The 72089-nt window shown below is 44.2% G+C and overlaps 2 protein-coding genes and 1 non-coding gene across 5 annotated transcripts; 2 read left to right on the top strand and 1 right to left on the bottom strand.

Annotated features, from left to right (window-relative positions):
• The first annotated feature begins 2314 nt into the window (after positions 1 to 2314).
• LOC129863623 (neurabin-2-like) lies at positions 2315 to 51778 on the top strand. Its single transcript, XM_055935742.1, has 10 exons — positions 2315 to 4414; positions 38120 to 38252; positions 39016 to 39136; positions 45152 to 45256; positions 46775 to 46907; positions 48673 to 48825; positions 49039 to 49092; positions 49243 to 49472; positions 49722 to 49815; positions 50139 to 51778. The coding sequence occupies exons 1-10, from the start codon at positions 2957 to 2959 to the stop codon at positions 50187 to 50189; spliced, it is 2532 nt and encodes an 843-aa protein (XP_055791717.1). The 5' UTR covers positions 2315 to 2956; the 3' UTR covers positions 50190 to 51778.
• Positions 51779 to 51962: 184 nt separating this feature from the next.
• On the bottom strand, positions 51963 to 58096 carry LOC129863630 (histone-lysine N-methyltransferase PRDM9-like). 3 transcript variants are annotated; one of them, XM_055935768.1, is made up of 7 exons: positions 57914 to 58096; positions 57465 to 57569; positions 57243 to 57341; positions 56768 to 57039; positions 54707 to 54774; positions 54416 to 54606; positions 51963 to 54240 (listed from the first exon to the last, which is right to left on the bottom strand). In XM_055935768.1, exons 2-7 carry the CDS (start codon positions 57556 to 57558, stop codon positions 52616 to 52618), a joined length of 2349 nt encoding a protein of 782 aa, XP_055791743.1. In that variant the 5' UTR covers positions 57559 to 57569; positions 57914 to 58096; the 3' UTR covers positions 51963 to 52615. The 3 variants fall into 3 exon arrangements, with proteins under 3 accessions (XP_055791743.1, XP_055791730.1, XP_055791737.1); XM_055935755.1 differs by having other exon boundaries at positions 57465 to 57605; XM_055935762.1 differs by lacking the exon at positions 57914 to 58096 and having other exon boundaries at positions 57465 to 57903.
• Positions 58097 to 58273: 177 nt separating this feature from the next.
• trnag-ccc (transfer RNA glycine (anticodon CCC)) lies at positions 58274 to 58344 on the top strand. Its single transcript has one exon. It is a non-coding gene; the product is annotated as a tRNA-Gly (tRNA).
• The last annotated feature ends 13745 nt before the right edge of the window (positions 58345 to 72089 follow it).

Raw genomic sequence — 72089 nt, forward strand, 5'->3', positions numbered from 1 at the left:
TTATGAATATATTGTAACATTTTTAAAATTGTATAACTGCCTTCATTTTGCTGGACCCCAGAAAGAGTAGCTGCTGGAAAAGTATTCTGTTTGTTAGTCACTGTGATCTGAAATGGAGAGATGTTTTATCCTTATACTGTTACAGGCTCCAGACGGTGCCCAGAAATATTCTTTATGCAATTCATGCTTCAAATATGTTTCAAATGTTTCAGTGCAGAATCATATTTCAACTGAGTTAAGTTTTAAACTTGATCCTCAGGACACAGTGTTCGTGTCCCAAATGGCACCCTATTCCTCAGCCTGGCTATGGTCAAAAGTAGTGCACTATGTAGGGAATAGGGTGCTATATGGGGCCCCTAGTTAATGAGTCTGTACTGTGTACTTCTATCATACTCCTCTCCCTGGGCCAGCGGGGTGCTGTAGAGGAAACAGTTATCATGGAGTGCCTCTGGGGAAAACGAAGCCAGCTGGGAAGGACTGCATGTTGCTCATAAATAGCATGGGATTATTGCAGACCCGCCCTGCTTTTCAGAATGGGAGAGTGAGAGAGTTTAAACACCTACCAATTTGCTGTAAGTTGTTCTAGATACGAGTGTCTGCTAAATGATTCAAGTGTAAATGTTATGTAAATGCTGATCACTGCAGACTGCTGCATGAATGTCAGTTGTGACACACCTGTACATGTAATGATGCTTTAAATTAAATAGTGTGAAGAAATTACAATAAACATGTATCTGTTCTTTGGGAATGCATTACGTTGTTGCTATTGGTCAATCATTAAAGGTCTAATCACAAACTTCAGGTTCTGCTGTTTTTAAAGAGGTGACTTAATCTCCGCCTTACCATGGTGTTTCAGGAAGGGTTCAAATTCATTCTGGACAATCTCTCTACAGCTGGAACACATAGCTCCCACAGGGGCATAATCCTTGATATCTGCCTTGACCACCAGCACACTGGCCACACACACTGTGTACAAGTAGATAGGAACACAAGCACCAAAGGATATCACTATTTGATAGGTCACATTTACATGAGGTTACAAATAACATGGAACTCGGGCAGTGAACTGATTTGCACTTGAACACCGTGTCCACACCACTACTCAGCCTCATGGCATACAACAATACACTTGACATAGCTGCTGAAATTATATTTACAGTCATTTCACGTACTGTTATCGGACATCAGCATATATACTGGCAGCACAATATTGTTCTTACTATAAAACTATTTAATCACTGGTAAGTTCTCTAAAATATCTATTGTAAAATGATAATTTGCTATATATAGGATAAGTGATCAATGAAATAAAAATCAGCTTGTTGTCATTGACTAAATTTGACTGTTAAAATAAATCAGCCTGTCCAGTCTGCCATCTTGTTTGGAGCTGTGATTACATCTAAACATTACAATAACAGTGGAGGATTGCATTTTTGCAGGGGTATGATATTTGTGAGTCTAACTTTCTCACTCATCATTATTGACGATTCATTCAGGACTATCCATAATCATGGTGGCATCCACATGAATGTATTAGTGTTTAGAAACATATATTCTTATTTACAATAAAATTCACTTCAAAATGTAACAATACATTTACCATTTCATTATCTATTGGGAACACAATAATCTGAAACACAATCAAAGCATACTCCAAGAAAGGTTCAAATCTAACCTTTCTTGTAAAAACAGTTGTAAACAAGCTGAGGTGTAGTCATATTTTAGGACCCAAACTCAGGTACTCATGATGTATTTCCTATTCAACTAAACGGCATGAATAAGGCTTTTTGTAAATATAGTATAATCAATTTATAAAACGACTAACTGTAAGATTTCACCTTCCTTATAACTGTAAAATACATATTTGTATGTTTAGTGTTGGAGAAAAGTGCATATTTTCTAAAGGTTTCTCTTGATCAAAATGTCTGCCCCCATCACTGTGATTTTATATTATGTTATATTTTTTCTGATCGTAACGTTAAAACTTATCTGCCTACATATTCTGAGATATAGCTAATTTACAGTCTTTATTCGTAGCTATGGAAAACGCATTGGACGGACACGGTATGGAGCGCATGAGATGCGGAACCAGACGATATTAAACGGACACAGTAATCTGACGCCCTCGGGTTCCTAAAGTGCCCCAATTCTTTGAATAAAGTAGATTTATGTTTATTTGGCTCGTCTATTTGATATCATACTTTTAATGATACAAAACGTGTGTAGGCCTCACAAATATATTGATTATCACTAAATTTATATTCCAGGTGTAGGAATTAAAACGTAGAGGACCAGTGAAACGACCGGCGCTATGACCCCGTTGCGCCCGATCCCCAGCAGCGTTAACGTGGGTAAGTGCTATACGGAATCCTTGAGACGTCCGTACCCTAAACCCTAACCCCTACTTTAACCATTACCCTTACCTAACCCTAACCTTAACCATTTTAAATGTCAACTTCAACAAGGTAATTCCAGAGTTGGGACGTCCCAAGGAACCCGGACCGTTTTACGCGAGCGAAGAGGACACCGTGGCATAAATCAGCAGCTCAGAAAATCAAGAGATCAAAATGATGCTGCTGCTGGTGAAAAGGGATTAAACGGAATAAATCTTTCGTCAGCGGAAAATCCAGCGTTCATTAGGTTACTGTTCCAGTTTTCTGCAGGGATGTTTTTGTAACCAGGGCATTTTATCCGGGTTTTTGGTCAGGTTGGCGTTCAAATACTAATGTATCGTTTTCAATTTCCATAGGAAAACCCTGGATGCACGCAGCCTAAAACAATACCGTCGTTTTTTTATTCTCTTCTGCTATTCAATTCTATTCGGCACGGCACATAGGCTCACCGTGTCCCCAACATAATTGACTGTCGGTGAGAACGGACCAATTTTTGCTGACAACCGAGGAAAGGAAAGGCAAATATGTCGTTGCTGAGCAGCGGTTGTGATGCTTGACTGATCATGATGAAGACCGATTCCCCATCTTCCAAAAGCACCGGCTCCGGTTCGACGCTGAGGAGCCCATCCCCGCACCGGAACGCATACGAGGCGGGGATGCAGCCGCTGAGGCCTGCCAAGGACAATGCTGCAAAAGGCGATCATATGCAGGAAGGCCCCCGCGGTCGCAGGAGTTATGGCTCCAATGTGCACCGTATCAAGAACATGTTCCAGCAGATGCAAGGCCCAGGGAGCACATCTCCCTGCACAGAGGAAGGGGAGGACCCAGAGAAGACTACTGAGAGAGTGCGTCTCTCCCTCCCCAGAGCCGGTAGCCTGAATGAGAATGTGGACCACAGCGCCTTGCTGAAGCTGGGATCCACTGTCTCAGAGCGGGTTAACCGGTTCGACCCTAATGCCAAAGCTGAGAATGGGCAGGCTCCCATAGCCTCATCACCCAGCTACTCCAAGTTGCAGGAGACACGGAAGATTTTCGAACAACAGAAGGCGGCCCAGCAGCTGGAGCGGGAGAAGCAGGCTGCTGCCACCAACCGGGTCCTGCTAAAGACAGAGCAGACCTCGGGCCTGGGCATCCAGGATGGCAGGCTGGACGTGGTGGCACGGTTCAATGGCAGCACAGAGTCCCTGGACAGCCTGGACACCACCGAGGCCGTGTCCCCCACCGTCTCCCAGCTCAGTGCTGTTTTCGAGCGGGCCTCTGAGCTCCGCAACAACCTGCACCGCCTCTCCTCCACACCTCCGCTGCCCTCCCGGGGGGTCAGCACCAAGGTGGGGGTGCAGCTCAACTCCAAAATCATCTCTAAGAGGGCGAATCGTGCTTCTGCCCTCCCACCAACCAGCCAGGAGGAGGAAGGGGGTTGGGGCCGCAGCCAGAGGGACCAGGATGGACCTCCCAGAAGCCTCAGGGCCTCATCCTCCTCCACCTCCGATGGCCAAAGCGGAGGGCAGAATGGAGGCCACAGTGGCCACACACTCCCTGAGCCCAGAGAGGGCCGGGATAAGACTGGGCCAGACTCTGGGTCCCAGGCCAAAATTGAGGCCCAGTCTGAGGATCGTTCTGGCGACCTGGAGCCCAGCAGCACCATAGTTAAATCTGACATCCACCACTTCTCTCTGGAGAATGGAGAGAACAGTACAGAGAGAGAGGCCCAGGTAAGGGAGACCTCTCCCAAGGGCACTAGCAGTGAGAGGGGGAGGCAGGGTGGAGATGGAGAGATTGGCCAGGGGGGTACAGCAGAGGGGGAAGAGAGGACTGTAAAGGAGGATCAGTCAGGGGGAGAACAGGTGGCTATCAGAATGTACAGTGCAGTGGGGGAGGACTCTGGAGGGAGCCAGCAGGAAGAAGAGGAGGATGATGAGCCATACGAGCCCGAGTCCAGCTGTCATGAGAAACCTGGGCTACCTGAAGAGGAGGACCCTCCACCTAGCCGGAAGATCTGCTTCAGCACGGGGCCTATCAAGGTGAGTTCACATTCTAATAGAATAAACACCCACATACACACACACACACACACACACATACACACATACATACATACATACATACATACATACATACATACATACATACATACATACATACATACATACATACATACAGTGGGGCAAAAAAGTATTTAGTCAGCCACCAATTGTGCAAGTTCTCCCACTTAAAAAGATGAGAGAGGCCTGTAATTTTCATCATAGGTACACTTCAACTATGACAGACAAAATGAGAAAAAAAATCCAGAAAATCACATTGTAGGATTTTTTATGAATTTATTTGCAAATTATGGTGCAAAATAAGTATTTGGTCAATAACAAAAGTTTATCTCAATAATTTGTTATATACCCTTTGTTGGCAATGACAGAGGTCAAACGTTTTCTGTAAGTCTTCACAAGGTTTTCACACACTGTTGCTGGTATTTTGGCCCATTCCTCCATGCAGATCTCCTCTAGAGCAGTGATGTTTTGGGGCTGTTGCTGGGCAACACGGACTTTCAACTCCCTCCAAAGATTTTCTATGGGGATCTGGAGACTGGCTAGGCCACTCTAGGACCTTGAAATGCTTCTTACGAAGCCACTCCTTCGTTGCCCGGGCGGTGTGTTTGGGATCATTGTCATGCTGAAAGACCCAGCCACGTTTCATCTTCAATGCCCTTGCTGATGGTAGGCTTTGTTACTTTGGTCCCAGCTCTCTGCAGGTCATTCACTAGGTCTCCCCGTGTGGTTCTGGGATTTTTGCTCACCGTTCTTATCATTTTGACCCCACAAGATCTTGCGTGGAGCCCCAGATCGAGGGAGATTATCAGTGGTCTTATATGTCTTCCATTTCCTAATAATTGCTCCCACAGCTGATTTCTTCAAGCCAAGCTGCTTACCTATTGCAGATTCAGTCTTCCCAGCCTGGTGCAGGTCTACAATTTTGTTTCTGGTGTCCTTTGACAGCTCTTTGGTCTTGGCCATAGTGGAGTTTGGAGTGTGACTGTTTGAGGTTGTGGACAGGTGTCTTTTATACTGATAACAAGTTCAAACAGGTGCCATTAATACTGGTAACGAGTGGAGGACAGAGGAGCCTCTTAACCTCTTTCGCCCCGGGGTTCCGCTAGCGGAACACCCACAACATTCCACTGCCTTCGCAGCGGGCAAAATTCAAAAATATTTTTTTGAAATATTTAACTTCCACACATTAACAAGTCCAATACAGCAAATGAAAATGACATCTTGTGAATCCAGCCAACATGTCTGATATTTAAAATGTTTTACAGCGAAAACACAATATATATTTATGTTAGCTCACCACAATAGCCAAACACACAACGCCATTTATTCACCGCTAACATAGCTTTCACAAAACCCACAAATAGAGATAAAATGAATCACTAACCTTTGAACAACTTCATCAGATGACAGTCTTATAACATCATGTTATACAATACACTTATGTTTTGTTCGAAAATGTGCATTTTTATAGGTATAAATCATAGTTTTACATTGCAGCCACTGTCACAAATAGCACCAAAACAGCCAGAATAATTACAGAGAGCAACGTGAAATACATAAATACTCATCATAAAACATTTATGAAAAATACATGTTGTACAGCAAATGAAAGATAAACATCTTGTGAATCCAGCCAATATTTCCGATTTTTTAAAAGTGTTTTACAACGAAAACACAATATATACACTGCTCAAAAAAATAAAGGGAACACTTTAAACAACACAATGTAACTCCAAGTCAATCACACTTCTGTGAAATCAAACTGTCCACTTAGAAAGCAACACTGATTGACAATAAATTTCACATGCTGTTGTGCAAATGGAATAGACAAAAGGTGGAAATTGTAGGCAATTAGTAAGACACCCCCAATAAAGGAATGGTTCTGCAGGTGGTGACCACAGACCACTTCTCAGTTCCTATGCTTCCTGTCTGATGTTTTGGTCACTTTTGAATGCTGGCGGTGCTCTCACTCTAGTGGTAGCATGAGACGGAGTCTACAACCCACACAAGTGGCTCAGGTAGTGCAGTTCATCCAGGATGGCACATCAATGCGAGCTGTGGCAAAAAGGTTTGCTGTGTCTGTCAGCGTAGTGTCCAGAGCATGGAGGCGCTACCAGGAGACAGGCCAGTACATCAGGAGACGTGGAGGAGGCCGTAGGAGGGCAACAACCCAGCAGCAGGACCGCTACCTCCGCCTTTGTGCAAGGAGGAGCACTGCCAGAGCCCTGCAAAATGACCTCCAGCAGGCCACAAATGTGCATGTGTCATTATATGGTCTCACAAGGGGTCTGAGGATCTCATCTCGGTACCTAATGGCAGTCAGGCTACCTCTGGCGAGCACATGGAGGGCTGTGCGGCCCCACAAAGAAATGCCACCCCACACCATGACTGACCCACCGCCAAACCGGTCATGCTGGAGGATGTTGCAGGCAGCAGAACGTTCTCCACGGCGTCTCCAGACTCTGTCATGTCTGTCACATGTGCTCATGTGCTCAGTGTGAACCTGCTTTCATCTGTGAAGAGCACAGGGCACCAGTGGCGAATTTGCCAATCTTGTCGTTCTCTGGCAAATGCCAAATGTCCTGCACGGTGTTGGGCTGTAAGCACAACCCCCACCTGTGGACGTCGGGCCCTCATACCCTCATGGAGTCTGTTTCTGACCGTTTGAGCAGACACATGCACATTTGTGGCCTGCTGGAGGTCATTTTGCAGGGCTCTGGCAGTGCACCTCCTTGCACAAAGGCGGAGGTAGCGGTCCTGCTGCTGGGTTGTTGCCCTCCTACGGCCTCCTCCACGTCTCCTGATGTACTGGCCTGTCTCCTGGTAGCGCCTCCGTGCTCTGGACACTACCCTGACAGACACAGCAAACCTTTTTGCCACAGCTCGCATTGACGTGCCATCCTGGATGAGCTGCACTACCTGAGCCACTTGTGTGGGTTGTAGACTCCGTCTCATGCTACCACTAGAGTGAGAGCACCGCCAGCATTCAAAAGTGACCAAAACATCAGCTAGGAAGCATAGGAACTGAGAAGTGGTCTGTGGTCACCACCTGCAGAACCATTCCTTTATTGGGGGTGTCTTGCTAATTGCCTATAATTTCCACCTTTTGTCTATTCCATTTGCACAACAGCATGTGAAATTTATTGTCAATCAGTGTTGCTTCCTAAGTGGACAGTTTGATTTCACAGAAGTGTGATTGACTTGGAGTTACATTGTGTTGTTTAAGTGTTCCCTTTATTTTTTTTGAGCAGTGTATTTATGTTAGCTCACCACAATAGCCAAACACACAACGCCATTTATTCACCGCTAACATAGCTTTCACAAAACCCACAAATAGAGATACAATTAATCACTAACCTTTGAACAACTTCATCAGATGACAGTCTTATAACATCATGTTATACAATACATTTATGTTTTGTTCGAAAATGTGCATATTTATAGCTACAAATCCTGGTTTTACATTTTGAATACGGCGCCATAATGCACCAAATTGTCCGGAGAAATTTTGGACAGTCATGTAATCTAATCAAAAAACTCATCATAAACTTTACTAAAAAATACATGTTGTACAGCAAATGAAAGATACACTGGTTCTTAATGCAACCGCTGTGTTAGATACAAAAAAATAACTTTAGTACAAAGTACAGCATGCAATATTCTGAGACAGCGCCCAGCAATTCTCCGCCATGTTGGAGCCAACATATTCCACTAAAATAACATCATAAATATTCTCTTACCTTTGATGATCTTCCTTTAGAATGAGGTGCAAAGAGTCCTAGTTCCACAATAAATCATTGTTTTGTTTTACAATGTCCATTTCTTCTGTCGAATTAGCAACTTTGTCTAGCATTGTGGAGGGCACATGTCCATCAACTCTTGGCGCATGGAACGAAAAATTCCAAAAGTCACAATAAACGTCGAATAAACTGGTCAAACTCAGTTGAAAATCTATCTTTATGATGTTTTTCTCATATGTAACCAAAAATTCCAAGACGGAGCATTTCGTCGTGTATACCTAACGCATTTCAGAAGACAATGTGGGGTTCCCTGGTGCTAAATACTGCCAATAGGGCGGACCTGTCACTCCAAAAGCTCTCATTCGGTCTCACATCAAGCTAGACAACCCATTCAACATTTTACTGCCTGTTGACATCTAGTGGAAGGCGTATGAAGTGCATACAGATCCATAAATATAAGGCAATTGAATAGGCAAGGCTTGACACAGAGCCCCATTTTCAGAATTTTCACTTCCTATTTGGAAGTTTGCTGCCAAATGAGTTCTGTTTTACTCACAGATATAATTCAAACAGTTGTAGAAACCTCAGAGTGTCGTATCATATGATACATATCGTATGATCTAGAACAGAGTACGAGGCCGTTTAATTTGGGCACGATTTTTCCCCAAAGTGAAAACAGCGGCCCCTATTCACTAATAGAATAAGTTACAGGTCAGTGAGAGCCAGAAATCCTGCTTGTTTGTAGGTGACCAAATACTTATTTTCCACCATAATTTGCAAATAAATTCATTAAAAATCCTACAATGTGATTTTCTGGATTTTCTTTTCTCATTTTGTCTGTCATAGTTGCAGGCCTCTCTCATCTTTTTAAGTGGGAGAACTTGCACAATTGGTGGCTGACTAAATACTTTTTTGCCCCACTGTACATACATACATACATACATACATACACACACATACACACATTTACACACACGCACGCACGCAATTCTCACTGAGTCTGTACATAGTCAAAGCTTTCCTTAAGTTTGGGTCAGTCACAGTGATCAGGTATTCTGCAACTGTGTTCTCTCTGTTTAGGGCCAAATATCATTCTACTTTGCTCTGTTTTTTTGTTAATTCTTTCCAAAGTGTCAAATAATTATCTTTTTGTTTTCTCATAATTTTGTTGGGTATAAGTCTGTTGCTGTCCTGAGGTTCTGTGGGGTCTGTTTGCATTTGTGAACAGAGCCCCAGAACCAGCTTGCTTAGGGGGCTCTTCTCCAAGTTCATCTCTCTGTAAGTGATTGCTTTGATATGGATGGTTTGGGATTCGCTCCCTTTTAGGTGGTTGTAGAATTTAACGGCTCTTCTGGATTTTGATAATTAGTGGGTATCGTCCCAATTCTACTCTGCATGCATTATTTTGTGTTTTATGTTGTACACGGAGGATATTTTTGCAGAATTCTTCATGCAGAGTTTCAATTGAATGTTTTTCCCATTTTGTGAATTCTTGGTTGGTGAGCGAACCCCAGACCTCACAACCATAAAGGGCAATAGATTCTATAACTAATTCAAGTATTTTTAGCCAGATCCTAATTGGTATGTCAATTTTTATGTTCCTTTTGATGGCATAGAAGGCCCTTCTTGCCTTGTATCTCAGATCGTTCACTGCTTTGTGGAAGTTACCTGTGGCGCTGATGTTTAGGCCGAGGTATGTATAGTTTTTTGTGTGCTCTAGGGCAACGGTGACTCGATGAAATTTGTATTTGTGGTCCTAGTAACTGGAGCTTTTTTGGAACACTATTATTTTGTCTTATTTAAATTTACTGTCAGGGCCCAGGCCCTTCTCTCTCTCTCTCTCTACTCTCGCTACTCTCTCTTCTCTCTACTTTCTCTACTCTCTCTTCTCTCTACTCTCTCTACTCTCTCTACTCTCTCTCTTCTCTCTCTCTCTTCTCTCTCTCTCTTCTCTCTCTCTCTCTCTCTACTCTCTCTACTCTCTCTACTCTCTCTACTCTCTCTACTCTCTCTACTCTCTCTACTCTCTCTACTCTCTCTACTCTCTCTCTTCTCTCCTCTCTCTCTCTACTCTCTCTTTCTACTATTTCTCTATCAACTCTCTCTCTTTACTCTCTCTCTCTACTATTTCTCTATCTACTCTCTCTCTTTACTCTCTCTTTATCTACTCTCTCTCCCTCTACTATTTCTCTATCTACTCTCTCTCTTTACTCTCTCTATCTACTCTCTCTCTACTATTTCTCTATCTACTCTCTCTCTTTACTCTCTCTTTATCTACTCTCTCTCCCTCTACTATTTCTCTATCTACTCTCTCTCTTTACTCTCTCTATCTACTCTCTCTCTACTATTTCTCTATCTACTCTCTCTCTTTACTCTCTCTCCCTTTCTCTATCTCTCTATCTACTCTCTCTCTATCTACTCTCGCTCTTTACTCTCTCTCCCTCTCTCTCTCTTTACTCTCTCTACTTTTTCTCTCTCTCTCTATCTACTCTCTCTCTTTACTCTCTCCCTCTCTCTACCTTTTCTCTCTATCTCTATTTCTCTCTCTACTCGCTCTCTTTACACTCTCTCTCTACTCTGTAAATAATTGTTAGGGAGGAACAAAGAGGCAGAATAATTAGCGTAGCTGCTCTCTTATTGTGTGTTGGGATATTCTGACTGGCTGGGTTTATAAAAGGTCAACAGTAGTGCAGTGGTTGGTTTTATATGGGTGGCAGTAATGTACCTACAAATATGTTTTGCAAACTGCCATTAAACTCCAAAGAAGAATAAGTGGTTGGTTTATATGGGCTGGTTGGTGGTTGGTTCATGCTCATGAACTTTAAGTAAGTCACGGTACATCACTACATCACTAGATGAGGAGAAGTCATATTAAGGATTTCTCTCTCAGCATGGTAGAGAAGTAGCCCTGATATGGCTGTAGCCTTCATTATCCAGAATTAGCATGCTTCATTTCCTGCTGATGGGCTATCAACTGTGGATGGGGTTCCCATTGTATTCAATCTGGTTAGTTAGGCATATGCTAGAACATTCACACCTGGCATAATTACCTTTATTTGCCAATTACATGTATACTCATTTTAGACAGAAGGTGTGGTATGTTACCTGTAAAAAATCTAAGGCAATCTTTACATGACCATCTTTCAAACAATTTTCTTGGGCCACTATAACTATAACTATTTTGCCAATTGGATTGGTCCCCTCTACCACACAGAACCCCACTAATCTACCCACGGAAACGCAGGAGGTAGCTAAAGACAGACCTCCATCCTCTGCCAGCTTGCTACCCATGGCCTGGCTAGCTGTCTGAATCGCCGTGACCCCAACCAACCTCACTACTCACTGGACCCTTATGATCACTAGACTAAGCATGCCTCTCCTTAATGTCAATATGCCTTGTCCATTGCTGTTCTGGTTAGTGTTTATTGGCTTATTTCACTGTAGAGCCACTAGCCCTGCTCATTATACCTTATCCAACCTTTCAGTTCCACCACCCACACATGCGATGACATCACCTGGTTTCAATGATGTTTCTAGAGAAAATACCTCTCTCATCATCACTCAATGCCTAGGTTTACCTCCACTGTATTCACATCCTACCATACCTTTGTCTGTACATTATACCTTGAAGCTATTTTATCGCCCCCAGAAACCTGCTCCTTTTACTCTCTGTTCCAGACGTCTTAGACGACCAATTCTCCTAGCTTTTAGCCGTACCCTTATCCTACTCCTCCTCTGTTCCTCTGGTGATGTAGCGGTTAATCCAGGCCCTGCAGTGCCTAGCTCCACTCCTATTCCCCAGGCGCTCTCTTTTGATGACTTCTGTAACCGTAATAGCCTTGGTTTCATGCATGTTAACATTAGAAGCCTCCTCCCTAAGTTTGTTTTACTCACTGCTTTAGCACACTGCCAACCCGGATGTCTTAGCCGTGTCTGAATCCTGGCTTAGGAAGACCACCAATAACCCTGAAATCTCCATCCCTAACTACAACATTTTCAGACAAGATAGAACGGCCAAAGGGGGCGGTGTTGCAATCTACTGCAGAGATAGCCTGAGGAGTTCTGTCCTACTATCCAGGTCTGTACCCAAACAATTTGAACTTCTACCTTTAAAAATCCACCTCTCTAAAAACAAGTCTCTCACCGTTGCCGCCTGCTATAGACCACCCTCTGCCCCCAGCTGTGCTCTGGACACCATATGTGAACTGATTGCCCCCCATCTATCTTCAGAGCTCGTGCTGCTAGGTGACCTTAACTGGGACATGCTTAACCTGTTGGGGATGGGGGCGCTGTTTAGACTATTTATGCTAATGTGGCTAATTTTTTAAACGGCTTCCCACAAAATCCTTGATCGTACAATATGCATATTATTATTATTATTGGATAGAAAACAGTCTATAGTTTCTATAGGAGTTGAAATTTTGTCTCTAAGTGGAACAGAGCCCATTCTACAGCAATTTCCCTGACATGGAGTCAGATTTGAGAAACGTTGGCCACTTTTCTGAAGTCATTTAAACGGGCACTGTCGTTGCTATGACTATACGGACACTTCTTACGTCTTCCCCTGGATGCCTTTACGTGATGACGATTCCAACGGGCTCGATTGCTCGTTCACAGGCCCTACAAATGAAAAAAACCTTTAGCTAGCAAGTCTTTTCTTGCTGCGTAACGCGCGTGGAAGACACCGACCCTCTCCTGTTCCAAGCGTTAGTTTAGCCTGTTATATTTCTCCGGTCATCTTTTCACTCGTTATAGGAGTTACAAACATCACAAAGTAGTTAATTTAAAGCGTTTTATAGCAATTTATATCCGTTTAGTGCGATTTTGGGACATTTATTTTTGCAACGATGTGAAAAGTTGGTCACGCTTTTCAGTTCATCCCGAACGTAGTTGACATTTCCACATGGCAAGAGGACAGCTTTCCACCAAAAGACGATTTCTCCCAAGAAAGGATCCTTTGCCCAAGATACTGATGGAAGAACAGCTCAAGGTAGGACATTTTTATTATGATAAATCGTGTTTCTGTCGAAACATTTTAGTGGCTTAGGACGCCATGTTTTTTGACGTAGCTTCGCTTGGCGCAAACTGTATTGAAAAGTAAGGATAAATTAAAAAATGTAATAACGCAATTGTATTAAGAATTAAATTGTCTATCAATCCCTGTCCACCCTATATTTTTTAGTCACGTTTATGAGTATTTATGTATAAGAGTAGATCACTGTCTAAGTGGCGCAAGGACGTTTTCTTTACCAGCTTGTCTACATTTCACATTGTCTAACCATGATTTTGGTGGCTAAATATAAACATTTTCGATCAAACTGTATATGCATGTTGTAATGTGATGTTACAGGAGTGTCATCGGAAGAATTCTGAGAAGGTTAGTGAAAAAATTAATATCTTTTGGCGATGTTGACTTTTATCGCTCACTTTGGCTAGAATCAATGCTGGGCTGCTAATTGCTATGTGCTAAGCTAATATAACGATTTATTGTGTTTTCGCTGTAAGACACTTAGAAAATCTGAAATATTGTCTGTATTCACAGGATCTGTGTCTTTCGATTCGTGTATGCTGTGTATTTTTACGAAATGTTTGATGATTAGTAGTTAGGTAAACACGTTGCTCATTGTAATTATTCTAGTCCATTTGTGATGGTGGGTGCAATTGTAAACTATGCCATCTACCTGAAATATGCACTTTTTTCTAACAAAACCTATCCCATACCATAAATATGTTATCAGACTGTCATCTAATGAGTTTTTTTGTTGGTTAGAGGCTATAAATATCTTAGTTTAGCCGAATTGGTGATGGCTACTGGTGTTGGTGGACAAATAAAAGATGGTGGAATATGCTAATGTGTTTTTAGGTAATAGATGTACATCTTTACATATTGTGTCTTCCCTGTAAAACATTTTAAAAATCGGAAATGTTGACTGGATTCATAAGATCTGTGTCTTTCATTAGCTGTATTGGACTTTAATGTGTGAAAGTTAAATATTTTAAAAAAATATTTTTTTTGAATTTCGCGGCACTGGTTTTTCAGTGGGGGGGGGGGGGGAGTGCCGCTAGCGGCACGCTGATCCTAGACAGGTTAACACCCCAGCCATCCTACAATCTAAGCTTGATGCCCTCAATTTCACACAAATTATCAATGAACCTACCAGGTACCACCCCAAATCCGTAAACACGGGCACTCTCATAGATATCATCCTAACCAACTTGCCCTCTAAATACACCTCTGCAGTTTTCAACCAAGATCTCAGCGATCACTGCCTTATTGCCTGCATCCGTAATGGGTTAGCGGTCAAACGACCTCCACTCATCACTGTCAAATGTTCCCTGAAACACTTCAGCGAGCAGGACTTTCTAATCGATCTGGCCCGGGTATCCTGGAAGGATATCGACCTCATCCCGTCAGTAGAGGATGCCTGGTTATTTTTTTTTAAATGCCTTCCTCACCATCTTAAATAAGCATGCCCCATTCAAGAAATTTAGAACCAGGAACATATATAGCCCTTGGTTCTCTCCAGACCTGACTGCCCTTAACCAACACACAAACATCCTATGGCAATCTGCATTATCGAACATTCTCCGTGATATGCAACTTTTCAGGGAAGCTAGAAACCAATATACACAAGCAGTTAGAAAAGCCAAGGCTAGCTTTTTCAAGCAGAAATTTGCTTCCTTTAACACAAACTCAAAAAAGTTCTGGGACACTGTATAGTCCATGGAGAATAAGAACACCTCCTCCCAGCTGCCCACTGCACTGAGGATAGGAAACTCTTTCACCACAGATAAATCCACTATAATTGAGAATTTCAATAAGCATTTTTCTACGGTTGGCTATGCTTTCCACCTGGATACCCCTACCCCAGTCAACAGCACTGCACCCCCCACAGCAACTCGCCCAAGCCTTCCCCATTTCTCCTTCTCCCAAATCCAGTCAGCTGATGTTCTGAAAGAGCTGCAAAATCTGGACCCCTACAAATCAGCCGAGCTAGACAATCTGGACTTTTTTTTCTAAAATGATCTGCCAAAATTGTTGCAACCCCTATTACTACCCTGTTCAACCTCTCTCGTGTTGTCTGAGATTCCCAAAGATTGGAAAGCAGCTGCGGTCATCCCCCTCTTCAAAGGGGGGGATACTCTTGACCCAAACTGCTACAGACCTATATCTATCCTACCCTGCCTTTCTAAGGTCTTCGAAAGCCAAGTCAACAAACAGATTACCGACCATTTCGAATCCCACCGCACCTTCTCCGCTATGCAATCTGGTTTCAGAGCTGGTCATGGGTGCACCTCAGCCACGCTCAAGGTCCTAAACGATATCTTAACCGCCATCGATAAGAAACAATACTATGCAGCCGTATTCATTGACCTGGCCAAGGCTTTCGACTCTGTCAATCACCACATCCTCATCGGCAGACTAGCCTTGGTTTCTCAAATGATTGCCTCGCCTGGTTCACCAACTACTTCTTTGATAGATTTCAGTGTGTCAAATTGGAGGGCCTGTTGTCCAGACCTCTGGCAGTCTCTATGGGGGTGCCACAGGGTTCAATTCTTGGGCCGACTCTCTTCTCTGTATACATCAATGGTGTCGCTCTTGCTGCTGGTAAGTTTCTGATCCACCTCTACGCAGACGACACCATTCTGTATACAACTGTCCCTTCTTTGGCCACTGTGTTAACAACCTTCCAGACGAGCTTCAATGCCATACAACTGTCCTTCCGTGGCCTCCAACTGCTCTTAAATACAAGTATAACTAAATGCATGCTCTTCAACCGATCGCTGCCTGCACCTGCCCGCCCATCCAACATCACTACTCTGGACGATTCTGACATAGAATATGTGGACAACTACAAATACCTAGGTGTCTGGTTAGACTGTAAACTCTCCTTCCAGACTCACATCAAACATCTCCAATCCAAAGTTAAATCTAGAATCGGCTTCCTATTTCGCAACAAAGCATCCTTCACTCATGCTGCCAAACATCGTAAAACTGACCAGAGAAGTCTTTCTGTTGACTTGCCATATCAGAAGTAGTGCTCTGTCTGCAGTGGCCGTGTTGTCCGTCTGTACAGTACGAGGGCCCCACTGCCTTTTTACAAGCGTTTACACATGGTTAGTGTACATAGAAAGGAAAGGTATGAAGGAAGGAAGGAAGGATCCTCGACTTCAGCGATGTCATTTACAAAATAGCCTCCAATACCCTACTCAAAAAATTGGATGCAGTCTATCACAGTGCCATCCGTTTTGTTACCAAAGCCCCATATACTACCCACCACTGCGACCTGTACACTCTCGTTGGCTGGCCCTCGCTTCATACTCGTCGCCAAACCCACTGGCTCCAGGTCATCTATAAGTCTTTGCTAGATAAAGCCCCGCCTTATCTCGGCTCACTGGTCACCATAGCAGCACCCACCCGTAGCACGCGCTCCAGCAGGTATATCTCTCTGGTCACCCTCAAAGCCAATTCGTCCTTTGGCCGCCTCTCCTTCCAGTTCTCTGCTGCCAATGACTGGAACGAACTACCAAAATCTCTGAAACTGGAAACACTTATCTCCCTCACTGGCTTTAAGCACCAGTTGTCAGAGCAGCTCACAGATTACTGCACCTGTACATAGCCTAGCATAAATCTATAATTTAGCCCAAACAACTACCTCTTCCCCTACTGTATTTATTTATTTATTTTGCTCCTTTGCACCCCATTATTTCTATTTTCTATATAAGTGGGTAACTTGGACATTTGGAGGGGTGTTGTTAAACCATGTGGGCTGTTTACAGTTCAAAATAGGGAGGTGTTAAACAATGGAAGTGTTAATGATTTACCTGCAAAAAAACCAGAGAATGATTCACACAGACCTGACACCTGTATTTTGGTTACAAGGTCTGTGATAATGCAGGACAAAGTCTTTAGGTGGCTTTTATTTTTCCATGTTTTTTGTTGTTGTTTTTTTAACCTCCAACCACTTTCAGATATACCAAAACCTTGGTATAAAAATGCAGGCATGATACATTAGTTGGATTTTGGTATGTGTATGAAAGGGATAATGCATTTACCCAGAATTTGATTACTGTGGCAGCACCATTTCACCTAAACAGAATCCACAGTAAACAGAATCCACAGTATGCCGAATCCACAGTAAGCATAATCCACAGTATGTTCTTTGCAATCCCAGCTCAGTCTCACTGCATTGCCCTGAGGTCTCCAGAATTCACAAGGAGAGAGAGAAGCCCTGCCTTGATACTATTAGGTCCCACAGTCACACATGCAGCGCCAGCAAGCCAGCTAAAGCAGCGACTTAGTCTCTCTCTCTCATCTCTCTCTCTCTCTCTCTCTCTCTCTCTCTCTCTCTCTCTCTCTCTCTCTCTCTCTCTCTCTCTCTCTCTCTCTCTCTCTCTCTCTCTCTCTCTCCTCTCTCTCCTCTTCTCTCTCCTCTCTCTCTCTCTCTCTCTCTCTCTCTCTCTCTCTCTCTCTCCTCTCTCTCTCTCTCTCTCTCTCTCTCTCTCTCTCTCTCTCTCTCTCTCTCTCTCCTCTCTCTCCTCTCTCTCTCTCTCTCTCTCTCTCTCTCTCTCTCTCTCTCTCTCTCCTACATTGCCAATGCAAGTGAAATAGTTAAAAGTGAAATAAAAGAGTAAACATTACACGGTATTGTAACAATGTGCAAATAGTTGAAGTACAAAACAGAAAATAAATACACAGATGAATATAGGTTGTATTTACAATGGTGTTTGTTCTTCACTGGTTGACATTTTCTTGTGGCAACAGGTCACAAATCTTGATGCTGTGATTGCACACTGTGTTATTTCACTCAATAGATGTGAGTTTATTAAAAATGGATCTGTGTAATCTGAGGGAAATACTGTATGAGTCTCTGATATGGTCATACATTTGGCTGGAGGTAAGGAAGTGATGCTCAAATTCCACCTCATTTCATGGGCAGTGTGCCTTTCTAGCGCAGGCGTTCCGCTAGTGGAACCCCTTGACAACATTCCGCTGAAAATGCAGCGCAGGAAATTCTTTCACACATTAACAAGTCCAAGACAGCAAATGAAAGATAAACATCTTGTTAATCTACCCATCGTGTCCGATTTCAAAAAGGCTTTACAGCGAAAGCTCAACATATGATTATGTTAGTTCAGAGCCAAGTCAAAAAAACACACAGCCATTTTCCCAGCCAAAGATAGTCACAAAAAGCAGAAATATAGATAAAATTAATCACTAACATTTTTGATGATCTTCATCAGATGACACTCATAGGACATCATGTTACACAATACATGTATGTTTTTTTCGATAATGTGCATATTTATATCCAAAAATCTCAGTTTACATTGGCGCGTTACGTGCAGTAATGTTTTGATTCCAAAACATCCAGTGTTTTTGCAGATAGCCACAAAAATCCCAGAAATACTCATAATAAACATTGATAAAAGATACAAGTGTAATTCACATAATTAAAGATAGACTTCTCCTTAATGCAACCGCTGTGTCAGATTTCAAAAAAACTTTACGGAAAAGCATAATCTGAGTACGGCGCTCAGAGCCCATTATAGCCAAAGAAATATCAGCATGTTGGAGTCAACAGAAGTTAGAAATAACATGATAAATATTCACTTACCTTTGATGATCTTCATCAGAATGCACTCCCAAGAATCCCAGTTCAACAATAAATGACTGATTTGTTCCATAAAGTCCATAATTTATCTCCAAATAGCCACTAGTTGTTAGCGTGTTCAGACCAGCAATCCATCTTCATGAGCACTACGTCCAGACAAAAACTCAAAGTTCCGTTACAGGTCGTAGAAACATATCAAACGATGTATGGAATCAATCTTTAGGATGTTTTTAACATAAATCATCAATAATGTTCCAACCGGAGAATTCCATTGTCTGTAGCAAAGCACTGGAACGAGAGCTAACTCTGTCGGGAGCGCGCGTCACGAGCCTGAGACACTCTGCCAGACCCATGACTAATTCAGCTCCCATACCCCTCCTTTATACCAGAAGCCTGAAACACGTTTCTAAAGACGGTTGACATTTAGTGGAAGCCTTAGGAAGTGCAACTTAACCCCAGAGACACTGTGTATTCGGTAGGCCAAGCTTTGAAAAACTACAAACCTCAGATTTCCCACTTCCTGGTTGGATTTTTCTCAGGTTTTCGCGTGCCATATGAGTTCTGTTATACTCACAGACATCATTCAAATAGTTTTAGAAACTTCAGAGTGTTTTTTATCCAATACTACTAATAATATGCATATATTAGCATCTGGGACAGAGTAGCAGGCAGTTTACTCTGGGCACGCATTTCATGCAAAAGTGAAAATGCTGCCCCCTATCCCAAACAGGTTTAAGAGCCAGGTCTGCCTACAGTGGCCTCTCTCTCAATAGCAAGGCTATGCTCACTGAGTCTGAACATAGTCAAAGCTTTCCTTAAGTTTGGGTATTTTGCCACTGTGTACTCTCGGTTTGAGGCCGAATAACATTCCAGTTTGCAAATTTTTTTTGTTATTCTTTTTAGTGTGTCAAGTAGTTATCTTTTTGTTTTTCTCATGATTTGGTTGGGTCTAATTGTGTTGATTCCAGTGAATCTCTATCTCTGTCTACCGTTCTCTCTCTTTCTGTCTCTCTGTGGTAAAGGAAGTTCTCGTGCTTGGCCATTTTTGTGAATACTTCCCCCTCATTGTAACCATACTCTCCCACTCACCCAGACGCCCACACACAGGGGTTGTTGTGGTGACAACCGTTGGGGTCTGTGTCAAATGTATATACTTTTTCTCTTCTAAAACTGGCACAAACAGTATCACTGGTAGAGTTCAGTTCACACTACCGGCTTTGTTCACTCTTTCTAACACCCTGCTTTCTTTCTCTCACTCCCTCTCTCTATCTGCCACCATTCTCCTCCTGTTTTTTTTTTAGAAGTGGATAAAAATAGCAGCATTGTGATCACCCCAGACAGGCCTCTCCTTTGGGCTGTCTGCTTGTTTTAAACACAGGAAGCTGCTCTCCAGCTCCTCATTTCTTATTGATTTATTTATTTGGTTGTACATACTCTATATTTCCTGTTTATACATCACTGCATTTCAGAACTGTTCTCTCCTGTTCTCCTGGTACAATATGAATTATTGAGCTATTGAATTATTGAGCCTAATATTGATTGGGAGATTTTTGTTGTTGAGATAATCTAATTTGAATATGTACCACTATGTCAACCAGTGACAGAATTAACCTGGCTTGCTCCCTCTCCAACTATCGTCCCACCTCGACCATCCTTCTCCAGTCCTCTCTCTCTGATGAATATATGCAGCCTACACCGTGACAGCACATAATAATCATAGTCAGTGTTAGCTTCAGTCACGAATACATATCAGTTTTTTTACGCTCTCTGCAATTCAAACAAATAACAAATACAAAAATAGTATTTGATGCAATTATAGCCCAGTAGACTTTGTTAACCAGATATTGAAATGTGTTAAAAACCCATTTAGCAGATAGAAATTATAGTATATTTGCAGCATTAGTAAAATGGAGGGTCTTTACTTGGACCACCAGGGAAGCCAGGGTGATGTAATGCAGCACAATGCGGCTGTATCCAGTGAATATATTGGCCAGTCATATCTCACACACTGTATCCAGTGAATATATTGGCCAGTCATATCTCACACACTGTATCCAGTGAATATATTGGGCAGTCATATCTCACACACTGTATCCAGTGAATATATTGGGCAGTCATATCTCACACACTGTATCCAGGGAATATATTGGGCAGTCATATCTCACACACTGTATCCAGTGAATATATTGGCCAGTCATATCTCACACACTGTACTATCCAGTGAATATATTGGCCAGTCATATCTCACACACTGTACTATCCAGTGAATATATTGGGCAGTCATATCTCACACACTGTATCCAGTGAATATATTGGCCAGTCATATCTCACACACTGTACTATCCAGTGAATCTATTGGCCAGTCATATCTCACACACTGTATCCTGGGAATATATTGTCCAGTCATATCTCACACACTGTACTATCCAGTGAATCTATTGGCCAGTCATATCTCACACACTTTATCCAGTGAATATATTGGCCAGTCATATCTCACACACTGTATCCAGGGAATATATTGTCCAGTCATATCTCACACACTATACTATCCAGTGAATCTATTGGCCAGTCATATCTAACACACTGTATCCAGGGAATATATTGGCCAGTCATATCTAACATACTGTATCCAGGGAATATATTGGGCAGTCATATCTCACACACTGTATCCAGTGAATATATTGGCCAGTCATATCTCACACACTGTATCCAGTGAATATATTGGCCAGTCATATCTCACACACTGTATCCAGTGAATATATTGGCCAGTCATATCTCACACACTGTATCCGGTGAATATATTGGCCAGTCATATCTCACACACTGTATCCGGTGAATATATTGGCCAGTCATATCTCACACACTGTATCCAGGGAATATATTGGCCAGTCATATCTCACACACTGTATCCAGGGAATATATTGGCCAGTCATATCTCACACACTGTACTATTCAGTGAATATATTGGCCAGTCATATCTAACACACTGTATCCAGGGAATATATTGGGCAGTCATATCTCACACACTGTATCCAGGGAATATATTGGCCAGTCATATCTCACACACTTTATCCAGGGAATATATTGGCCAGTCATATCTCACACACTGTATCCAGTGAATATATTGGGCAGTCATATCTCACACACTGTACTATCCAGTGAATATATTGGCCAGTCATATCTAACACACTGTATCCAGGGAATATTTTGGCCAGTCATATCTCACACACTGTACTATCCAGTGAATATATTGGCCAGTCATATCTCACACACTGTACTATCCAGTGAATATATTGGCCAGTCATATCTCACACACTGTATCCAGGGAATATATTGGCCAGTCATATGTTACACACAGTATCCATGTAATATATTGGCCAGTCATCTCTAACACACTGTATCCAGGGAATATATTGGCCAGTCATATCTAACACACTGTATCCAGTGAATATATTGGCCAGTCATATCTCACACATTGTATCCAGGGAATATATTGGCCAGTCATATCTTAGATACTGCCCACAAGAAGGGGGGGGGGGGGGGGGGGTCTAGGCAGATAATCAACAAGGTCATTCTGTTCCTCTTTTCTGGCTGGGCTGCACCATGTTATACAGTCTATGGACTGCACCATGTTATACAGTTTATGGGCTGCACCATGTTATACAGTCTATGGGCTGCACTGTGTTATACAGTCTATGGGCTGCACTGTGTTATACAGTCTATGGGCTGCACTGTGTTATACAGTCTATGGGCTACACTGTGTTATACAGTCTATGGGCTACACTGTGTTATACAGTCTATGGGCTGCCTGTGTTATACAGTCTATGGGCTGCACTGTGTTATACAGTCTATGGGCTGCCTGTGTTATACAGTCTATGGGCTGCACTGTGTTATACAGTCTATGGGCTGCACCGTGTTATACAGTCTATGGGCTGCCTGTGTTATACAGTCTATGGGCGGCACCGTGTTATACAGTCTATGGGCTGCACCGTGTTATACAGTCTATGGGCTGCACTGTGTTATACAGTCTATGGGCGGCACTGTGTTATACAGTCTATGGGCTGCACTGTGTTATACAGTCTATGGGCGGCACTGTGTTATACAGTCTATGGGCGGCACCGTGTTATACAGTCTATGGGCTACACTGTGTTATACAGTCTATGGGCTGCCTGTGTTATACAGTCTATGGGCTGCCTGTGTTATACAGTCTATGGGCGGCACTGTGTTATACAGTCTATGGGCTGCACTGTGTTATACAGTCTATGGGCTGCACCGTGTTATACAGTTTATGGGCTGCACCGTGTTATACAGTCTATGGGCGGCACCGTGTTATACAGTCTATGGGCTGCACTGTGTTATACAGTCTATGGGCTGCACTGTGTTATACAGTCTATGGGCTGCCTGTGTTATACAGTCTATGGGCGGCACCGTGTTATACAGTCTATGGGCGGCACCGTGTTATACAGTCTATGGGCTGCACTGTGTTATACAGTCTATGGGCTGCACTGTGTTATACAGTCTATGGGCTGCACCGTGTTATACAGTCTATGGGCTGCACTGTGTTATACAGTCTATGGGCGGCACTGTGTTATACAGTCTATGGGCGGCACCGTGTTATACAGTCTATGGGCTACACTGTGTTATACAGTCTATGGGCGGCACTGTGTTATACAGTCTATGGGCTGCACTGTGTTATACAGTCTATGGGCGGCACTGTGTTATACAGTCTATGGGCTGCACTGTGTTATACAGTCTATTGGCTACACTATGTTATACAGTCTATGGGCTGCACTGTGTTATACAGTCTATGGGCGGCACTGTGTTATACAGTCTATGGGCGGCACTGTGTTATACAGTCTATGGGCTGCACTGTGTTATACAGTCTATGGGCTGCCTGTGTTATACAGTCTATGGGCTGCACTGTGTTATACAGTCTATGGGCTGCACTGTGTTATACAGTCTATGGGCTGCACCGTGTTATACAGTCTATGGGCTGCACCGTGTTATACAGTCTATGGGCTGCACTGTGTTATACAGTCTATGGGCTGTCTGTGTTATACAGTCTATGGGCTGCACCGTGTTATACAGTCTATGGGCTGCACTGTGTTATACAGTATATGGGCTGCCTGTGTTATACAGTCTATGGGCTGCACCGTGTTATACAGTCTATGGGCTGCACTGTGTTATACAGTCTATGGGCTGCCTGTGTTATACAGTCTATGGGCGGCACTGTGTTATACAGTCTATGGGCTGCACTGTGTTATACAGTCTATGGGCTGCACCGTGTTATACAGTCTATGGGCTGCACCGTGTTATACAGTCTATGGGCTGCACCGTGTTATACAGTCTATGGGCGGCACTGTGTTATACAGTCTATGGGCTGCACCGTGTTATACAGTCTATGGGCTGCACTGTGTTATACAGTCTATGGGCTGCCTGTGTTATACAGTCTATGGGCTGCACCGTGTTATACAGTCTATGGGCTGCACCGTGTTATACAGTCTATGGGCTGCACTGTGTTATACAGTCTATGGGCGGCACTGTGTTATACAGTCTATGGGCTGCACCGTGTTATACAGTCTATGGGCTGCACTGTGTTATACAGTCTATGGGCTGCCTGTGTTATACAGTCTACAGGCGGCACCGTGTTATACAGTCTATGGGCGGCACTGTGTTATACAGTCTATGGGCTGCACTGTGTTATACAGTCTATGGGCTGCACTGTGTTATACAGTCTATGGGCGGCACTGTGTTATACAGTCTATGGGCTGCACTGTGTTATACAGTCTATGGGCTGCACTGTGTTATACAGTCTATGGGCTGCCTGTGTTATACAGTCTATGGGCTGCCTGTGTTATACAGTCTATGGGCTGCACTGTGTTATACAGTCTATGGGCTGCCTGTGTTATACAGTCTATAGGCTGCACTGTGTTATACAGTCTATGGGCTGCCTGTGTTATACAGTCTATGGGCGGCACCGTGTTATACAGTCTATGGGCGGCACTGTGTTATACAGTCTATGGGCTGCCTGTGTTATACAGTCTATGGGCTGCACTGTGTTATACAGTCTATGGGCGGCACTGTGTTATACAGTCTATGGGCTGCCTGTGTTATACAGTCTATGGGCTGAACCGTGTTATACAGTCTATGGGCTGCACTGTGTTATACAGTCTATGGGCTGCACCGTGTTATACAGTCTATGGGCTGCACCGTGTTATACAGTCTATGGGCTGCACCGTGTTATACAGTCTATGGGCTGCACCGTGTTATACAGTCTATGGGCTGCACCGTGTTATACACTCTATGGGCTGCACCGTGTTATACAGTCTATGGGCTGCACCGTGTTATACAGTCTATGGACTGCACCGTGTTATACAGTCTATGGGCTGCACCGTGTTATACAGTCTATGGGCTGCACCGTGTTATACAGTCTATGGGCTGCACCGTGTGATACAGTCTATGGGCTGCACTGTGTTATACAGTCTATGGGCTGCACTGTGTTATACAGTCTATGGGCTGCCTGTGTTATACAGTCTATGGGCTGCACTGTGTTATACAGTCTATGGGCTGCACTGTGTTATACAGTCTATGGGCTGCACTGTGTTATACAGTCTATGGGCTGCCTGTGTTATACAGTCTATGGGCTGCACCGTGTTATACAGTCTATGGACTGCACCGTGTTATACAGTCTATGGGCTGCACCGTGTTATACAGTCTATGGGCTGCACCGTGTTATACAGTCTATGGGCTGCACCGTGTGATACAGTCTATGGGCTGCCTGTGTTATACAGTCTATGGGCTGCACTGTGTTATACAGTCTATGGGCTGCACTGTGTTATACAGTCTATGGGCTGCACCGTGTTATACAGTCTATGGGCTGCACCGTGTTATACAGTCTATGGACTGCACCGTGTTATACAGTCTATGGGCTGCACCGTGTTATACAGTCTATGGGCTGCACCGTGTGATACAGTCTATGGGCTGCCTGTGTGATACAGTCTATGGGCTGCCTGTGTTATACAGTCTATGGGCTGCACCGTGTGATACAGTCTATGGGCTGCACCGTGTTATACAGTCTATGGGCTACACTGTGTTATACAGTCTATGGGCTGCACTGTGTTATACAGTCTATGGGCTGCCTGTGTTATACAGTCTATGGGCGCACTGTGTTATACAGTCTATGGGCGCACTGTGTTATACAGTCTATGGGCTGCACTGTGTTATACAGTCTATGGGCTGCACTGTGTTATACAGTCTATGGGCTGCACCGTGTTATACAGTCTATGGGCTACACTGTGTTATACAGTCTATGGGCTGCACTGTGTTATACAGTCTATGGGCTGCCTGTGTTATACAGTCTATGGGCGCACTGTGTTATACAGTCTATGGGCGCACTGTGTTATACACTCTATGGGCTGCACCGTGTTATACAGTCTATGGGCTGCACCGTGTTATACAGTCTATGGGCTGCACCGTGTGATACAGTCTATGGGATGCACTGTGTTATACAGTCTATGGGCTGCACCGTGTTATACAGTCTATGGGCTGCACCGTGTTATACAGTCTATGGGCTGCACCGTGTTATACAGTCTATGGGCGGCACCGTGTTATACAGTCTATGGGCTGCACCGTGTTATACAGTCTATGGGCTGCACCGTGTTATACAGTCTATGGGCTGCACCGTGTTATACAGTTTATGGGCTGCACCGTGTTATACAGTCTATGGGCTGCACCGTGTTATACAGTCTATGGGCTGCACCATTTTAGACTGTCTATGCCTCTATGGGCTGCGCCACGCAGCTCAATGCACACTACAGTACAGTCCTGCTGCATGCAGCCTCCGTGTGTGGTTTCTATATGTGAAGAGCACTACTCAGATTAGTGCATCTACAGACCTTGTTACATAACTCTGCACACTAGTGCTTTCTGGTGGTTTCTGGGGATGAGTCACTAATAGATGGCTTCTATTTTCTGACAACTTCCTTTAGCCCATGACAAAGTGCAATACCAATATAGTACAGTAGGAATATTTTATGTAAGCACAACAGGTTGGCTACATCCTCATTTGGTCTTCTTCATACAGTTCTCCAATGCCTGTGTTGTCCTTCCTTACCCATATGGAGTTGTGTCTCAAATGGCACCCTATTCCCTATGCCATTTGAGACACACACGTAGTGTCATTCAGCTCTGTGGCTGACCTTGTTCTCATGCTGTGTTAATGCCCACCCAGGGTCACCTCGGCTTGGCTAAGCTCAATGTGACACAGTGCTGACCAAGCCTGCCCTGCCAGCAAAAACACATGCTCTGCTCCTAACCGTTACCATGACAAAGGCATCCACTTTCTTGGCTGGAGGAGGGATGGCTAGATGGAGAGGTGGCAAGATGGAGGGGTGGAATAATGGAGGGATGACAGGATGGAGGGGTGGAATAATGGAGGGGTGGCAGAAGGGAGGGATAACAGGATGGAGGGGTGGAATAATGTAAGGGTGGACTAATGAAGGGGTGGGAGAATGGGAGGGGTGGAATAATGGAGGATGACAGGGTGGAGGGGTGGAATAATGGAGGGTTGCCATAATGAAGGGGTGGAATAATGGAGGGGTGGAATAATGGAGGGGTGGCAGAATAGAGGGATGGTATGATGGATGGATGACAGGATGGTAGAGTGGAGGGATGGTAGGATGGAGGGATGGTAGAATGGAGAGATGGAGGGATGGATGACAGGATGGTTGGATGGAGGGATGGTAGAATGAAGGGATGGTAGGGTAGAGGGATGGTAGTAGGTAGGGATGGTAGGATGGCTGGATGGTAGGATGGAGGGATAGTATGGTAGAGGGATGGTAGGATGGAGGGAGGGATGCAAGGATGGCGGGATGGTAGGATGTAGGGAGGCATGGTAGGAGGGAGGGATAGTAGGGGAGCCTAGTGGTTAGAGCGTTGGGCCAGTAGCCGAAAGGTTGCTAGATCAAATCCCCGAGCTGACAAGGTAAAAATCTGTAGTTCTGCCCCTGAACAAGGCAGTTAACCCACTGTTCCTAGGCCGTCAGTGTAAATAACAATTTGTTCTTAACTGACTTGCCTAGTTAAATAAAGGTTAAATAAAAAAATAAAAAAATAAAAGGGTGGAGGGTTGGTAGGGTGGAGGGTTGGTAGGACAGAGGGAGGGAGGGATGATAGGGTGGAGAGATGGTTGGTTTGATGGTCAGTGCTCAAGACAGCATGGTAGTAACACAACATGGTAGCAACACAACATGGTACAAACATTTTTGGGCAAAGACAACAGCACGAAGGGCAAGAAGGTAGAGACAACAATACATCACACAAAGCAGCCACAACTGTCAGTAAGAGTGTCCATGATTGAGTCTTTGAATGAAGATAAGCAGACAATGAAAGCTCTTACAATATTTGATGATGACATTTCTGATGACATGTGCACCACCAAGTCAGAACAGTAGGCTAAGGTATGTAGGGGAAAGGGACCAAATTATTAGGGTGAAGCACATGGGCTACTAACAGCTTATTTCACAACATACACTCAATATTACTTTCTGAGCTAAAGTATACTGTACATACAGTTGAAGTCAGAAGTTTAAATACACATAGGTTGGAGTCATTAAAACTTGTTTTTCAACCACTCCACACATTTCTTGTTAACAAACTATAGATTTGGCAAGTCGGTTAAGACAACTACTTTGTGCATGACACAAGTAATTTTTCCAACAATTGAGTACAGACAGATTATTTCACTTATAACTCACTGTATCACAATTCCAATGGGTCAGAAGTTTACATACACTAAGTTGACAGTGCCTTTAAACAGCTTTGAAAATTCCAGGAAATTATGTCATGGCTTTAGAAGCTTCTGATAGGCTAATTGACATAATTTGAGTCAAATTGAGGTGTAACTGTGGATGTATTTCAAGGCCTACCTTCAAACAGACCCCAGCGATACTTCCAAAGTTGTGGTGAAATGTCTTAAGGACAACAAAGTCAAGGTATTGGAGTGGCCATAACAAAGCCCTGACCTGAATCCTATAGAAAATATGTGGGCAGAACTGAAAAAGCGTGTGCGAGCAAGGAGGCCTACAAACCTGACTCAGGTTGTAAGAATGTGAAATGTCAGAATAATTGTAGAGAGAATGATTTATTTCAGTTTTTATTTCTTTCATCACATTCCCAGTGGGTCAGAAGTTTACATACACTCAATTAGTATTTGGTAGCATTGCCTTTAAATTGTTTAACTTGGGTCAAACGTTTCGAGTATTCTTCCACAAGCTTCCCACAATAAGTTGGGTGAATTTTGGCCCATTCCTCCTGACAGAGCTGGTGTAACGGAGTCAGGTTTGTAGGCCTCCTTGCTCGCCCACGCTTTTTCAGTTCTGCCCACAAATTTTCTATAAGATTGAGGTCAGGGCTTTGTAATGGCCACTCCAATACCTCGACTTTGTTGTCCTTAATACAATTTGCCACAGCTTTGGAAGTATGCTTGGGGTCATTGTCCATTTGGAAGACCCATTTGCGACCAAGCTTAAACTTCCTGACTGAGGTGTTGCTTCAATATAGCCACATAATTTTCCTCCCTCATGATGCCATCTATTTTGTGAAGTGCACCAGTCCCTCCTGCAGCAAAGTACACCCACAACATGATGCTGCCACCCCCGTGCTTCACGGTTGGGATGGTGTTCTTCGGCTTGCAAGTCTCCCCATTTATCCTCCAAACATAACGATGGCCATTATGGTCAAACAGTTCTATTTTTGTTTCATCAGACCAAGGGACATTTCTCCAAAAAGAACAATCTTTTTCCCCATGTGCAGTTGCAAACTGTAGTCTGGATTTCTTATGGCGGGTTTGGAGCAGTGGCTTCTTCCTTGCTGAGCGCCTTCCAGGTTATGTCAATATAGGACTTGTTTTACTGTGGATATAGATACTTTTGTACCTGTTTCCTCCAGCATCTTCACAAGGTCCATTGCTGTTGTTCTGGGATTGATTTGCACTTTTCGCACCAAAGTACATTCATCTCAAGGAGACAGAACGCGTCTCCTTCCTGAGCGGTATGACGGCTGTGTGGTCCCATGGTGTTTATGCTTACGTACTATTGTTTGTACAGATGAACGTGATACCTTCAGGCATTTAGAAATTGCTCCCAAGGATGAACTAGACTTGTGGAGGTCTACAATTGTATTTCTGAGATCTTGGCTTTTTTTGGATTTTCCCATGATGTCAAGCAACGAGGCACTGAGTTTGAAGGTAGGCCTTGAAGTATATCCACAGGTACACCTCCATTTGACTCAAATTATGTCAATTAACCTATCAGAAGCTTCTAAAGCCATGACATCATTTTATGGAATTTTCCAAGCTGTTTAAAGGCACAGTCAACTTAGTGTATTTAAACTTCTGACCCACTGGAATTGTGATCCTGTTAAATAATCTGTCTGTAAACAATTGTTGGAAAAATGACTTGTGTCATGCACAAAGTAGATGTCCTAACCCACTTGCCAAAACTATAGTTTGTTAACAAGAAATTTGGGGAGATGTTGAACAGCACGTTTTAATGACTCCAACATAAGTGTATGTAAACTTCCAACTTCAACTCTATATGGTGGAACTTCCACCACTACACTGCTTATACCTTCCAGACCATTCAGATCTGCACACATCAACATGTTATGGCCAAGGTGAAGGGGTGGCGAGCGAATACTTAGCAACTGTGATTGTGAGTGTTTGTTGGAGGTATCCATTCCTTACATTGAGCTTGTTGCTGCGGCTTGATTAAGGTTCAATTGTCATCAGGAGACTTAGTGACATTGAGGGTTTGTTGTAGTTATGTCTATATCCTCAGAGGGACAGTCTATATACTTCTCGGAGGGACATTAAGTCTCTGTTATACATGCTGAGCTTGTTGTTGAAGTTTGATTATGGTTTGATTGTCGTCAAGACAGTTAGTGGGAGATTGAGTGTTTGTTGGTGGTAGGCCAGCCTGAGTGATTTTCAGAGGGACGTTAAGTCTCTGTTTTTGTGCTAAGCTTGTTGCTGCTGCAGTTTCATTATGCCACACGCCAGCTCTCTGATACCAATTTAGCCCACATAGAGTGAGTTAATTGCAACAGATGACATGAAACGCTCTGAGACTGAGAGTAGCAGATTGTTCATAACAGGCAGTCTAGACAAAGATGGCAATGGGACAACCACCTCACCAATGGGGATTTACTTTCCACCCCATCTTACCAATGGGGTACCACTTTCAACCCCATCTCACCAATGGGGATTCACTTTCCACCCCATCTCACCAATGGGGTACCACTTTCCACCCCATCTCACCAATGGGGTACCAGTTTCCACCCCATCTCACCAATGGGGTACCACCCCATAATTCTAATTCAGTCAGAGCTTTCTTCAACTACCAAAGTGCCATTTCAATTTGACATGGGGAGAATCTCAGATGCATTGCCTTGATTCCTTGTGTCCTCTCGCCTCCTTTTCAAAACCCATTGGAGGAGAAGGTCAAAGGGGAGGAATCTCTGGTGCAGGAAGTCAGGACCGTTGATTCTCCCATGCGGGAGAGCAAATAGTATAGAGAGTGAAGACTTTTAGAAATGGAACAAAATCAATATAATAGGAAGACAGTGAGAGTGTTATAAAAGTGTGTGAAATGCCCCTGTGGTTATGTTAACAGGTTAGCAGCAGAGCTTGTGGAGAGACTGTGTGGAGAGGAGCATGCTATTTCTGTTGTGTGAAACCATAGAACCTCACCCGTCACCACCACCTCCATACCTCCTGTTGTGTGAAACCATAGAACCTCACCCGTCACCACCACCTCTACACCTCCTGTTGTGTGAAACCATAGAACCTCACCCGTCACCACTACCTCCACACTTCCTGTTGTGTGAAACCATAGAACCTCACCCGTCACCACCACCTCTACACCTCCTGTTGTGTGAAACCATAGAACCTCACCCGTCACCACCACCTCCATACCTCCTGTTGTGTGAAACCATAGAACCTCACCCGTCACCACCACCTCCACACCTCCTGTTGTGTGAAACCATAGAACCTCACCCGTCACCACTACCTCCACACTTCCTGTTGTGTGAAACCATAGAACCTCACCCGTCACCACCACCCCCACACTTCCTGTTGTGTGAAACCATAGAACCTCACCCGTCACCACCACCTCCATACCTCCTGTTGTGTGAAACCATAGAACCTCACCCGTCACCACCACCTCCATACCTCCTGTTGTGTGAAACCATAGAACCTCACCCGTCACCACCACCTCCATACCTCCTGTTGTGTGAAACCATAGAACCTCACCCGTCACCACCACCTCTACACCTCCTGTTGTGTGAAACCATAGAACCTCACCCGTCACCACCACCTCCACACTTCCTGTTGTGTGAAACCATAGAACCTCACCCGTCACCACCACCTCCATACCTCCTGTTGTGTGAAACCATAGAACCTCACCCGTCACCACCACCTCCACACCTCCTGTTGTGTGAAACCATAGAACCTCACCCGTCACCACCACCTCCACACCTCCTGTTGTGTGAAACCATAGAACCTCACCCGTCACCACCACCTCCATACCTCCTGTTGTGTGAAACCATAGAACCTCACCCGTCACCACCACCTCCATACCTCCTGTTGTGTGAAACCATAGAACCTCACCCGTCACCACCACCTCCACACCTCCTGTTGTGTGAAACCATAGAACCTCACCCGTCACCACCACCTCCACACTTCCTGTTGTGTGAAACCATAGAACCTCACCCGTCACCACCACCTCCATACCTCCTGTTGTGTGAAACCATAGAACCTCACCCGTCACCCGTCACCACCTCCACACCTCCTGTTGTGTGAAACCATAGAACCTCACCCGTCACCACCCTCTCCACACTTCCTGTTGTGTGAAACCATAGAACCTCACCCGTCACCACCACCTCCATACCTCCTGTTGTGTGAAACCATAGAACCTCACCCGTCACCACCACCTCCACACCTCCTGTTGTGTGAAACCATAGAACCTCACCCGTCACCACCACCTCCACACCTCCTGTTGTGTGAAACCATAGAACCCGTCACCACCACCTCCATACCTCCTGTTGTGTGAAACCATAGAACCTCACCCGTCACCACCACCTCCATACCTCCTGTTGTGTGAAACCATAGAACCTCACCCGTCACCACCACCTCCATACTTCCTGTTGTGTGAAACCATAGAACCTCACCCGTCACCACCACCTCCATACTTCCTGTTGTGTGAAACCATAGAACCCGTCACCACCACCTCCACACCTCCTGTTGTGTGAAACTATAGAACCCGTCACCACCACCTCCACACTTCCTGTTGTGTGAAACCGTAGAACCCGTCACCAGCACCTCCACCTCTCCTGTTGTGTGAAACCGTAGAACCCGTCACCAGCACCTCCACACCTCCTGTTGTGTGAAACCATAGAACCCGTCACCCCCACCTCCACACTTCCTGTTGTGTGAAACCGTAGAACCCGTCACCAGCACCTCCACCTCTCCTGTTGTGTGAAACCGTAGAACCCGTCACCACCACCTCCACCTCTCCTGTTGTGTGAAACCGTAGAACCCGTCACCACCACCTCCACCTCTCCTGTTGTGTGAAACCGTAGAACCCGTCACCACCACCTCCACCTCTCCTGTTGTGTGAAACTGTAGAACTCGTCACCACCACCTCCACACAGTCTAACTCTGACTTTAGCCAAATTTAGATTTGTTTTTGGGGAAAGCAAGAAGAGGAGGAACATGGTAAACTGCTTTCTACTGGGAGGATGTAACCACTTGACCACACTGTTATCCAACCACATCCCTCCCAGCCAAGGGCTGTGTGCCAAATGCCACCTTATCCCTTAGATAGTTCTCTATTTTTGACCAGGGCCCATAGGGAATAGGGTGCCATTTGGGGCAGTGCCAAGGAGCCATTGTGGTAATTGTTGGGAAAAAATAGCAGAAGGCATGCCTCTATATACCTCTATAGTGCCAACCTAGTCATTCGTCTGTTTTTGTCAGTAACTCACGATAGGTAAACTACATTTAAAAAAAAAGGTGGTAGTCACTTCCTGGGGAATTTGAATACGTGGTTTCCCGTTTAGCTACTAGCTACACAGCTTTTGTAAGGCATCCCAGTCAGTCAGCTGGTGGCAGAGAGGGAGGCAGGGATAGAGGGACAGGTGTTCCTGGGCATCTGCTAGCCGTTGTCACCTACTATATGTCACAACTGGAGCAGCAGGAGAATGCAGTGCTGCATGTATCCTCCCCCAGCCCTGCCCCAGCCTCCCCAGCGCCAGCCTCCCCCAGCCCTGCCCCAGCCTCCCTCAGCACTGCCCCAGCCCTGCCCCAGCCTCCCCAGCGCCAGCATCCCCAACCTCCCCCAGCCCTGCCCCAGCCTCCCTCAGCACTGTCCCAGCCCGACCACAGCCTCCCCAGTCCCAGCCTCCCTCAGCCTTGCCCCAGCCTCCCCAGTCCCAGCCCCAGCCTCCCCAGTCCCAGCCTCCCCTAGCCGCCCTCAGCCCTGCCCCAGCCCTGCCCCAGCTTCCCCAGCCTCCCTTAGCCTCCCTCAGCCCTGCCCCAGCTTCCCCAGCCTCCCCTAGCCTCCCTCAGCCCTGCCCCAGGCTCCCTTAGTCAACCGTACGTTTCTGCAGTTGTTCTTCAATCATCTTCGTAAGGTAGTCTAGCGGTTAAGAGCGTTGGGCCAGTTACCGAAAGATCGCTGGTTAAAATCCCAGAGCTGACTAGGTGAAAAATCTGTCGATGTGCCCTTGAGCAAGGCACTTAACCCTAATTGCTCCTCTAAGTCACTCTGGATAAAAGTGTCTGCTAAATGACTAAAATGTAAACGTGAAATGTCCTGCCTGCATTGTGGGAGGTTATTTTTGGTTGACCCACGTGAACGTGACCAAAGACATGACTGAAACAGGAACCAACTTTGTCTCTCTAACCAATTTTTAGTAAAATGTACACACATACACTGAGTGTACAAAACATTAGGAACAGCTGCTCTTTCCATGACATAGAATGACCAGGTGAATTCAGGTGAAAGCTATGATCCCTTATTGATGTCACTTGTTAAATACGCTTCAATCAGTGTAGATGAAGGGGAGACAGGTTAAAGGAGGATGTTTAAGCCTTGAGTGCTTTGGAACTGGGTATGGTAGTAGGTGCCAAGGACACCGGTTTGTGTCAAGAACTGCAATGCTGCTGGGTTTTTCACACTCAACAATTCCCTGTGTGTATCAAGAATGGTCCACCACCTAAATGACATTCAGCCAACTTGACACAACTGTGGGAAGCATTGGAATCAGCATCCCTGTGCAACGCTTTCAAAACCTTATAGAATCCACGCCCTGACAAATTGAGGCTGTTCTGCTCAAATCAATATTAGCATATGTGAATGTTTTGTACACTCAGTGTATATTTTCAGTTTGTGACTATGTGATATGGGAGCTGGAGACATGTTTATTTCGACATTACAAAGAAAAACTTCTAGAAACAATGGCAACACACTGCCGTGTTGCACTGAGCCTGGCTGTTGGAAAACTACATCAGTGTCTGACTTTCGGCTGTTGCAGATGCACCTCCCCTGACTTCATTCCTTGACTTTCGTCTGCAGTCGGTTGTGTCAGCCTTACCACTCAAACAAGCCCATTGATTGCCACAGTGCCAGCTTATCCGCCCCGCCCAGTCAGTGTTCATCTACTGTGGTCTTACTTACAGTACAGGAGGGAGGATGGAGAGAAGGGAGATGTAGGGAGGAAGGGACGGAGGAAGAGAGAGAGGTATGGATGGTTGATTGAATGGAGGTAGGAAGAGAGAGAGGGCAGGATGGATGAATGGAGGGAGGCAGGGAGGATATGAGGGCATCATGTTAGATAATCAGTGTGAGTCTGAACCTTAGTGGGATAATCCATATAAGGAAGAAGTAAATCTCTTGATTTTGGAGGAGAAGGTATTGGCCTTGTGCCTGTGTGTTTGTGTGTTTGCCTTGTTTGTGTGTGTTTGCCTTGTCAGTCAGTGTGCAGAGCTGAAGCCCAACACAGACAGGTAGTACAGACACATCTGGATGTAGGGTTTCCTACATGTTTTAATACACTGGTCTCTGTTCACAAGGCCATGAAATGGGGGTAGGAAGGCCCACCAGCTGTGGCCTCTTGATCATTAAACCCAAGGAGTGAACTTCCATGTGTGACAGTCCCGAACTACCTACTTATGTAGTGCACTCCTTTGAAAAGCAATTGAGATAACTCTATTTGTGCACTTAGGCCAAGTCTACTAGTGCTATGGTGGTGCTTCAGACACAAACAGACAGGGCTCTGGTCAAAAGTTGTGCACTATATAGGGAATAGGGTGCTATTTTGGACACACACAGTAACAGAGAGTGAGACAGATTTGTAGGACCACTTTCAGTTGTTTTAACTGTTGATGTGCTAATGCCCTCAAACTCAGCTCTGGACCTCGAAGCCAGTTCCACTAGTTTATTTTATTTTCCCCCTATAATCAGGGATTTAGACCTGGGAAACCAGCTGTGTGCAATTAATTATCAGGTAGAACAGAATACCAGTTTTTGTCTGCCTATAATCCATATTATCCTAATCTGCCTAAATACAAAGGAAACCTAAATCACTAAAACCCGTTAAGACCGTATGCCAAACCCACGCCATTGGTCTACACCAGTCAGAGGTTTACCGGTTTAGGCCGTGTCAGTGTGTGTGCGTCTGTGTCTGTGTGTGTGTGCATGACTGTATAGTTCTGAGCTGGCATTTATATGGCCATGGGAAGTGTCATCAACAGTGTATGTACTGTACGATGGCTGCTTTGATGCAAGGCCTTCTCTTCCTAGCGTTCTATTGGAAAAGGTTTGATCCAACTGCACAGACCTAGGTACAGTTTAACCCAGTCAAAGGAATGTGCCTCACCTCAACCTTCCTAGTATTCAATGATGTATGAAAACACAGATAATACTCTTATGTACTTCTCTCAGGGGGAGGTTGATTGAATCATAGGGGCAATGTCAAATCTGACAAGCACTTCACTGTGCGGTTGCTACGGAGACAGAGACCATGTGATTTAGACAGCACTGTTCAAGCAAAGAGATGCTTTTGTGTATGTCCCTACCGACTACTCTGAGGCACAAACAGATCTAGAGTAAGAAATTGGAAAAGTTGGCAAACATAAAGACAGTTTAAAATGGAGGAAGAGGGAGATATTAACGTAAAGACAGTTTAACATGGAGGAAGAGGGAGATATTAACATAACGACAGTTTAACATGGAGGAAGAGGGAGATATTAACATAACGACAGTTTAACATGGAGGAAGAGGGAGATATTAACGTAAAGACAGTTTAACATGGAGGAAGAGGGAGATATTAACATAACGACAGTTTAACATGGAGGAAGAGGGAGATATTAACGTAAAGACAGTTTAACATGGAGGAAGAGGGAGATATTAACGTAAAGACAGTTTAACATGGAGGAAGAGGGAGATATTAACGTAAAGACAGTTTAACATGGAGGAAGAGGGAGATATTAACGTAAAGACAGTTTAACATGGAGGAAGAGGGAGATATTAACGTAAAGACAGTTTAACATGGAGGAAGAGGGATATTAACCCTCCCTGGAAGACCAAAGAGGAGAGTGGCTGTGGCCGAAAAGGAGGGGAGGCTTTTACAGTTAAGCCATGTTGGCAGCTCCATCTCTCCTTGTGTGTGTGTAGCAGCTGCAGTGGTCAGGCCTGCATTAGCATGCTGAAGGTGCTTATGTAAACTGTCATGGTCCACGTCCCAAATAGCACCGTATTCCCTATAAAGTGTACCACCCATAGGGCTCTGGTCAAAAGCAGTGCACTATGTAGGGAATAGTGTGTCATTTGGGATGGACCCATGCTGTTGGAGCTGGGCCAATGTGGGAATCTCTGCTCTGAAATGGGCCACTAACTATTCTATGAGAGGTGCTTTGTTTTATACTGGGGTTGATTTGAGTCCTGTTACTGAATTATAGTAGCACTTTGGTAGTTAAAGCAAGCTCTGACTGAGGCAAATTTGGTGATGGAAATGGTTTGTATTCATTATTAGAGGTGACTGACGTGTCAGTGTAATGCACTAAAGACAACACTATGTTGTCACCTCTGTTCCACCTCCACCTACCCATCTGAACATATTGGATCTAAGGCCTTCTTCCAACATGGATAGAGACATCCTGAATTATAAACATGCAACTACTTCTCAATCAGTCAATCAATCAGACAAGTTAAACCAGTCTGAATAAACTGTTTTGTAATAAACTTCATTGTGACCGGTCCATCTCTCAGGTGTTTTCCACCTACCCCAACGAGGACTATGACCGTCGGAATGAGGACGTGGACCCCATGGCTGCGTCTGCAGAGTACGAGCTGGAGAAGAGGGTGGAGAGGCTCCATCTGTTCCCCGTCGAGCTGGAGAAAGGTACACCTCAGCCAAATTACCCCCATAACCTTAATGTGGCATCTGGGATTCATTAATCCCCATAACCTTAATGTGACAATCTGGGATTCAGTTATCCCCATAACCTTAATGTGGCATCTGGGATTCAGTAATCCCCATAACCTTAATGTGACAATCTGGGATTCAGTTATCCCCATAACCTTAATGTGGCAATATGGGATTCAGTAATCCCAATAACCTTAATGTGACAATCTGGGATTCAGTTACCCCCATAACCTTAATGTGGCAATCTGAGATTCGAACAGCAACAAAGATCATTCCCAGATTGCCCATTTAAGAAAACTCCTCTTCACAGTACTTATATTTCACAGTACTCTAAAGAAGAGTTGTATCTCCATTCTCTTGAGACAATCAGACAATCATTCCCCATTAGCACCCATCTATCATTTCTCCATCATCCCTCCATCTTCCCTCCAGTTATCCCTCCTCCCAAGAGGGAATTCTCAATCCCTCCATCTGCCCACCAGTTATCCCTCCTCCCAAGAGGGAATTCTCAATCACTCCATCTGGCTTCCAGTTATCCCTCCTCCGAAGAGGGAATTCTCAATCACTCCATCTTCACATTGACAGGATGTTAACATAGGGTAAAATGACTGTAACAGGAAAACATTGATTTGAAAAGCTATTATGAAACAAAAGAGCATTTCATTTTCATCATGGATTAAGATAACTATGATTGTATTTTCTTCTCACAGTATTTCTCCTATATCCACTGTGTCTTCAGATGGTGATGGGTTAGGTATCAGTATCATTGGGATGGGGGCAGGGGCAGACATGGGCCTGGAGAAACTGGGCATCTTTGTCAAGACGGTCACCGATAAAGGAGCAGCGCACAGGGACGGCAGGTATGTCACAAAATGGTGGCCTCTCCATCTACGGCTTACATTTACATTTAAGTCATTTAGCAGACGCAATTATCCAGAGCGACTTACAAATTGGTGCATTCACCTTATGATATCCAGTGGAACAACCACTTTACAATAGTGCATCTAAATCTTTTAAGGGGGGGGGTAGAAGGATTACTTTATCCTATCCTAGGTATTCCTTAAAGAGGTGGGGTTTCAGGTGTCTCTGGAAGGTGGTGATTGACTCCGCTGACCTGGCGTCGTGAGGGAGTTTGTTCCACCATTGGGGTGCCAGAGCAGCGAACAGTTTTGACTGGGCTGAGCGGGAACTGTACTTCCTCAGAGGTAGGGAGGCGAGCAGGCCAGAGGTGGATGAACGCAGTGCCCTTGTTTGGGTGTAGGGCCTGATCAGAGCCTGAAGGTACGGAGGTGCCGTTCCCCTCACAGCTCCGTAGGCAAGCACCATGGTCTTGTAGCGGATGCGAGCTTCGACTGGAAGCCAGTGGAGAGAGCGGAGGAGCGGGGTGACGTGAGAGAACTTGGGAAGGTTGAACACCAGACGGGCTGCGGCGTTCTGGATGAGTTGTAGGGGTTTAATGGCACAGGCAGGGAGCCCAGCCAACAGCGAGTTGCAGTAATCCAGACGGGAGATTACAAGTGCCTGGATTAGGACCTGCGCCGCTTCCTGTGTGATGCAGGGTCGTACTCTGCGAATGTTGTAGAGCATGAACCTACAGGAACCGGTCACCGCCTTGATGTTAGTTGAGAACGACAGGGTGTTGTCCAGGATCACGCCAAGGTTCTTAGCACTCTGGGAGGAGGACACAATGGAGTTGTCAACCGTGATGGCGAGATCATGGAACGGGCAGTCCTTCCCCGGGAGGAAGAGCAGCTCCGTCTTGCCGAGGTTCAGCTTGAGGTGGTGATCCGTCATCCACACTGATATGTCTGCCAGACATGCAGAGATGCGATTCGCCACCTGGTTATCAGAAGGGGGAAAGGAGAAGATTAATTGTGTGTCGTCTGCATAGCAATGATAGGAGAGACCATGTGAGGATATGACAGAGCCAAGTGACTTGGTGTATAGCGAGAATAGGAGAGGGCCTAGAACAGAGCCCTGGGGGACACCAGTGGTGAGAGCACGTGGTGCGGACACAGATTCTCGCCACGCCACCTGGTAGGAGCGACCTGTCAGGTAGGACGCAATCCAAGCGTGGGCCGTGCCGGAGATGCCCAACTCGGAGAGGGTGGAGAGGAGGATCTGATGGTTCACAGTATCAAAGGCAGCCGATAGGTCTAGAAGGATGAGAGCAGAGGAGAGAGAGTTAGCTTTAGTAGTGCGGAGCGCCTCCGTGACACAGAGAAGAGCAATCTCAGTTGAATGACTAGTCTTGAAACCTGACTGATTTGGATCAAGAAGGTCATTCTGAGAGAGATAGCAGGAGAGCTGGCCAAGGACGGCACGTTCAAGAGTTTTGGAGAGAAAAGAAAGAAGGGATACTGGTCTGTAGTTGTTGACATCGGAGGGGTCGAGTGTAGGTTTTTTCAGAAGGGGTGCAACTCTCGCTCTCTTGAAGACGGAAGGGACGTAGCCAGCGGTCAAGGATGAGTTGATGAGCGAGGTGAGGTAAGGGAGGAGGTCTCCGGAAATGGTCTGGAGAAGAGAGGAGGGGATAGGGTCAAGCGGGCAGGTTGTTGGGCGGCCGGCCGTCACAAGACGCAAGATTTCATCTGGAGAGAGAGGGGAGAAAGAGGTCAAAGCACAGGGTAGGGCAGTGTGAGCAGAACCAGCGGTGTCGTTTGACTTAGCAAACGAGGATCGGATGTCGTCGACCTTCTTTTCAAAATGGTTGACGAAGTCATCCGCAGAGAGGGAGGAGGGGGGGGGGGGATTCAGGAGGGAGGAGAAGGTGGCAAAGAGCTTCCTAGGGTTAGAGGCAGATGCTTGGAATTTAGAGTGGTAGAAAGTGGCTTTAGCAGCAGAGACAGAAGACGAAAATGTAGAGAGGAGAGAGTGAAAGGATGCCAGGTCCGCAGGGAGGCGAGTTTTCCTCCATTTCTGCTCGGCTGCCCGGAGCCCTGTTCTGTGAGCTCGCAATGACTCGTCGAGCCACGGAGCAGGAGGGGAGGACCGAGCCGGCCTGGAGGATAGGGGACATAGAGAGTCAAAGGATGCAGAAAGGGAGGAGAGGAGGGTTGAGGAGGCAGAATCAGGAGATAGGTTGGAGAAGGTTTGAGCAGAGGGAAGAGATGATAGGATGGAAGAGGAGAGAGTAGCGGGGGAGAGAGAGCGAAGGTTGGGACGGCGCGATACCATCCGAGTAGGGACAGAGTGGGAAGTGTTGGATGAGAGCGAGAGGGAAAAGGATATAAGGTAGTGGTCGGAGACTTGGAGGGGAGTTGCAATGAGACTAGTGGAAGAACAGCATCTAGTAAAGATGAGGTCAAGCGTATTGCCTGCCTTGTGAGTAGGGGGGGAAGGTGAGAGGGTGAGGTCAAAAGAGGAGAGGAGTGGAAAGAAGGAGGCAGAGAGGAATGAGTCAAAGGTAGACGTGGGGAGGTTAAAGTCACCCAGAACTGTGAGAGGTGAGCCATCCTCAGGAAAGGAACTTATCAAGGCGTCAAGCTCATTGATGAACTCTCCAAGGGAACCTGGAGGGCGATAAATGATAAGGATGTTAAGCTTGAAAGGGCTGGTAACTGTGACAGCATGGAATTCAAAGGAGGCGATAGACAGATGGGTCAGGGGAGAAAGAGAGAATGTCCACTTGGGAGAGATGAGGATCCCAGTGCCACCACCCCGCTGACCAGAAGCTCTCGGGGTGTGCGAGAACACGTGGGCAGACGAGGAGAGAGCAGTAGGAGTAGCAGTGTTATCTGTGGTAATCCATGTTTCCGTCAGTGCCAAGAAGTCGAGGGACTGGAGGGAAGTATAGGCTGAGATGAACTCTGCCTTGTTGGCCGCAGATCGGCAGTTCCAGAGGCTGCCGGAGACCTGGAACTCCACGTGGGTCGTGCGCGCTGGGACCACCAGGTTAGAGTGGCAGCGGCCACGCGGTGTGAAGCGTTTGTATGGTCTGTGCAGAGAGGAGAGAACAGGGATAGACAGACACATAGTTGACAGGCTACAGAAGAGGCTACGCTAATGCAAAGGAGATTGGAATGACAAGTGGACTACACGTCTCGAATGTTCAGAAAGTTAAGCTTACGTTGCAAAAATCTTATTGACTAAAATGATTAAAATTATACAGTACTGCTGGCTGGTGAAGTAGGCTAGCTAGCAGTGGCTGCGTTGTTGACTTTGTTTGAAAGTGTAGCTGGCTAGGTAATCTCGATAACTGGCTAGGTAACCTCGATAACCTCGATAATTACTCTAAACTACACAATTATCTTAGATACAAAGACAGCAAAGACAACTATGTATCTAGCTAACACTACACTAATCAAATCGTTCCGTTGTAATGTATTATAGTTTCTACAGTGCTGCTAGCCAATTTGTAAGTCGCTCTGGATAAGAGCGTCTGCTAAATGACTTAAATGTAAATGTAAATGTAGTCGGTAGAAGTTGACTAGCTAGCGAGCAGTTGTTGACTAGGTAGGAGAACGGTGGCGCGGCGACGAAAATAGCTGGCTAGCTAACCTCGATAATTACTCTAAACTACACAATTATCTTAGATACAAAGACAGCAAAGACAACTATGTATCTAGCTAACACTACACTAATCAAATCGTTCCGTTGTAATATATTATAGTTTCTACAGTGCTGCTAGTCGGTAGAAGTTGACTAGCTAGCTAGCAGTTGTTGACTAGGTAGGAGAACGGTGGCGCGGCGACGAAAATAGCTGGCTAGCTAACCTCGATAATTACTCTAAACTACACAATTATCTTAGATACAAAGACAGCAAAGACAACTATGTAGCTAGCTAACACTACACTAATCAAATCGTTCCGTTGTATTGTGTTATAGTTTCTACAGTGCTGCTAGACGGTAGAAGTTGACTAGCTAGCTAGCAGTTGTTGACTAGGTAGGAGAACGGCTTGTCCATCTATACTCCTGGCAGATTTACCTGAACAAGTTCTGCATGATTTAATCATCTTTTTTTGTTTTTTTGTGACCAACTTTTAATTTAGATAGTAATTCATTCAAAAGGGGGTTACAGGTTCAGGTTTAACATTCAAAGTCATTTTAATTCAGTTATATCCATATATTCAGTTATCATATTTGCATTTAATAAATTCACAAACAGTATTTCCTGTACGTGTGGGCTGCCACAAAAACAAAAAATACACAAAAATAATGCATACACAGATAAAGAAAAAGTCTCCCCCTCCCCAACCCATTCAACACCCTCAGTCCTCCTCCCCAACCCATTCCCTCAACACCCTCAGTCCCCCTCCCCAACCCATTCCCTCAACACCCTCAGTCCCCCTCCCCTCCCCAACACATTCCCTCAACACCCTCAGTCCCCCTCCCCAACCCATTCCCTCAACACCCTCAGTCCCCCTCCCCAACCCATTCCCTCAACACCCTCAGTCCCCCTCCCCAACCCATTCCCTCAAAACCCTCAGTCCCCCTCCCCAACCCATTCCCTCAAAACCCTCAGTCCTCCTCCCCAACCCATTCCCTCAACACCCTCAGTCCCCCTCCCCAACCCATTCCCTCAAAACCCTCAGTCCCCCTCCCCAACCCATTCCCTCAAAACCCTCCGTCCCCCTCCCCAACCCATTCCCTCAAAACCCTCAGTCCCCCTCCCCAACCCATTCCCTCAAAACCCTCAGTCCCCCTCCCCAACCCATTCTCTCAAAACCCTCAGGCCCCTCCCCAACCCATTCCCTCAACACCCTCAGTCCTCCTCCCCAACCCATTTCTTCAACACCCTCAGTCCCCCTCCCCAACCCATTCCCTCAACACCCTCAGTCCCCCTCCCCAACCCATTCCCTCAACACCCTCAGTCCTCCTCCCCAACCCATTCCCTCAACACCCTCAGTCCTCCTCCCCAACCCATTCCCTCAACACCCTCAGTCCCCCTCCCCAACCCATTCCCTCAACACCCTCAGTCCCCCTCCCCAACCCATTCCCTCAACACCCTCAGTCCCTCTCCCCAACCCATTCCCTCAACACCCTCAGTCCCCCTCCCCAACCCATTCCCTCAACACCCTCAGTCCCCCTCCCCAACCCATTCCCTCAACACCCTCAGTCCTCCTCTCCAACCCATTCCTTCAAAACCCTCAGTCCTCCTCCCCAACCCATTCCCTCAACACCTTCAGTCCCCCTCCCCAACCCATTCCCTCAACACCCTCAGTCCTCCTCCCCAACCCATTCCCTCAAAACCCTCAGTCCCCCTCCCCAACCCATTCCCTCAACACCCTCAGTCCTCCTCCCCAACCCATTCCCTCAAAACCCTCAGTCCCCCTCCCCAACCCATTCCCTCAATACCCTCAGTCCTCCTCCCCAACCCATTCCCTCAACACCCTCAGTCCTCCTCCCCAACCCATTCTCTCAAAACCCTCAGTCCCCCTCCCCAACCCATTCCCTCAATACCCTCAGTCCCCCTCCCCAACCCATTCCCTCAACAACCTCAGTCCCCCTCCCCAACCCATTCCTTCAACACCCTCAGTCCCCCTCCCCAACCCATTCCTTCAACACCATCAGTCCCCCTCATTTATCTCTATTCTCAGCCAGGGAGCAGAAGAGTCATGTCTAAACCAATTTATAATTGGGCGGAATGCTAGTCCTTGAATTTAATGATTAATGATGATTTAATAATGTAAGAAGCAATCAAGCATGTGAGATGAGCCAGACTAGTGTATCTAGTAGTAGTATTCACATCTTGGTCTAGCTAGCTGATTTGATATGGTTCCTTGTGTGAGCATGTCTCGCTTGCAAGATAGATGTCTATCTCAATGAGACAAACCTGTATAAAATAAAAGTTGAATAAAAGGTGTCTGAAAAAGTAAGCATGTTATACGAGTCCTGACTGAGGCTGTTGTGCTGCTTTGTGTTTTTCCATCCAGGATCCAGGTGAATGACCTCATAGTGGAGGTGGATGGGACCAGTCTGGTGGGGGTCACCCAGACCTTCGCTGCCTCCGTCCTCAGGAACACCACAGGCACCGTCAAGTGAGGATACGGTTTTGGGGATTCATCCCAAATGACCCTCTTCCCTTTATAGTGCACTACTTTTGACCAGGGCCCAACTACTGCACCTTTTAAAGCAATTTTAAAACAATGAGCTACTGAGAAAGAATAGAGTTGCTTTGATGGACGTCACTCTCAAACACTTGAATACAGACAGGCAGGTTAAATTGCTTGGCCCTGTATGAAGTTGGGCCCATCAAGTCTGATCTCTTCTTTGTGTTGTACAGCGTGATGTCAGACGCCATTAAGGTTTTCTGGAGACATGTTCTTCTTAGTTTGCAGCAGCTTTAGACTCTAGAGAGAGTGTCAAAATGACTCATTATATGCTCTGAGAGAGACATGTTTTTCAGTGTAATACCCTCCTCAGCTATGTAAGAATCTGCAGTTCAGAAAATCATTTTTTTAACCTTTATTTAACTAGGCAAGTCAGTTAAGAACACATTTTTATTTACAATGACGGCAGTTAACAGTTGGTTAACTGCCTTGTTCAGGGACAGAACAACATATTTTTACCTTATTTTTACCATATTTTTACAACATATTATTTCGGGGATTCGATCTAGCAACCGATCTAGTACCCATAGTCTAGTACCCATATTCGATCTAGTACCCATAGTCAGTCAGTTATCACATCCTCCCACATACATACTGCATAGATCAGGTCACGCAGAGTAGTCATCAGAAGCCAAATAGGGCCATGATAATAGTATGAGGAAGAGCCTTCCCTTCATAGATATAGCAACAGAACCACAGCAGAACCACAGACAAAGCTGAAACTCTACATTTGGACCATAGCAGAGCATAAAAACATCACCATCATCCTCACAGCAGGCATCAACACAATTATCATTCCGAAATGCCAGAGGGGTCTATTTGTGGCTGACTGAATGGGGCACCAGAGTTCCCCAATCCCCAACACTCCTTTGTCGTACTATAGGCACATTCATTCATTATTCAGGACCTAGTCGTCAGTGGAGCTATGGGGGTAATTGTTAGCGTGAGGTGTGTGGTGTGTCTGTGTTCCTGTGTGTGCGTGTGTAATTGTTAGTGTTGTGTGACTTGTCGAATATCAGAGCCCTCTTCAGAGATTGCTCATGAATTATAGAGCAGGGTAGACGTGGAAGGAAGGGCTGAGGCAGGCGGTCAGTCGGTCAGTCCTATTCATAAAAATGTCAGCCAGATGAATGGATGGATGGCTGAGGAACTGTGTTGGTTAGCATTTAATTACATGATAGTTAGCAGAGGGAATTGTAAGTCTGCTTTGGTGGTCTTGATAACTGACTGACTATGGGTACTCATTCTGTACTGCACAGATTCTTTTTACATAGCTGAGGAGGGTATTACACTGAAAAACAGAGCATATATTGAGTCAAAATAATCTAAATGTTGAAACGGGCTATATAATTATTTAACCTCTTGCTAAGGAACCATATCATAGAGGTTCCTCTTATTGCAGCCCACATAGGAAGACATTTTCAAAAGCTGTGTAATGTTATGCAGGTTTCTGATTGGTCGAGAGAAGCCGGGCGAACAGAGTGAGGTGGCCCAGCTGATCCAACAGACCCTGGAACAGGAGCGCTGGCAGAGAGAGGTGATGGAACAACGCTACAGCCAGTATATGGAGGACCAAGAGGTAAGTCTCCAACCAGTCTACAATCAGTCTACAACTAGTCTACATCCAGCATAGGTAGGTCTACAACCAAATTAGTCGGTGAACGGGCAACCAAGAGGTACAGTACAGATGTACAGAAAGACTAGTCCAATAAGAAAACAAATGTTTGCTTTATGTTGAAAAAGGTTTTGCTACTGTGTGCCCAAAAGAACACGACCCTGAACACAGCCAGTTTAGAGACAGAAATAGAAGCCTGGTCACTATTAGAATTTTTCAAATGACTATGAAGCTTTTTAGGTCAAACGTTGCCTTTGTGTGTTCTCTTTTCCCCTCAGCTTTAGGATTAAGATATGTGTGCCAATCGCATCTTTGTCAGAATGGACCCAAAGCCGGTGCCTGTATTGAGTGAGCTGAATGGGCGTGTGTCCATAGGTACGCTGTTACTGTTCAGTGTAGCCTGCAGACAGTATAAACACAAGTCTGCTTACCAAAATATACTATTCTTCCTATGGACTAGTCAAAAGTAGTACACTAAGTAGACAGGAGGGTGCCATTTGTGATGCACACCAACAGGTCAGTTCAGAGAGCCTAGGACAAGTAAGATACATTAAATGATGTCCCCCTAGGACTCCTTTTTTAATCTGGTTATGATGTTCTGGCCACTTCCTCGATGGGTTGTTGGGGTAGACATTTTATAGGACTTCCAATCCACAATTGGTTCAGGTCATCAGCCCAGTCCAAGCTCTTCTCTGTCCTGGTACCCCAATGGTGGAACCAGCTTCCACCTAAAGTCAAGCTCTCCTCTGTCCTGGCACCCAAATACCAGCTTCCCCCTAAAGTATATCTCTTCTCTGTCCTGGCACCCCAATACCAGCTTCCCCCTACAGTCAAGCTCCTCTCTGTCCTGGCACCCCAATACTAGCTTCCCCCTAAAATCAAGCTCTTCTCTGTCCTGGCACCTCATTGGTTGAAAAAGCTTCTCCCTAAAGGCAAGCCCTTCTCTGTCCTGGCACCCCAATATTAGCTTCCCCCTAAAGTCAAGCTCTTCTCTACCCTTGCACCCCGATCGTGAAACCAGCTTCCCACTAAAGTCAGGACAGCGGAGTCCCTGTCCATCTTCTGAAAACGTCTGGAACCTTACCTTATTGAAGAGTATCTTAAATAACTTTCCCAGCGCCCCAGGTGCCCACTTCCCCCTCAAAAAAGCAGTTGTCTTTTCCTACTAGCTCTGACTTTGCTGATGAATACTTTGTTGAGGGAAAATGTACTTGATACGCTTGTGATGTGTTGATGTCTCACCTAGCTATCTTAAGATGAATCACTAACTCTAAGTTTCTCTGGATAAGAGGGCCTGCTAAATGACTCAAATGTAAATGTCATCACCTATCACAATGAGGATGACCTCTATGCAATCAAAATCCTATGAGGATGCAGGACATTCTTATATTCTCCATCTTATTACAATGACATGCAGAATGATAGCATAATGGCTGAGGTTTAGTTCTGGTGTGTTCTCACCCCTATCTAGGGACCCGCTTTACTGATGTTATATGCCATCTAGTGGCCAGTCTCCGTACCAAGAACCAACCATGAAGCTCTTGTAGAGGCAGCAGTCACTGGCAATTATAAAAATGCTGTGGGAGGGATGGATGGACAGATGGAACTATTTTGAACCTTTTCAAATATGCAGACACTTTGGCCGTCTCAGTTAAGACCTGAAGGCATTGTGGAAAACCCCAGACCCAATCGAGACTTCAGTCCGCTCATCTGTCCGCTCTTCCCCCAGGGTGGCGAATATGGTACTGACGAGGAGGAGGATGACGAGGAGGAGGTCAGCCCCACGCATCCCTCTGCCATCGAGGTGTTTGACCTGGCTGAGAACGAGGACATCTCTCCACTGGAGACGGACCCTGATAAGCTGGCCCATAAGTACCAGGAAGTGAGAGAAGACAAAGTTAAAGACAAAGGCCTGCGTCACTATTCCTTATGTAGTGCACTACTTACTTACTCACTCACTCTCTCTCTCTCCACCTCTCTCTCTTTCTCTCCCTATGTCTGTCTCTTGCTCTCTCTCTGTCTCTTTCTCTCTCTCTCTCTCTCTCTCTCTCTCTCTCTCTCTCTCTCTCTCTCTCTCTCTCTCTCTCTCCCTCAGCTTCACATAAAGCATGCTGTAACACAGGCAGAGATCCAACAGCTGAAAAGAAAGGTTGTTATATTATGTCATTCTTATTATGTCCTAATGTTTAATTGTAAATATGGCAAGTTGATATACGGTGGCCTTTACAGTTTTCATCCCCTGCCTGTCTGTTTGTGTACATGTGTATGTGTGTGTTTGTATGCTTCTCCACACTCCCAGCTGAACCATGCAAAGCAGGACAAGCAGCGCTGGCGTGTGGACAAGACCCAGCTGGAGCAGACCCTGCAGGAGAACAAGGAGCGCATGGAGAAGCTGGAGGGTTACTGGATGGAGGCCCAGAGTCTGTGTCAGGCTGTGGACGAGCACCTGAAGGAGACCCAGGCCCAGTACCAGGCTCTGGAGCGCAAGTACAGCAAGGCCAAGCGCCTCATCAAGGAGTACCAGCAGAAGTAAGGCCGGGAGACACACACACAATGCATTGAGAGTGTGGTAAGGTTGTACATAAGAGGTCAATATAAAATTATGTTACTTACAGTGAATAATAGAAAAGAAAGTAGAACTTGTTCAGTCTTCGGCAATGTTTCCAGTGTTTCTAATGTTTCAGCCCCAAGGCTTTTCTCAGAGCTCATTCATTACAGTGGAAATACAAGTAGTTTTAGAGTGGTGTGATTAGTGTGTCTGTGATGGCTCTTCTCCAGGGAGATTGAGTACCTAAAGAAGGAGACTCAGCGCTGTCTTCAGGACGGGGCCGAGGCATCACTGAGGGAGGAGTCAGGACAGCTCCATGAACAGGTAATAGTGGAGACTGATGGTTGGATGTGTGGTTCCTGGGTTTGATTCCCGCTGGGGTCACCATTATGAAAAATATATGCACGCATTACTGTAAGTCGGTTTGGATAAAACTGTCTGTTAAATGGCATATATTATTAATATATTATAAATGTCATCGTGTGCAGCCATCAGTGAGACCATTGATTACACAGAACGTTGGCAGTTGCAGACAACTTTGTGATTGAGAAACTTGATTGAATGTATTATGGTAACAATTAAAGTTTCTAGTAGTCCATCATCTATAATACACAAACATAACCATAACTTTCTGTGTTTGTTTGCAGGTAGTAGATCTGGAATGCAGGGTTGAGGAACTGAAATCTGAACCTTTATAAAAGCCTTGTTTTCTAAGAGAGTCTCTTCAAGAATTTCCAAAAGTGAATACGAGGATAGTGTTATTGTACTTGCAGTGGACCCAGGGTATTTTTTGTTTCAAACTTTAGCCTGGTTTGCGGTCGAATACAGGTACCCTTAGGCTTTGTATTTCTTTATGTAACAACTCTTTCAATCCCGTTTTGTTTTTACATTTCCCAGCTGGTAATATTGCCAATAACTACTGGTTTGTCTGACAGTTTAATCAACCATTTTCTTAACATTCCAAAATACTGACAAGAACGTCCATGGAGCTCTAACCGTTGCTGTTCCTAATTTTTCATTCCCAGTGTTCAGTATTTTACAATTTGATCACAAATTGGGTTTTTGGGTGAAATAGAAGACTGGGCTTTTGATTTCAATTGCCAAAACAAATCACATTTCTTTCTTTTATTTGCCTATTTTGTAAGTGCCGTTTCATTTTCTGGATTGTCATTGTACAGCTGTAATACTTTATGTGGTTTATAAAACAAAAGTTTGCTTTGTATTTTTATTAATATATGTATAACATTTAAAATATACAGTATGACGTAATGGAGACAACAGTTGGTGCTCATGTGACTGAGGAAGATGTGTAACTAGTCAAATGTCCACACTGGAGAAGATATACACTACCGTTCAAAAGTTTGGGGTCACTTAAAAATGTCCTTGTTTTTGAAAGAAAAGCTATTTTTTGTCCATTAAAATAACATCAAATTGATCAAAACTACCGTGTAGACATTGTTAATGTTGTAAATTACTATTGTAGCTGGAAACGGCTGATTTTTAAATGGAATATCTGCATAGGCGTACAGAGGCCCAAACCCCAAACTTTTGAACGGTAGTGTAGCTTGATTGAACGTTTGGTGCTTCACTGGAATGAAAGGGGCAAGAAGAGGGGCACTATATCCTACAATTGCATCAGGAATCCAACTTTTGCAGGAGTTTGACACTTCAGTCAACTGCTGTCACAGCCATACAGTATGTGTGTTGTTAGTCAACTCCGCTACCCAGTAATGGCAACCGATGGGATTCAGTAAGAGTATACTAAACCTTCAGTAATAACCCCTTTCTTATTTAAATAACTAAACTTACATAACTCCTTATAAAAAGAAGAGAACTGCTCCATATGTGCTGTACCACAAAGGGACATGGCATGATTAGAATCTTATTTTTATTTTATTTTTTATTGTGAATGTTATCAAAGATGTGTTCAACACTGACTGAATGGCAGACACAAGAACTGGTGACTGATGGACTGAAACAGAGGGACTAGGCATAACTGAACTTGTCCATCGTGAACACAACCATGGAGTTTGAAGGTGATGAAACATTCCTCCCGTAAACATGTGTGGTATTGGAGAAAAGCAATGCAAAGAAACAAGTGTTGATGAAAGGAAGAATACATGTCAGAGAGGCTAGACCTGGGGGATTTCATGAAGACAGTGTTAGATAATGTTATCAAATGAACACATACTGTATCTCATGGGCATGTTTCGAGTGTTTATCAGATTTTAGGCTTGGACAGGGCACATGCTTTGCATTGTTTTGTGCAATAAATGGTGAACTGTGATACTGAAGTCAGTTATTTTTTTTATAACTTCTTCCATTTTCCATTTCCCTCATCTTCAGATCACAAACTGAATTATACTCCAGGGACAATAGAGATATATTCTACTCTAAATTGGAAATGGCATATTATGAATAATAAACACATTGGTCATCAAAAAGAAAGGAAGACGTAGGCACTCGTCATATAATGAATTGAAAAGCCTTTATTTGTATGGCATGTTAAAATGGAAACAGTTGAAAAACTCTTGACGCCTTTCGGCTCCATGGCCTTCGTCAGGGAGTACAAAGATATGACAATACAATGTCCTATTTTGAACAGCTTTTTCCAATCAACCCTGATTTGAAGAGGGAGTGGTTACAGAATTCATTGGACAACACCTAGTAAACAATAGTATACACATTAAAAAGTGAAATACTGTAGATATGCTATCAAAAATGCATCTCAAGGCTAGAATCATCAGGACCCCTAGAAAGGTAGTTCTAACCTTGAATATGACTGGGCTAGGTGTTAAGAATAGGAGAGACATCTATTTTATAGGACACTAGAACACAGCAAAAATGGATCACAATAGTCTAAACATAGCTAATTGAGGCCGGAACATGATCAATACCCATAGCTTGTAGGCAGGCAGGGTTTCCATGGTGTAAGGACTTGTAGTGCCTTTAACACATTCTTTTACATGAAAACCAAAGTATGAACAAAAATCACATTTTACATGAAGTGTTGTAAAATGTACTGGTATTCTCAGCTGTGAATGTTGCAATGGGTATGTATCAACTTAACCAAGTGTTTTCAAAGAAACACGATAGTCAATAGTGTATTTGTGGTGCAACCAAATTATGAGTGTGTCTTTTCATAGTGTCTCGTCAGGTGATAATTTCGTGAAAAACTTTTCCTACACTGATCACACTTGTACTGTCTCTCTCCGTTGTGCAGCATCAGGTGAGCTTTCAGACTCTGAGGTCGACTGAAGCTTTTCCCACATTCAGGACAGGTACATGGTTTCACCCCAGTGTGTTTTCTCTCATGGCGCTTCAGATCCCCAGACTGACGGAAACTCTCTCCACACTCAGTACACAGGAAAGATTTCTCCCCTGTGTGTATCCTCACGTGCACATTCAGATGTCCAGAGTGGCTAAAACACTTCTCACAGTAAGAGCAGCGGTATGGCTTCTCTCCCGTGTGAATCCGCTGATGCTGCTTAAGGCTGTAGAAACAAGAGAAACCTTTCCCACAGTCATTGCACAAGTGCAGTTTGGCTGCGTCTGACTGGAAACACTGGTGAGCTTTGAAGCTTTGAACGTGCTCGTAGCTCTTTCCACACTGCAAGCACAGGTGAACTTCTCCTGCATCTCCAGCCTTCTGCTCCGACTGAATTAGCCCTGAGCCCAGGCCTGTGGCCTGAGAGACATGCTCATCAGGGTGGTGTCTCTTAACTTGATTCCGGAGGTACCTCTCCTCGGTGAAGGTGAACTGGCAGTAGGAGCAAGGGACAGCTTTAGTGCTCAGCTGGATGTCCTTACATACTTCTGCCTCCAGGTGGTGCTGTAGACCGGCAGCCTGACTGAAGAACCTCCCACAGTGGGTGCAGCAATAAAGCATGTTTTCCTTTGGATGCTTGTTGACCTTGTGCTTCTTCAGGGTGGTGTACCGTTTGAAGCTAACCCTGCATGTAGAGCAAGAGTACGGCGGTGGCCCCACCACGACCCGGATGCACTGATGGACTTTAAGGGACTCTGGGTTGCCGAAGGTTTCCTGACAATCAATGCAGCTGTACTGTGCCTCTCCTACAGCCTCTCTCCTCTCCACCTCCATGTCCAGAGCGTCTGGATTGGGATCTGAATGGAACCTCTTCTTGGTACTGGTTTCTCTTTGTTTCACTGTGTTTGCCTTATTTTTGGCATTAGAGTTCCTGGTGGACTTTACCCTGAGGTTCCTCAGTCTCTGTGAGGAAGCTCTCCCTGTCTGGGTCTCTGTAGGTTGATCATTGGACGGAGGCTCGGGTTCCCAGGCGCTGTCAGAAGGAGGCGGGAGCGAACTCTCACCTCTGACCTCCTCACCTCTGACCTCTACCACTCCAGGCTTCTTCTTCCTTGGGTGAACTCGTAGCTGGTGACTTGCCAGGTCGTACCCCTGAGCGAAACACTTCCTGCACTGGGGGCAGCAGTAGGGTCTGACGTTGGAGTGGACAGCTCGCATGGTTCTCTGGACGTGGCCCTTCTGCTTAAAGCTCTTAGGACGCTGAGGGCACCGGTAGCCCAACTCACGGACAGAGGACGACATAGGGTCTGGTTTCATGTTACTGTTAGAAAGGTGATTTTCAAGCTCACTCAGTGCAGACGCAGGTGATAGGTCCAGAGGGTGTAATTGCTCTTTATGTCTTTGGATGTAGGTCTCAGTGGTGAAAGAAAGCTGGCACTGACAGCAGAGGAAAACCTGAGATGATAAATTTGTATTAACCTCTAAAACGGAGAGAAAAGAAGAAGAAAAAGTTAGGTCTTATTAAACTAAAGTGACGTTCTTTCAACTTTTTGGAGAAATGTATTATTATTATTATCTCTTATACACTCTCACAGAACCTTCTAGATGCCTAATGCCAGAGCAAGGTTGTAAAAAAAGACTGGGGATGATAAGTACCTGAAGGGGTGCTCTTTCGGAGCCAGATTTGGTCAGAGGGGTCCCTAAACCTGTCGATGAATCGCCCCCCAGGCCAAAACAGGAGCTCATCTCCTCGGAGGATAGAGCGGCAGCAGTGGAAGAAAACAATCCCCCTGTACTGGAGTGCTATGAGATTACCCTCCTCTACATTACGAGCACAGTTAACATACCTAAAAGAGAGATGAGAGAGAGAGTGCACTGGGACTAAGCACTCCATAACAGACAGACAGATGCAGTGTAAAATAAGGTACGTTCTACAACACAAGTTACCTCATCCAGTTGGAATGAGTGTCTCTTGCAGAATCAATGTACTCAGATTCACCGTTACTGTTCCAGACCTGAAAAGAGACAAGCGCTTTAAAAAGAACAATACGGACAAATAATGCCAGCTGACCATGCTCAGATAGACAGAGCATAGAGACAATGCTCCAGAATGACATGAGTTATGTTTTACACAAACTACAGTACAGTGTTGTGTCCCAAATGGCACCGCATTCCCTACATAGGCACTAAGTGAGCATACAATTCAAAATATTTTGGGGGGGCAAAAATGATGCATGGCCATCATATTTCTAATGTTTATCATAGAAAAAAATGAAGTAGGCTACATTTTCTAATGTTTTTCTTAAAAGTTAATTTTGCATTTTATCAGAGAAATGTAAGCTGGCTAGACTGAGAAAAGCACGGGAGAAAGGTAGATATACATCAGTCAGAGCATGGTCGTGAACTCTCATCTGAGCGGAGCTTAAGCACTAAGCACTGCAACTTAAGCACTAAATTAGTATGATGCTGAAGAGAAATTACAATAGAAGTATTTTACATCTGCGTTTACAAAACACAGCAAGATATTTGTTATGCATTGAATTTTTGTCCTCCGTAAAAAAATAAGAATTGTGCATTAACGCAACCCCTAAGTTTAACTGGCTAGTTATCTAAGTAAGTGGCTGAATTAATAAGGTGATGGGGCATCATATTGTGTTAGCTTTCTGCCATGTTTGAGAAGTCAAAGCCCTTTAGATGAGTTATCTTTTGATTTCCTAGCGTTTTTTTCTCCTCTTAAGTTCTCGCCCTGTTTGCTCCTCCCCCATCTTCTCCTCTCAGTACTTGGCTGGTCTGCTCCTCTCCCATCTTCTCCGAGCAGAGCAGGCAGGCTTCACACAGACACAGCTTGTACATATGCTGCTCCAGAGGCAGTACTGTTCTTCCTTCAGACCAGCATGCATCAAAACTTTGTTCATTTGCACAGTGTCTCTCGTTCACATTTTGCTTGTAAAATGTCCAGACTCACCAAAAATGACATTCGGTAGCTGGATTGCCTGTCTTTGCAATTAGTTTATTTTTGTTTTCGTTCTTTAGCATATTTAGCTAGCAGCCTCCATGGAAATGTGCTATACTTGTGATAAATTTGGCAGCATTCTGGTAATAGACACCCACTATCCCTTTTTTTGTCTCATACCATAAATCCCGGCATGAGACAAGGACAATATGAAAATCTGGATTTATTAAATTTTTTAAAACTTTATTTAACTAGGCAAGTCAGTTAAGAACAAATATCGAACCCGGGTCTGTAGTGACGCCTCTAGCACTGTGATGCAGTGCTTTAGACTACTGCGCCACTCAGGATCCCTTGGATACCACCCAACCCTATATTAAAATCAGTACTAGTATGCTATAGCCTATTATCACATGCTGTCATAAGGGAGCATTCTGGGACAGGTGTGAACCAAATGTATTTCTTGACGTTTATGTTTACAAAACAGCACTCAAGTTGCCATAATGCTCTTTTGACAATTGAGTTTAAAGACTTTGATCAGCGAGTAGAATGAACGTGGCTGTCCAGTCTGCAGTCCACTCTAATCATCTTTACAAACGCATCCAATTGCCTTGGTCCCGGTCCCTTACTAAACCAATGACAAGCTTCAATCTGCTGTGGTTCACAGTGCTGTGGCAGAAAGATGATGGATGTCCCGGGTGAAGCTGCCGCGATTACAATGTTTGTGATGTAGAATTGCAGCTACATATGCTCCGATTTTCAAAAAGATTTGGAGGCACAGTTGAAAATAACTCAATCAATATACTTAAGCAATAAGGCCAGAGGGGGTGTGGTATATGGCCTATATACACGGCTAAGGGTTGTGCTTAAGCACGACTCAACCCTTCATGTAGTGTTGTGGTGTCTCTTGTCGTGGATGTGTGTTTTGTCCTATATTTTTATTTTATTTTTAATCCCAGCCCTCGCCATTGTAAATAAGAATTTGTTCTTAACTGACTTGCCTGGTTAAATAAAGCTTAAATAAATACAATTTGAAAAAAGCATCCATCAGTACTCACCTCCCAGGAGTAGTCACTTGTTACTGCGCTGTCCCTGGTAGTCACCTCCCCCTCACAGGGGCCAAAGTGCATTCCCGGGGCCACAATTGCTCCTTGGTTTAGAACCCCCAGGCCTGCCCCAGGGATACTGGACCTGCCCACCACCAGCCCATGGGGTAGGGTGAGGAGGGCCCTCTGGGGTAAGCCCACTGGTGTGGGAGAGTCCAGCATGAAGGACAGACCACCTTGGATATCACACTGGTCTTTGTAGGAGGCATGACACTCCTCACAATCTGTAAAAAAAAATAAGAAAAAAAGTGATAGGCCTAACTAAGTAAGATGACACAATCATGTGGTAAACTAAACTGGACATAACAAGGCCTTACACTTACTAACCGTAGATCTAAGCAACTATGATTTGAAAGATGCATGCAAAAACCATTGACGGCCTTTGAATTCAAGATAGTCAGAGTACACAGAATCTGTTGTCACTCACAGAGGTCATTGCCATTGTCATCTAGTAGTGGATGATCCTCCTCTTGGCCTTGTACCACAGTGTTCACCAATATATTCTGGACCAGGCTGTCGGGCAACACTGTGACAACACAGATCCAGTGAGAAACAGGAGTACATGACAAACATTCCTGACACAGGAGTACATGTCAAACAGAATATGAAACTCTGATTGAATTAGGCTACTGTAGCCTGAGTACCACACCTGCAGAGGCTTTGTTTGTAATGAGTTGGGCTTGACATCCCTCTTCTGATGCACCAGTCTCTGCCCACTCCACGATGATCACTTCTTCAGACATGACTGCAGGCGCTGTAGTCGGTTAGTAGGGTAGCAAAATGACAGTGTCTGCAAGCACAACAGCCATGTATCCGGACAAAACCGTCACCCTGTGTGTTGAACTATGGCAACAGCCATTTTGTCCTGATTCTATACCAATTTGACGAATTAATTTAACTGTGCAATGAACATTAGCTACTAACGAAAACATTTATGAATGTCATAATACGCAATGTTGTTAGCTAGCTAGCTACAGAAAAACATGCTAGCTAGCAATGTGTAATTAGCATTTTCTAGCTAGCCAGTTAATGCTAATTCCATATTGCTAGCTAGCATTTTTATCATAATATTGTGTTTACAATGATGTTAGGACAAACCTGTACAAATGAATCCACCTGAAACCTGTATCTAATTACTTGGCAATAATCTTTGTTATCGTTAAGGTACTAATGTGTTTGTTACTTTTGGAAAACTGATTTGACTTTTGTGGTAAAAGTTCATGGGTAGCTTGTAACACTGTTCGGAATATGTTTGTTGCCCTTTTCATGAACCGGAAGTGAAAACCTTGCAAACGATCGCCTCTAAATGTGGACTTTTTACAATTATTATAAATGTTTTAAATTATCGATGACGCTTTAATGACCAGAGTAATATTCATACGCTGTAAATCATGCATACAATGTTTAAACTGATTTATACTTTCTTTATATGAACTAAAATCTGTTGTATTCTTAACTGCGCCGCTGGTGTAATGGTATCATGGAAGATTCCCATTCTTTCGACCCGGGTTCGATTCCCGGGCGGCGCACAGCTTTTGCTATCTTGACACAAAACTGCTGTACCATGATTAACAAATTAATAATCTCTGTTTTCGGGTTTCCTTCCTCTGTGTCTCATGGAAACAACCAAGCAACAGAGACACACTGAAGTTCCAGACAGGTTGCAGTGGAGCCACTTGGAAGCTACTTTATCCTCACTGGCATTCTCGTGCGGTTCCATAGTGTCGAGATTCTCGAAACTATCCTAAAAGTACTGCAAGAGACATTTGGGAAAGATGTCACCTATACCAGGTCATGACAGAAGCCATGTGTTCCAGAAGATTTGACCACTTGACACCAAACTTGCGATGGAGTTGGTTGACACTTGGGACTGTTCAGTCGCAGCCACCACTGGCCAAAAATCCAACTATCTTTTAGGAATTCTTTCTCTATGCAATACAGAGCTTATTCACATCCTTGATAACTTGAAAAGACAAGTGTCCCCCGTAATATATAGAGCTATACACATTTAATGACAGTCCATAACTCCCTTGTGTTTTAGAGTCAATCAGTGTCACTGTTGAGGTTGAAGGTCAAGGGGAAATGTAAATGATCAGTTTTGCAGTTTGATGTGTGCATGCATCCACTGTGTTAGATTTGACCATGCTAATAGTAATAGTACTTCAGTCTCCATTTTCAAGTTAATTCTACCATGCCATCTAGAGCACCCCACCCCCCACACCGTGAAATGATATTCCATGCAAAACTATAAAAAGTTATAGAATTGTTATTTGAAAAACTGATGTTGTTTTAGAGTTTATTATAGTTTTTCTTCAGTGCTGGAGAATGATGATCCTGAGGTTGACACCTCTATTCCAGAATCAACCTACTCTTTCAACTCTCAGGAGGATCATCCGAACCTGGACCTTCTCATCCAGGCCAGCTGCTTCTATGAGGCTGTCAACATGCACACTGAGACTGACATCTAGTGGTGAAAAAAGTACCTACATATCATACTTGAGTAAAAGTAAATATAAGCAGTAAAATATTACTTGAGTAAAAGTCTTAAAGTATTTGGTTTTAAATAGACTTAAATGTAAATGTAACTGCAAAAATATACTTAAGTATAAAAAGTAAAAGTATAAATCATTTAAATTTGCTTATGTTAAGCAAACCAAATGACACAAAATTATTATATATATATTTTTTATCTACGGATAGCCAGGGGCACATCATTTACAAATGAAGCATTTGTGTTTAGTGAGTCCACCAGATCAGAGGCAATACAGATGTCCAGGGATGTTCTCTTGAAAAGTGTGTGAATTAGACCATTTTCCTGTCCTTCTAAGCATTCAAAACGTAACGAGTACATTTGGGTGTTAGGGAAAATGTATGGAGTAAAAAGTACATTATTTTCTTTAGGAATATAGTGAACTAAAAGTTGTCAAAAATATAAATAGTAAAGTTCAGATACCCCAGTACTTTACACCCCTGCTGACATCGACACCATAGATGGAGGCCAGGAGACATGCCATGATTCAAAGCTCTGTGAGTGTTGCTGTTGGAAATGTTTTTGTGGGTTTTTTTTGCCATCAGGAATTAATATCAGTATAGGCATAGGTCAACCTATAAAGGCAGCGGTCAGTGGTTACCTGTGTTACTGAATGTTTAAGATAAGAATGTCACGTTTGATTAAGGATCTGACCATTTTTTTCAATGTTCACCTAAAATCACATACCCAAATCTAATGAAAGTAGACTACAATGATCATTGACATTTTGGTTGGTCTCAACTTTGTGCACTTTTCAAAGTTCACCATTTCCAGTCCGCTCCTTTTTTCAGCCAATAGCTGCCAACTCCATGCAGCTCCATGGGTAGCGGTGGGTCCCAGCACTAGGTTTGCAGCCATGCAGATGGAAGAGTGGAATGTCTACTGTAGAATGTACAACGTTTTGCTGCTGCTGGATAGGTCAGTAACAGTAACCACAGTGTTTTTGTAACATTGGAGCACCCGCTGCAAGCAATTAATACAGTAACAAGGCCTATGGTGTAAAGTCTGGGTGTGCATCCCAAATGGCACCCTATTCCCTACATATTTTCTTGAACACCTGGTTTAATGTGTGCATTAATGTGAGAAGGATGCATATGTGACCAGGTGTTGAATGAGCATGTACCCAGGAAACACCTTACCTTAAGTCCAGGGCCAGCTCAGGTATGACTCCCATGTTGAGCCAGTCCAAGCAGGTTGTTCATATGTTCCTGGTGACTAAATAAATATGTACATTAACCACACTAGAAAAAGGCCCAACTAAAGGTAATCCAAAACAAACAATGACAAGATGAGCGGCTTTCTGCCATCTCTCTCACACTGAGTCACAATCATCTTGATCGCTCGCAATGCTTCCTGTCAATTTGACAAGAAGCTGTTTTTTATTTACCTTGATCACTTATCCTACAGAAAATTGTAATTTTAGTTTTACAATAAATATTTTAGAGAACTTACCAGTGATTAAATAGTTTTATAGTAAGAGGAGGAATATTATGCTGCCAGTATATATGCTGATGTCCGATAACAGTATGTGAAATGACTGTAAATATAATTTCAGCAGCTATGTCAAGTGTATTGTTGTATGCCATGAGGCTGAGTAGTGGTGTGGACACGGTGTTCAAGTGCAAATCAGTTCACTGCCCGAGTTCCATGTTATTTGTAACCTCATGTAAATGTGACCTATCAAATAGTGATATCCTTTGGTGCTTGTGTTCCTATCTACTTGTACACAGTATTATGCCCATGTGGCAGCATGTTCCAGTTGCAGAGAAAGACACTCCAGAATGAATTTGAACCCTTCCTGAAACACCATGGTAAGGCGGAGATTAAGTCACCTCTTTAAAAACAGCAGAACCTGAAGTTTGTGATTAGACCTTTAATGATTGACCAATAGCAACAACGTAATGCATTCCCAAAGAACAGATACATGTTTATTGTAATTTCTTCACACTATTTAATTTAAAGCATCATTACATGTACAGGTGTGTCACAACTGACATTCATGCAGCAGTCTGCAGTGATCATCATTTACATAACATTTACACTTGAATCATTTAGCAGACACTCGTATCTAGAACAACTTACAGCAAATTGGTAGGTGTCTAAACTCTCTCACTCTCCCATTCTGAAAAGCAGGGCGGGTCTACAATAATCCCATGCTGTTTAAGTGCAACATGCAGTCCTTCCCGGACCTGCAACTCAAAAATCTATGTGTACGCGTGTGTATAGTGTGAATGTTTGTGTTGCTTCACAGTCCCCGCTGTTCCATAAGGTGTATTTTTATCTGTTTTTTAAATCTGATTCTACTGCTTGCATCAGTTACCTGATGTGGAATAGAGTTCCATGTAGTCATGGCTCTATGTAGCACTGTGTGCCTACCATAGTCTGTTCTGGTGGCATGTCTTGTGGGGTATCAAATGACATCACATTTGATTTGTCACATGCAACGAATACAACAGGTGTAAACTTAACTGTGAAATGCTTACTTACAAGACCATAAAAAAAACACACAATAAAATAACAATAATTAGGCTATGTACAGGGGTTACGGGTACCGAGTCAATGTGCGGGGGTACAGGTTAGTCGAGGTAATATGTACATGTAAGTAGGGGTAAAGTGACTATGCATAGATAATGAACAGTGAGTAGCAGCTGTTTAAAAACAAAGGGGAGTGGGGGGTGTCAATGCAAATAGTCCGGATGGCCATTTTATTAATTGTTCAGGAGTCTTATGGCTTGGGGGTAGAAGCTTTTTTGAGGATATAGGGACCCATGCCAAATCTTTACAGTCTCCTGAGGGGGAAAAGGTGTTGTAGTGCCCTCTTCACTACTTTCTTGGTTTGATTGGACCATGATAGTTTGTTGGTGATGTGGACACCAAACTCTCGACCCGCTCCACTACAGCCCTGTCGACATGAATGGGGGCATTTTCGGCCCTCCTTTTCCTGTAGTCCACATTCATCTCCTTTTCTCACGTTGAGGGAGAGGTTGTTGTGCTGGCACCACACTGCCAGGTCTCTGACTTCCTCCCTATAGGCTGTCTCATCATTGTCGGTAATCAGGCCTACCACCGTTGTGTTGTCAGCAAACTTAATGATGGTACTGGAGTCGTGCTTGGACACGCAGTCGTGGGTGAACAGGGAGTACAGGAGAGGACTAAGCATGCACCCCTGCGGGACCCCAGTGTTCAGGGTCAGCGTGGAAGATGTGTTGTTGCCTAACCTTACCTTCTGGGGGTGGCCCAACAGGAAGTCCAGGATCCAGTTGCAGAGAGAATTGTTTAGTCCCAGGGTCCATAGCTATTGCATTATGGTGTTGAACGCTGAGCTGTAGTCAATGAACATTTTTCTCACATAAGTGTTCCTTTTGTCCAGGTGGTTGAAAGGGCAGTGTGGAGTGTGATTGAGATTGTGTCGTCTGTGGATCTGTTGGGGCGGAATGCGAGTTGGAGTGGGTCTAGGGTTTCCGGGATGATGGTGTTGATGTGAGCCATGACCAGCCTTTCAAAGCACTTCATGGCTACTGACGTAGGTGCTACGGGGCGGTAATAATTTAGGCAGGTTACCTTCACTTTCTCGGGCACAAGGACTATGGTGGTCTGCTTGAGACATGTAGGTATTACAAACTCGGTCAGGGAGAGGTTGAAAATGTCAGTAAAGACACTTTCCAGTTGGTCCATGCATGCTCTGAGTACAGGTTGTCGTGGAAAAAATCTTTATTAAGTGAGATAGACTTTGTTATTCAAAAAATCAATCTTTATTATTGATTAAGAATTGCAATAATGAAGCTGGTCGGGACTGAGAGCTCAACCATACAAGACAATACAGATGTCTTACAGTAGAAGTCGGAAGTTTACATACACTTAGGTTGGAGTCATTAAAACTTGTTTTTCAACCACTCCACACATTTCTTGTTAGCAAACTATAGTTTTGGCAAGTCGGTTAGGACATCTAATTTGTGCATGACACAAGTCATTTTTCCAGCAATTACAGACAGATTATTTCACTTATAATTCACATTATCACAATTCCAGTTTGTCAGAAGTTTACATACACTAAGTTGACTGTGCCTTTAAACAGATTGGAAAATTCCAGAAAATGATGTCATGGCTTTAGAAGCTTCTGATAGGCTAATTGACATAATTTGAGTCAATTGGAGGTGTACCTGTGGATGTATTTCAAGGCCTACCGTCAAACTCAGTGCCTCTTTGCTTGACATAATGGGAAAATCAAAAGAAATCAGCCAAGACCTCATAAAAAATTGTAAACCTCCACAATTCTGGTTCATCCATGGGAGCAATTTCCAAACTCATGAAGGTACCACGTTCATCTGTACAAACAATAGTACGCAAGTATAAACACCATGGGACAACGCAGCCGTCATACCGCTCAGGAAGGAAACACGTTCTGTCTCCTAGAGATGAATGCTCTTTGGTGTGAAAAGTGCAAATCAATCCCAGAACAACAGCAATGGACCTTGTGAAGATGCTGGAGGAAACAGGTACAAAAGTATCTATTTCCACACTAAAACAAGTCCTATATCGACATAACCTGAATGGCCGCTCAGCAAGGAAGAAGCCACTGCTCCAAAACCGCCATAAAAAAAGCCTGACCATGGTTTTCAACTGCACATGGGGACAAAGATCGTACTTTTTGGAGAAATGTCCTCTGGTCTGATGGAACAAAAATAGAACTGTTTGGCCATAATGACAATCGTTATGTTTGGAGGAAAAAGGGGGGATGCTTGCAAGGCAAAGAACACCATCCTAACCGTGAAGCACGGGTTGGCAGCATCAAGTTGTGGGGGTGCTTTGCTGCAGGAGGGACTGGTGCACTTCACAAAATAGAGGGCATCATGAGGAAGTAAAATTATTTGGATATATTGAAGCAACACCTCAATCAGGAAGTTTAAGCTTGGTCGCAAACGGGTATTCCAAATGGGCAATGACCCCAAGCATACTTCCAAAGTTGCGTCAAAATGGCTTAAGGACAACAAATTAAAGTTTTGGAGTGGCCATCACAAAGCCCTGACCTCAATCCTATAATAAATTTGTGGGCAGAACTGAAAAAGTGTGTGCGAGAAAGGAGGGCCTACAAACCTGACTCAGTTACACCAGCTCTGTCAGTTACACCAGCTCTGTCACCAGCTCTTCCCACTTATTGTGGGAAGCTTGTGTAAGGCTACCCAAAATGTTTGACCCAAGTTAAACAATTTAAACGCAATGCTACCAAATACTATTTGAGTGTATGTAAACTTGTGACCCACTGGGAATGTGATGAATGAAATAAAAGCTGAAAGAAATCATTCTCCTTCCTATTATTTTGACATTTCACATTCTTAAAATGAAGTGGTAATCCTAACTGACCTAAAACAGGGAATTTTAACTTCGATTAAATGTCAGGAATTGTGAAAAACTGAGTTTAAATGTATTTGGCTAAGGTGTATGTAAACTTCCAACTTCAACTGTATATACAGTGCCAGTCAAAAGTTTGGACACACCTACTTATTCCAGGGATTTTCTTTAATTTGACTATTTTCTACATTTGTAGAATAATAATGAAGTCATCAAAACTATGGAATAACAGATATGGAATCATGTAGTAACCAAAAATGTGTTAAGCAAATCAAAATATATTTTATGTTTTAGATTCTTCAATTAGCCACCCTTTGCCTTGATGACTGCTTTGCACACTCTTGGCATTCTCTCAACCAGCTTCATGAGGTAGTCAACTGGAATACATGTACATTAACAGGTGTGCCTTCTTAAAAGGTAATTTGTGGATTTTCTTTCCTTCTTAATGTGTTTAAGCCAATCAGTTGTGTTGTGACAATGTAGGGTTAGTACACAGAACATTTGGTAAAATACCAAGTCCATATTATGGCAAGAACAGCTTAAATAATCAAAGGGAAATGACAATCTATCATTACTTTAAGACATGAAGGTCAGTCAACCTGGAAAATGTAACAAACTTTGAAAGTTTCTTCAAGTGCAGTCGCAAAAACCAAGTACTAAGATGAAACTGGCTCTCATGAGGACCGCCACAGGAAAGGATACCCAGAGTTACCTCTAATGCAGATGATAAGTTCATTAGAGTTACCAGCCCCAGAAATTGCAGCCCAAATAAATGCTTCAGAGTTTAAGTAACAGACCCATCTCAACAATAACTGTTCAGAGGAGACTGCGTAAATCAGGCCTTCATGGTCGAATTGCTGCAAAGAAACCTCTACTAAAGGACACCAATAAGAAGAAGAGACTTGCTTATGCCAAGAAACAGATGCAATGGACATTAGTCTGATGGAAATCTGTCCTTTGGTCTGATGTGTCCAAATTTGAGATTTGTGTGTGTGAAGCATGGAGGAGGAGGTGTGATGGTGTGGGTGTGCTTTGCTGGTGACATTGTCTGTGATTTATTTAGAATTCAAGGCACACTTAACCAGCATGGCTACCACAGCATTCTGCAGCGATACGCCATCCCATCTGGTTTGTGCTTAGTAGGACTATGATTTGTTTTTCAACAGGACAATGACCCAACACACCTCCAGGCTGTGTAAGGGCTATTTGACCAAGAACGAGAGTGATGGAATGCTGCATCAGATGACCTGGCCTCTACAATCACCTGACCTCAACCCAATTGAGATGGTTTGGGAAGAGTTGGACCGCAGAGTGAAGGAAAAGCAGCCAACAAGGTCTCAGCATATGTGGGAACTCCTTCAAGACTGTTGAAAAAGCATACCAGGTGAAGCTGTTTGAGAGAATGCAAAGAGTGTGCAAAGCTGTCATCATGGCAAATGGTGGCTACTTCGAAGAATCTAAAATCTAAAATATTTTTTGATTTGTTTAACACCTTTTTGGTTACTACATTATTCCATAAGTGTTAAGTCATAGTTTTCACGTCGTCACTATTACTCTACAATAATACAAATCAAATTAAAATTCATTGTTGGTCATCAAAGACTGAAAAAACACTCGGAAATCAACTCTAAGTGATTTTAATTTTAGAAATCTGTTCCCAAGTATTCCCACGCATAATAGAGAGACACGTGGTCGTATACAAATGTCAGCAAGGCTTGAAATGATTATGTTTTAGTCAAATATTATATATGTTTGGGCTTCTTGTGGTCACTTTGAAGTCTATAAATTATTCGTAATTATGTTCTTGAAAACATCAGGCCGGTGCTGAATTTAGTCCATGATCCCTACCCTATATAGTGCACTACTTTTGACCAGAGCCCTATTTTGGATGTAACTTAGGAGGAGTGTGATTAAAGGCAGTGCTATGGTTGGTTGTGTATAAGAGTGGCTGCATTTGATTGGTTTGGAGTAGTTCAGTCTGCTCTTCTTCAGAGGTGATTGGGCAAAGATGCTCTCTCTCTCTGTCTCTCTCCCTCAATTCAATTTAAGGGGCTTTACTGGCATGGGAAACATATGTTTACATTGCTATAGCAAGTGAAATACATAATGATATAAGTGAAAGGAACAATAAAACTTAACAGTAACATTACACTCACAAAAGTTCCAAAATAATAAAGACATTTCAAATGTCATAATGTCTATATGCAGTGTTGTAATGATGTGAAAATAGTTAAAGTACATCAGGGAAAATAACTAAACATAAAAATAGGTTGAATTTACAATGATGTTTGTTCTTTACTGGTTGACCTTTTCTTGTGGCAACAGGTCACAAAACTTGCAGTTGTGATTTTACACTGTGGTATTTAAGTTTGGAATCACAGCAGTCCATCATTAATAAAATGGGTCCGAAAGAAATGGCAGCAGTTTTACAGGCGCCCAACCAATTGTGCTATTTATTGTAACTTCTTTTGTACATATTCTTTCTGCCACAGTATCTTACGGTAAAAAAAGAGCTTCTGGATACCAGGACAGCAATCACTCACCTCGGATTAGATGAAGATTTTTTCTTCAACAATCAGGACGCACAGGACATTCTCTTAACACCCGATAAGGCCAACATCCCAGTTATTGGCAAGAGGAAGAGACACAGGTACAGAGGACACAGAGCGGGGTTCCTCGTAAGGATCCGCAGAAGGCGAGTGGGAAAGCTGCCGTTATCGTCAATATTACTCGCCAACATGCAATCATTGGAAAATAAATTAGATGAGGTAAGATCATGAATATCCTACCAACGGAACATCAAAAACGGTAAAATCTTATGTTTCACGGAATCGTGGCTGAATGATGACATGGATATACGTTGCACCGGCTAGAAACAACAGCACACTCCGGTAAGACAAGGGGTGGGGGCGGTCTGTGCATTTGTAAACAACAGCTGGTGCACAAAATCTAAGGAGGTTTCAAAATTTTGCTCGCCTGAAGTAGAGTATCTCATTATTAACTGCAGACCACACTATTTGCCAAGAACGTTTTCAGCTATACTTTTCGTGGCTGTTTATTTACCACCACAGACGGACGCTGGCACTAAGACCGCACTCAGTCAGCTCTATAAGGAAATAAGCAAACAGGAAACCGCTCACCCAGAGGCGGCGCTCCTAGTGGGTGGAGACTTTAACTTCTTTGGGACAGGGGGGCAGTATTGAGTAGCTTGGATAAAAAGGTGCCCAAAGTAACCTGCCTGCTACTCAGTCCTAAAAGCTATAATATGCATATAATTAGTAGATTTGGATAGAAAACACTCTGAAGTTTCTAAAACTGTTTGAATGATGTCTGTGACTATAACAGAACTCATATGGCCGGCAAAAACCTGTGAACAAATCCAACCAGGAAGTGGGAAATCTGAGGTTTGTAGTTTCTCAACTCTTTGCCTATCCAAGATACATTGGAAATGGGGTCATATTGCACTTCCTAAGGCTTCCACTAGATGTCAACAGTCTTTAGAACCTTGTTTGATGCTTCTACTGTGAAGGAGGGGGGAATGGGAGCTGAATGAGTCAGAGGTCTGCCAGAGTGGCATGAGCTGGTCATGCGCATTCACGTGAGAGGTAGCTTGCGTTCCATTGCAATTCTACAGACAAAGGAATTCTCCGTTTGGAACATTATTGAAGATTTATGATAAAAACATCCTAAAGATTGATTTTATACTTCGTTTGACATGTTTCTACGAACTGTAATATGACTTTTCGTCTGAACTTTCGCCTGGACCTGCACGCGCGTCATCAGTTTGGATTGTGTACTAAACGCAAAAGGGAGGTATTTGGACATAAATTATGGACTTTATCGAACAAATCAAACATTTATAGTGGAACTGGGATTCCTGGGAGTGCATTCTGATGAAGATCATCAAAGGTAAGTGAATATTTATAATGCTATTTCTGACTTTGTTGACTCCACAACATGGCTGATATCTGTATGGCTTGCTTGGGCTCTGAGCGCTGTACTCAGATTATTACATGGTGTGCTTTTTCGGTAAAGCTTTTTTGAAATCTGACGCAGCGGTTGCATTAACTTCTCTGCGCTACGGATCCCTTTTACGGGATCATTTTCCTAAACAACTGCTGAATTGCAGGGCGCAAAATATTACAAAAAATATTTATAATCATGCAATCACAAGTGAAATATACCAAAACACAGTTTAGCTTGTTGTTAATCCACCTATCGTGTTAGATTTTGAAAATATGCTTTACAGAGAAAGAAATCCAAGCTTTTATGAGTGTATCAATCAATGCTAGAACAGCTAGCCCCAAAGTCAGAAAAGCAATAAAATTAATCGCTTACCTTTGATAATCTTCGGATGTTTGCACTCACGAGACTCCCAGTTACACAACAAATATTATTTTTGTTCGATAACCCATTTTAGGTTACGCGTTATGTTCAGAAAACCAAAGCCTCGTTCCGTTCGACGAAAATTCCAAAAAGTATCCGTAAAGGTCGTAGAAACATGTCAAATGTTTTTTATAATCAATCCTCAGGTTGTTTATAACAAACATAGTCGATAATATTTCAGCCGGACCGTAACCTATTCAATAAGAGAGAAAAAGAAAATGGAGAGCTCCCCTCTCGCATGCAGGAACTATTCAGAGGACACCTGGCTACTTTTGAAAAATCTCACTCATTTTTCAAAATAAAAGCCTGAAACTATGTCTAAAGCCTGAGGAAGCCCTCTCTCTCTCTCTCTACACCTCTCTACCTCTCTCTCTAACTCTCTCTCTACCTCTTTCTCTACCTCTCTCTCTACCTCTCTCTCTACCTCTCTCTACCTCTCTCTACCTCTAGATGGCGCCCTTGCGTCACACATGGCCTTCACGGCTGTGTGGAGCATTGATATCAAAGCAGCTTTAATGCACATTCCAGATATAAATGATTTACCAGGAGCAGAACAACACTGCACCATGTCATTAGTTTCACGTGTTTTCATTGTCAACCTACTGTCTACTCTTAAGAAAACATGTGTTTTAGTTATTTTCTGTTACATTTTCATGAAATGTGAATGTGTTTTAATGTCTGCCACTACTGAGAAAGGGTCTGCCAGGCCAGTAATTGAGCTGTGGTCTCAATAGCTCCCAGTCACAGCCAGGCTACCCTAGACATCTGCAGGCGACAGACTGTGTTAAATGTCATAATTCCACTATTTTCTGAGAGGTAAATAGGAAGACATGAGGTGCGTCCCAAAATGCACCGTATTTCCATTGACAGTACGCTACATAGTTATTATTGTGCGCTATATGGGGAATAGGGTGCCATTTTGGACACGGTGGTGAAGGTTAAAGGTCACCTTCCCTAAAATGTCCCTATTTGGGACCGGTTGGTTTGGCGGCTGGGGGGGATGCAACCAGAAACCTGAAACAAGTGGCCAATTCACACAGGAAAGGTTTTGGGAAAGCAGCCTCTGACTCGGTTTCCTGGCCCCTAACAGAAACAAGACATGTATTGTAACACAACACTACAGAGGTTCTTCACGCACCAGAGGAGCAGAACAAAACTAACCAAGTGGCCCAGAGCTGCAGCCAGGGGAACTGACAAAGGATTAGAGGTTTGATGTTTTCAATGTTGAACAAGAATTTATGATGGTAGCTAACTCTGAATAGGAATCAGAGAAGGTGAGTAATTGACAGAAAAAAATGAACATTTATGGAGGTGAAAGCAGCATTAACTGAATCAATCTGCTTACTTAGCACTGTATATTCTGTTTACTGGTGTGTCAAGATATTCAAAGGCCCTGTTATGCATTAAGCAACAAACGCTATGCACCTTTTCACATTTTAATATGCTGCTGGAAGTCAAACAGCTTTTGTCAGATTAACAAAACAAGGCTAGATGCTTTGGTTAGAGACAATTGATGTAAAACTCCTTCACATGCGAGACAGTGGAAAGCAGATGACCTCTTGGGGGCCAAGTGGAGGGGCCACATCAATCACACATATCATTATTCAGTTTAAAGTTAGGGGTTGGATCTCTGTTGAGTCTTTGCCAAGTCTTCTACAATCAGTTACTACTACGCTCCTACTTCAGGTCGATGGAAGTTCACTCACTAGGTTCCCATCGTTAGGCTATCTGCTGCCCTGCCCAACCCAAGCTCAAGGATTCATCCACTTACCCTAAAGACAAGAGTGAAGCAATACTGTTTACTCCATATGTTTAGACAAGGAATGCAGAAATGGTGCATAGTTTTTAAAGGAGTCTGCTGTGGAATGCCCACTTTATAAACATATCCTACATCCCAAATGACACTCTATTCCCTATATCAAGAACTTTTTAAATGATCCCCTTAATTAAAATTAGCACACCATATAGGGATAGGGTGCCATTTAGGGAGCAACTTTAGAAATAAGTGTGTAATATGTGTATGTGTTTAGGACACAAGGCCAGGCTGTACTGTCTTCTGTCTTATCAGGCTCTGCAGAGACCCCGGCCTCTGGCCCACCACAGACAGAGAACCTGATCCGCCGCAGACAGCGACCCCGGCCCACCACAGACAGTGACCCCGGCCCACCACAGACAGAGACCCCAGCCCCAGCCCGCCACAGACAGAGACCCCAGCCCGGCACAGACAGAGATCCTGGTGGTATCAGCCCTCCACAGACAGAGACCCCAGCCCCCCACAGACAGAGAACCCGGCCTGCCACAGACAGAGACCCTAGCCCCCCACAGACAGAGATCCTGGTGGTATGAGGGGCTAAGATCCTGGTGGTATCAGGGGCTGAGATCCTGGTGGTATCAGGGGCTGAGATGCTGGTGTTATCAGGGGCTGAGATCCTGGTGGTATCAGGGGCTGAGATCCTGGTGGTATCAGGGGCTGCAGACAGAGATCCTGGTGGTATCTGGGGCTGCAGACAGAGATCCTGGTGGTATCAGGGACTGAGATCCTGGTGGTATCAGGGGCTGAGTGTGTGGGCATGTCTGAGGCTCGAGGTTAGTGATCATTTAGAAATAAAACTACAGCTACAACCTGGTTTGTTGTTTGGGACAAGGTTAGGTGGATTGGACGTTTTAAGACATGACCAGCAGTAGGGTGCCATTTGAGACGCAGATCCTGTTTTTGGAGGCCCAACGGGTAGCCAGGCTCAGGTCCTGTTTTTGGAGGCCCAACGGGTAGCCAGGCTCAGGTCCTGTTTTTGGAGGCCCAACGGGTAGCCAGGCTCAGGTCCTGTTTTTGGAGGCCCAACGGGTAGCCAGGCTCAGGTCCTGTTTTTGGAGGCCCAACGGGTAGCCAGGCTCAGGTCCTGTTTTTGGAGGCCCAACGGGTAGCCAGGCTCAGGTCCTGTTTTTGGAGGCCCAACAGGTAGCCAGGCTCAAATCCTGTTTTTGGAGGCCCAACGGATAGCCAGGCTCAAA

Source organism: Salvelinus fontinalis, chromosome 1 (assembly GCF_029448725.1).
Source record: "Salvelinus fontinalis isolate EN_2023a chromosome 1, ASM2944872v1, whole genome shotgun sequence".
In the NCBI taxonomy this organism is placed as follows: Eukaryota; Metazoa; Chordata; class Actinopteri; order Salmoniformes; family Salmonidae; genus Salvelinus; species Salvelinus fontinalis.

Coding starts and splice junctions, on each gene's coding strand:
- LOC129863623 (XM_055935742.1), top strand. CDS start 2,957: ATGATGAAGACCGATTCCCCATCTTCCAAAAGCACCGGCTCCGGTTCG. Junction 48,826..49,038: donor TGGCCCATAAGTACCAGGAA/GTGAGAGAAGAC, acceptor TCTCTCCCTCAG/CTTCACATAAAGCATGCTGT. Junction 49,816..50,138: donor CAGGACAGCTCCATGAACAG/GTAATAGTGGAG, acceptor GTTTGTTTGCAG/GTAGTAGATCTGGAATGCAG.
- LOC129863630 (XM_055935768.1), bottom strand. CDS start 57,558: ATGTCTGAAGAAGTGATCATCGTGGAGTGGGCAGAGACTGGTGCATCA. Junction 57,342..57,464: donor TACAAACAAAGCCTCTGCAG/GTGTGGTACTCA, acceptor GTGTTGTCACAG/TGTTGCCCGACAGCCTGGTC. Junction 54,775..56,767: donor CAAGTGACTACTCCTGGGAG/GTGAGTACTGAT, acceptor GTCTCTTTTCAG/GTCTGGAACAGTAACGGTGA.